Genomic DNA, 72,089 nt, shown 5'->3' with positions numbered 1-72,089 from the left:
CCATCAAATTTTGATCCCAACCATCCATTTTGCCTTCCAAAAATCTATAAATTGGAGCCTCCTTCCTCATATCCATAACACAAGTTAATGCTACCCTTATACTGCTAAATTGACTAGTTGTTGTGCAACAAAGGACAACAATCCACTTTTAGTTCAATCCATGAAGTGTGAAGGTAAATTGGTGCATTCATGCTAGAGTTAATTATGTTTATGCATTTAGTTAATCATTTATTTTCATTGCTCTCATTTTGGCGTGCCCAACGAGACCCACATCCCTTAAAAATAACGTTAAAATCTAAGTTTTTTGTGAAGTTCACAGGTCACATACTGCAGTTCCACATCTTCAATCGCGTTTCGATGCCCATGCCTCTAAAACAATGTCTCCATTTTGTTGATTTTCATAATCTATTTTATAGGCTAAGCTAACTGATTGAAGACCTTAGTGTCACTTTTAGTTGATATTTGTTGTTTCTTGTTAACTAGGGACAAGCTAACCCCCTAAGAAATTGTTGGTGTAAATTATGTCTCATAATTACACTTTACTTAAGTTGACTTAGGACAATGCATTCATAATAGTTTGGATATGAGACACTTAGGGAAGTGTGCACATAGGGGTGATGCATGTAGGAGAAATTCCACCTTTTTTAATCTTATCTTGTTGTTCCATTCCGCCTTCAGTGGGTGATCCACATCTTGTGGAATTTTTATCATTTCTAATACCTACCCTCACCTACCCTTGTTTCTCGTTGAGACACATATCATGATTGTGTGCTCACGTATCCATATAGCCTTGTTTTTATAAGCACACTCATTTACATTTTATGTAACAATTCAACTTCAATCAACTCAATTAGTTGGGTATTTTGCATCATTGATAGGATTAAAGTTTATTCTTGTCACATTTTATTCTCTCTTATTTGTGCTATCAATTGGACTCTATATCAGCAAATTATCACATGATATCAGAGCCATTGGAGTGCCATTGGTTTGTCAATTGAGAGAAATTTGATGCTATTTGAGGTTTTGTATTTTGGAGTTTTCTATTGCATGTTATTATTGGGGTTTGCTAGGTTAAATCTGAGGTCACCATTGGATTGAGGAGGTTTGAGAAAGTTAGAATTTTGTTTTGTTTTGTCCAAATCCGACATACGAGGCCAAATCTAGAGTCGTTTGAAGGTGGAGGTTGGTGACTTGTCCCAGTAGCGATCTGCAATTTTATGTCAAATCAGACATCGCCATCGTGTTCAGAACATCCAAAAACCCCAAGATCGCCCGTTCATTCGTGAAAATCTGCCTCCGTCACCCCGAGTTGAAAGAATCCCCCCTCTTGGCTATCGTACGGACATGAAAATATAGGTCTAAATTTTATTTTTTTAAAATTATTTTTTGTTTTTTATAATTTTTTTTAGAATTAAAAAAAAAATGAATTTTAATTTATTTAATGGGGGTGTTTTTGCATTTGTTTGAATTTTTTTAAAAATATTTGACTGTGAACTGCAAGGTACTTGCAGGTACGCAGATGGCCCTGCAGCCCACGAGCCCTGTGTACCGCACGGTATCTACAACCCCTATAGGCCCTGTGTTATGCAGGGTACTTGCGAGTGGCTTTGCGGGCCCCCGTAAGGTTTTTTTTTTTAATATAAACTTTTTAAATTAAATTTTTTAATAAATTGTTTTTTAAATAATGTTTTTAATAAAAAAAATTTAATTATTAATTTTTAATAGTGTTTTTTATTAAAAAAATCAAACAATTTTTTTAAAAATGTGTTTGTGTTTTTTTAACTTTATTTTTTAATAAAGTTTTTTTAATGGGCTTTTAATAAAATGTTTTTATTAACTTTTTAAAAACAAAATTGTTATTAAATAAGCAAAAATGGGAACAATTTTTTTTTCGTCCATCTATTATACCTGTTTGCAGTGTTCTCCAACTGACAACCAAGGGGGGGGGGTCAGTTTGCTCGTTTATATCTCTTGGCGACATTCCAATCGGAGACATCTTCATTTGTAGTCTTCTACAAGGCATCTTTTCTTGGTGGCATCATCTTCTTCAGTTTCTAGCTTTGCACATTTGTGATTACGTTGTATGCTATTGCATCGGCAATGTTGTACTCGCACTATTATAAAGTGCCCTTGTACTTGGTCATTTTTGACCTATTTGATGTAATCCTTGTACTTAGATTAGGAATATTTAGTTTGCTTGTTTATATCTCTTGGCGACATTCCAATCGGAGGCATCTTCATTTGTAGTCTTCTACAAGGCATCTTTTCTTGGTGGCATCATCTTCTTCAGTTTCCAGCTTTGCACATTTGTGATTACATTGTATGCTATTGCATCAACAATGTTGTACTTGCACTATTATAAAGTGCCCTTGTACTTGGTCATCGTTGACCTATTTGATGTAATCCTTGTGCTTAGAGTAGGAATATTCATGTGAGACTTTTATTCTCTAATTGAGAAGGTATTTGGATTGAGTGCATCTATCATTGGTGCTCATCAGTCTGTCTCCATGCCTGGTCTTTATCATGTTGCAGCGAGTAATTCATCGTCATCGATAGTTACCTGGTTTTGTCACACTTTGACATTGCATTGGCTCTCTTTCTTCCTAATGGGGAGGTATTTTGGTCAACATAATTGGACCATCCTTGTAGGAGATTCTACAATGAGGGGGGCGAAGGGGGGGGAGGGGGGCTTCATGGTCTTTCTTCTTCTCTTGTATGGGGGTGACTTTTTCCTCATAGGAGGTTTTGTTCTTCTCATTCATCATTGAGAGCATTGTGTGCTTTCATCTCTCTTTTGGGGGGTATTATTTTCCCATTGGGTTTTTCTCTCTTTCTTCATTTGTGAGAGATTGCATTGGTTTCTGTGCATTTGCATTTGTACATGGGTACCTAACATGGCCTAGTAGCTAAGACCAATCTTGCATTGTTGACTTGAGTCTACATTCCCCTAAGTTGCACTTAAGGGGGGGTGTTGGTGTAAATTATGTTTCATAATTACACTTTACTTAAGTTGAATTAGGATAATGCATTCATAATAGTTTGGATATGAGACACTTAGGGAAGTGTGCACATAGGGATGATACATGTAAGATAAATTCCACCTTTTGTGGTCTTATCTTGTTGTTACATTCCACCTTCGGTGGGTGATCCGCCTCTTGTGAAATATTTTATCATTTCTGATATCTCAATAATGAACAGTGAGTACCAAACCGGTACTGAGAGGGGGGGGTGAATCAGTGCATACACAAAAACTTTTCCTGAACCGGTTTGACTGCAAACAGTGCACTTGACAGACAAACACTAATACTGATCTAAACCAGATTACTACCGATTAAACACAATGAGACTGTGAAAGACATAAACCGGCAACACTTAGCTTTCCATACAATCTACTCCCTCATTTCCACTTCATCCTTATGCATAAACAAATAATCTATCATCAGAGATACAATCATTTACTAGATCAACATGATTCACCACTAAATAGGAAATAACAAAACATCACATGAAAGAGGCATCACACATGACACACATATTTTTCACGTGGAAACCCAACTGGGAAAAACCATGGTGGAGATGAATACCCACAAGCTGTTTTTGAACTCTTTAGAAGTCCGCTCTGTTAGGAGCCTAGTCCGATCAAAGACTGTTACAACAGGTTTTGTTAGGAACTGATACTGTTAGGGATCACCCAGTTAAGGGATGGCTAGAATACCCTGTTAAGGGTTAAACCCTGTTAAAGGTTACCTTGTTAGAGGATTTTATGAACTCAATGGCTTTGAGTCACCCTGTTAAAGGATTTACAACAAGTTGGTTAAAGCTACCCTGTTAAGGGATTTTCCAACTGTTGAAGTGATTAGAGATCAACAGGTATTACAATGATCTGGTAATAACACTCAATGCCAATGCAGATCTGCTTTAGTTCCTTCCTTCTGCACACACACTTTGCAGGTATCAATTCTCTTATTTGGTCTAGCAAGAATCACGTATCTCTGCACTTAGATACACGCACAACATTTCCCAACAACTTCAACATGAAACACAACATCGACCTTATAGGAAACAGATAGGTCGGTAGCATAAACCGTAAACCCTAAATATTTAGGTTGACCAATTCAGTTGGTTCAATCCTAACCATTGAACACTTTGCATTTGAATACAACGGTCTTGAACAGATCTCAAGACATTCTCTATCATTTGTTCTTCACCGCTTCTTGGAGGCGATAACCCATCACACGTTCTTCACCGTTTGCAGGAACTTCGCACATTCCTGAGGTAGATAGGATCAATCCCCTTCATGCAAGATCCTTCACGTGCACGAGGCTGACGTGGCAACACGATCTGATCTCCATTACAATGCTAACTCATCACACACTGCCATCGGTTGAATCACGCAGGCTCGAAACACTTCAACCGGAAACCCTGAGGCTGGGACTACCAACCGGTAGTCATACCATATTAAACCTTGATAGAAAACATTCCATATACTGGTTCACATGTCATCATACTAGTTCACTTTGGACAAACAACCTACTTCACCTTTTGCACATATATCGGTTCACAACATTGTACCAGTTCACTTTGCCAGTTGCTTAACTTCAAGAAACCTGTTCACTCTTCAACATATTACCAGTTCACTCTTCAGCATATTGACATCAATGACAACACAATATCATCATGTCAACATACTCTGCACATATACCAACAATTTCTCCTACCTACCCTCACCTACCCTTGTTTCTCATTGAGACACATGTAACGATTGTGTGCTCACATATCCATATAGCCTTGTCTTTATAAGCAAGCTCATTTACATTGTATGTAACAATTCAACTTCAATCAACTCAGATAGTTGGGTATTTTGCATCATTGATAGGAATACAATTTATTCTTGTCACATTTTATTCTCTCTTGTTTATGCTATCAATTGGACTCTAGATCTTGGAAAATTCTTATAGAGATAATAGTAATTGTTAATATTAAGGTCTGTTTGCAAGAGTTCCAACTGACGGTGTGTTGTAGGATTGCCATTCATTGTCTCCACCTACATAACAATGTCCGCACCTACAAAACTTCGTCTTCGTAGCTATAATTTTTTGTTTGGACATGTTAGTAGATTTAATCTTATTTTTAATATGGTTGTTAAAAAATAAAAAATCTAAAAAAAATAGATTAAATTTTTGGATATTTTAGAATAGTTGTTTTCTGCTTTCTATAGAACAATGTCTCCATTGTTCAGGGTCTGTGTCGTTCGACGTCTGCACTTGCACTTCAACATCTTTGTCTGTGGTTAGGTTATGGTTTTCTGCTAACGCTAACCACTCTGTGTAGGTTGTTACATCTGTCTAAGATAATTTTTGTCCAACTGCTAATTGGTGGTTTTGCGGGTTTTATCCTAAGTAGGGGGGAAGTAACTTAATCATCATGTGCATTTCTTAGGATAGTTGAACATAGATTAATTTAGGAAAGTGAATGAACCATTATTTTAACTTTCTTTTTGTCATAGATTGCATATCACTTTGTATTGGTTAAACTAGTTGCACATAACTTAATCTAGGGGGGTTAAATTTTTCATTGTTTGTCGTGCTTCCCAAGGTAGTAGGTGTATGCTCTTCCCTTGTGAAAACTTGGGTGACCAAAAACTAGATCTACCTTGCTTTTGTGTTTAGTCTAGGAACCCAAAAATAGTGTGAGTTATCTTCTTCCCACACTCTCGTTGAGTTTGGGTAAAAAAAACTTACATTGTTTTCCTTGTAAAGGGCCTGCCTTATGGAGAGCGCTTTCCTCCATAGGGGAATGACCCAAAGCGGTATTTCCTTCAAGCTACTATATAAATCAATTAAGACGAAATTCAAGATCTAACCAGCATTAGCCTTTGTCATACAATGTCAATCTAAAAGGAGAAGTATCCATATTTATGTGAGGTATATGAGTCTCTAAGTAAGGTTGATTAAAGTCTTAAGTGACTTGTTGGATGCTCGCAAGGTGTTGGTCCCTTGAATTGTGACTAGAAACCTTTGTGCATAGAAGCCACCCTTATTTTGACTTAACATTGTGATATTTTTTAGTGCAAGGGCATAGCTAGTTTTTCCCCCAACATACTCACCATATGGTTCCCTTGAGATGAGACAGAAACCCCTAGCTTAGCATAAGTTATACATCATATTCCTCCAAAACCTCAAATCCCTCCATCTACATGCTATAAGTCCACATCAACCCCATCCTCTAGGTCCTTTGTTCATGAAATTATCTAAGGACTGCTATGAAAGGAGACCACATACCCACCCCTTAAAAAAGATGCATAATCTTCCCATGCCATGCATCCACCTCCATCCCCTCCAAATCAAGAAAAACCCCAACCCCCTAAGCCTCATGAATTTTCCATCCCTCCATCCACCTAGGTTGAAGAGACAATTTCCTCCACCACACCATCCACATAACTCAAAGCATGTCAAGAGCTTATTCCAAAGAATGCTATCATAGGCTCTTCTCCAACTCAAGGTTAAAGCATCTCATCCATTATCAAACATTCATTCCCCAAATTCCATTACTTTAATCAAATCCTTTGCATAAATCCTTATCCTCCTCCATCTCCCCATCCATTTTTACCAACATCTATGAGAATTCCTTCTATTACAACACATCTTCAAGGGACACCATCCATGGAACTAGATGTTTAATTCCTTCCTCCATCACCCTTTCACATATACACTATCTTCCAAATCCAATTAAGCACATCCTTATCCTTGTCCCTTTTCATCCAAACCATTCTAAAAATCCAAAAACAAAAATAAAAAATAAATGTAAAGAATTTTTTCGTCCAATGGTGAAAACCACTTCTTGAGGCACCTTGGACAAGTACCATGATGAAAAATTGGTAAACAAGCATCACATGTAATCCCCCATCATCTTGCACTTTACACTTGGAGGCAATCTTTATCCATCCATATCCATTATATCCCTTATCCCCTATACATCACCCCATCTAATTCCATCTTCCTTTCCTATCATCCTGACTATCCTATCCATATCCTCCATTTCATATTCCCTATATTATCCAAATCCATCCTCCTTTCCTATCTTTAATCTTGATCAAACTAGAGGCAAAAATATCTATGCATGCTTTTGGAAATACAAGCCTTACTTCCTCCACTATCCATATCCCTTATACACTATGCTTCTATCCCATAATTTTTTATCCACCATCCTTCCATGTCCTTAATTTCACAACATCTATGTGTGGCATTTCATTCCTTTGCAACAATCTTTAGATCTCCATCATCCTATCCTTCATCTCTTAGTCTTCCATCTCCTATCGCTATCCATCAACTCAATCTCTCTATCTCCTATCCAAAAAATCTATCCATCCTTTTACCAAGCCTTTATTCTTCCTTGTCATTGGTTCCCATCAATTCCTCTATCTTAATTATCCAATCCTTCATGCAATCTCATCCCATTCAATCCATTTATCCTCCTTTCATACATCCAATCCAAAAATTTCCAAACCAATTTATCCAATGTAACCAATCGTAATCCATGCAATCTGATCTTGTAATCAAGCCTGTCATCCTAAATTAACCCATAAATTTGATCCAAATCAACTAATGATCCATTGATCAAATTTAATCCAATTATCATAATAGGGATGCATCTGTCTCAATCATTTGGATATGTACTGTGCTTATAATTAACATTTATATCCTCATCATCATCAATCCATCAATCCATCAATTGATTTTTTACCTTCACTAGGGATAAAACATTGTTTTACTTTTGGTTTCTTGTGCATGCTTTCTTGTTTCTTGTGTGTGTTATCATTGTTTGTATTTATTATGGTCTTTGCATACTATTGTTGTTAGGATTAAGGTTCCATCTACCTTGTAAATCCTATGACATGGTTCCAACATCCTTGAAAAGTGTCCTAAGGCACTCAGGCTGTATTGGGAAAATAATTTCTAATATTTAATTCTCACCACTATTTGAAATACATTTATAAGGGGTGATAGGTTACACTAGCAACAACTAAAGTGGGTTGTGAACACAATTATTTAATATTGTTTTCCCCACTTATGGATGTCTAGGATAGGATATTTAATGACTTAAGAAAGTGGAAAAAGAGTGACCTATGGGCTTCTCCAAGTGGGGGTATGGAAGAGGCAATAGTTGTCTCTTGATTTTCGGTCATTTATTAAATTTAATGTAATGTTCTTCTTGCAAGTATAGGTGTCCATGTTGGAGGGAAGATATTGGAAGCTAAATTGATGGCTTTTCGAGTTTCATGGAGGCATTTCAAGGGTTTTGGCTGTGAGCAATTAAGAGTCTTCTCTAGGAACCTTTATTGGTAGTTTTAGAGCTCTTGCCATTCTATGAATTCAATCTTTGGGTGTAGATTTTATTTGCAATAGAATGTGGAATAGTTGAATGTAGTTTTCTCTAGAGGAATGAAGGATGGATAGGAGGCATAAGGAAGTTGTTCACATGTACATAGGTGTTGTTATGGTGGAGGCAAAGAGGAGAATGAAAGTGATTGTATTGTAAGCACTTTTATTGTTGTTAATACAAGCTTGTCCTCTCTTCTTGGTAGAGTTTTTTTCTTGCAAGGGTTTCTGCACATAAATCTTGTGTTATGAGTGGATGTTATGTCCTTATTGCTACTATTTTATGTTAATGTTAATAATTATTTATTGCTTTTATAAGTTCACATAAGATAGGTTTATTAAGCATGGCTAATAGAATAATTTTTGGCATCATAAAGAAGAAGGATCTAATCATGGGTTTTCCACAATTAAGGCAGCTTAATTTTCAAATTTGTATGAGTTTCAGATTTTCATGTTGTTGTTATCCAAGCCTTGAATCTCATCATTTGATTAGTTTATTGGTTTTAGATTGATTTTCACAATCTTTGGTATTGAAAATATTTATTTCCCAGCATTTGGTATTCAAACCCAAAGGTTACAGGTTCTGAGTATTCCCCTATTTTTGGTTTCTTAGCATGGAAAGCTTGTGGGAATCATTTAGAAGGAATTAAAGGTTTTTGGAAGGCTTATGGGGCTAAAATAATGTTATGTGAGTTAACATTGTTTAGTAGATTTGTGAGATTAGAAACCATGGATATTATCAATGTGATCTATGTTGGGCATTTGAAGCTCATGCTTATGGACCTTCATGGAGTTTGATAATATGTATGTATACTCTTGTTTGGTGGTTTTGTTCTTTTACCTTGTGGTCATGTAATGAGACAGTGTTCATGTTGGATGAGCATGGACATCTTGCTCACATAGAGATACACCAGTTGTTTAGACTACGAAATGGGATGTTTATGTTGGGTTCATGGTTTTAGTTGATGGTTACATGAAAGCACTAAAAGATAAGCCACTAACCTCTTTGAGAGTTGTGGAGATGATATGTTTCATATGGTTTAAGGTCCTCAACAAATTTCCTTTCCTTTCTTGGGTTCCACTGATCTCTTGTTTTCAACTATTGGGTTTTGTAGATTTGTGGTATTTTCATTGTTTAGAAGACATGTATAATGTGAATGTTTGGTATTTTAAATGGATTTCATATTTATAAAGATGTTTTTGTAGTTTTTGTATGTTAACTAAAATATGTGGTATGTAGACAGTTAGGGTATTTTGGATGGAGACAATTATAGGTTTGCATGGCTACTTGGAAATGTAATGCTCCGCCAGGAACCCTAAAGGAAACAACACAACTAGGCAACTAAAGAGTGAAATTTTTTTTTTTTAAAGACTAAGTGCACTAACTATAACCATTGCACGTTTAATAACACAACGAAAGTCTAACATATGATTTCCTTAGGGTTACCAACGAAAATTAATTCGTAGATTACATTAACACCACAGTTAATCCAATTGTCCATTTAATTAGATAAATTAAATGCTTAAGTTTAAAACTACACATACATCTAAATTCCATAATGAAAAAATGAAAGTACTCCAATGTATCCAATTTCCATAAAACAATTTAACATAAGATCAAAGCAACTAAAATAACATACATTCCACTAACATACTATTACAATATCCATAAATACACGGCTTCCAATAATGCCACAAATTACAAAGTTACAATATCAAGGTTACATAAAAGTCTGATACAATGACCACAAGGTCTCAACTGAACAATGATCTCGAACAAGAGCTGGTACATGAACCACGAACCAAGAAACATCAGCGAAGTCTTTCCTCACCTGAAGATACAATCTAGAACATCAGATGGGAAGTGGCACTACCACCCGACAATGTGATCCCAAAATGGAACCACCCCACCGTGCTAGAAGATAGTAGAAAACCCTCAATCAAGCAGAGTAAGACAAGTACGAAAGGAATAGAAGACTCCGCAAACATCCATGTAACTCAACTCACAAAACACAAGTGACTCTAAGGAGAGAGTGTCATCGCATGTCTTACAGTGGATACCATGGTACAGCCTCCATAGGTCCCGACTCCCATCTTGGGTTTCTCCTGGTAACCTCTCCCGAGCCTCCGGTTCCAACTAAGTCTCATGTGGACCCTACCAATCCTTTCGTGAAGACAAGGTGGTAAGTTTGCCATTCCAGGCCTTCTCGTAACATTATGAGCCCTGTACAAGCACTACACCTATGCACAAGGTACATTATCTTAATTAATATTTATCTCACTCCCCCCAAATATATTATTAGGTTATCACTTTTTAACTGACTTTCGACGGATTATCCTGTCATTCACTTTGGGCACGACCCTCGCTCGAAAGCCACTCTCTCTCAAAGGACACTAACATGAAGGGTCTCTCTACGAGAACTCTATAGCGAAACAGATAGCCATAACTAATCCTGACAAATCATAGGTGAAGGATGCACAATCACTAACCCAAGATTGACCATTTGGACAAAACACACAATGACTCACATCAATAAGGTTATACAACAACACCTGACCAAGGAGATATAATAACACAGGACACAATGACAACTCAACCAGAATTGCAACGAAATTAAGCTTGACTGCAAACACCATTTACACAAGATCCTAACACAAGCAATATTTTATTAAAACAACCAAAAGCACAAATAACTTGCAATTAAAGATTTTTCAGACAATAAGAAAATACAACTATTTTAATACAAAGAAATCAATCTGTCATTTGTCCAATAAAGTTAAATAAAATCACATAAAAATCAACCCCCTAATTATATGTTCATGATTAATTTACAAATAAACCCGATTAGATTATATCAATAATCTAAATTAAATTCCAAATTATATATATATAAAATAAAATTACATAAATATATACTCATCGAATATAATATCATATAATTATATCACATTAAAAATATATAATAAAATGAAGATTTAATTTTACAATAACTTTTTATTTCCAGAATAACATAATAAAACCACAATACTATATATATATATATATATATATATATATAATTTTATTTTATTTATTTATTTTTAATTAATTAATTAATTTTTTTTTTTATTTAACTTTTTTTTAAAATTCCAATAACCTAAAAAACACATTAAATTTTATTTCCAATAAAATTTATTTTCAGAGAATCTAATTAATACAGATTTTCTCCAAAATACTAAACTAAAACAATTTCTCCATAACTTTTAATAACCTAATAAATTTAATTAAAATTAAATTCATTACCATAGTAACTAAATAATTACACAGAGATGTACAAATATTGACAAAACAATCATAGCAAAATATCGAAGCAAAATCAAATAAGAGGGAATGATTTCTCTGGTAAACCCCAATCTTCCCAAATCTTGCAATTTTCCATGCACAACAAAAATCTTGGCAAAATTTGCCATAATAACTTTTCCCAAATTTCTCAAAATTTAATCTACAAACACCCAGGAAATAACTTCTTTCCATAAACCAAAAATTAATTTCAGGAATGGACTTTAGCCAAGAACAAGAAATAATCAGACGGGATTTTAGATTTGACAAACATTTTAACACACACATCATTCAGAAAGAAGAAAGAAATAAAATATTTTCTTTAAAACAAACAATCAAAAGAAGCCACCCAACTTGGTACAGCTTTCCTGGAAGAAAATTTGTAGAAGAGAACCAATCCTTCAACAAGATTCCAAATAAATTTCTTCACTTAAATTCCTGACCTGTTTCCTATCTGTCTAAAATAAAGACCTATTCCCTATTTAAACTAAAATTCTAGGTTCAATAGCTTTTTCTCAAAAAAACCCTAAATTTAGAATAAAAGTAATTTTATTTTATTTTCTAATTTTATAACAAAAGATAAGCTAACATGCAATAATTAAAAATCATTATTCTTTCTTTTCTTTTCTCATGCAAATTAATTAATTTTCTAAATAAAGAATTAAAACAATAATTTAATTCTAATTAATTCTTTTATTCATTCATTTATTTATTAATTTATTTATTTATTTATCCTTTTATTTATTTATTTATTTAAAATTCTAGGAAACAATAAATAAAATTAATCTAATTTATTTTTCCACTAGAATTTCAATAAAATATATTTCTAATATCATCCAGCTTGCAACTTAATTTAATTATTTATTTTAATTAACTAAATTTATAATCTCAATGCATAAACAATTCAACTCTGAGACAATTCCATAAACTTAATTAATTAATTAATTCAAATCCACAAAACCACACAATTGAGCAAATCAAAGCAAAGACTCATAAGAAGATCAAATGACAAAATACGAAGGCCGAACTAACCGACAAGACGACCAACTGACGACACTCACACAAGTGTAACTGAGTAAAATAGGGTCAATTACTATCTCCTCCACTTCTATCGGAAAATATAAGGCACGTTCAGACCTGTGAAGCCAGGTGGAGACAATACCTCGTACCTACCCAGTACTTGTACCTGCAATAATCTACATCACCGAACCACACATGCATATATATACAATATAGAAAACACGACATACACATCGATGAAGGAGAATCGCGACGTTCCCTGTCTCACCGAAATGAGTGAAGGAAAATCGCCCCCTTGCATCCAATACACTCGCAAACACACAACATATAATTACACATTGCATAGATAAAGTAAAATGTTAGTACATAGCAATAATCCATAAAATGTCATAAATCACAAATATTGAAATACTGCAAATAAAGTATACATCTCATCTCCAGATAAAGCATAATGTCATACAAATCTGAATAACATATCATGGTAATGTATCCACTGAAAACAAAAAATAATAAAATATGAGTCTAATGAGTTCAAACAAGTAGGGGTACTACAGGAAGGTTCTTATTGATCTATGGTTACTCCTATGCGGGTTTGTTTGGCAAATCAAGTCTAGCATTGATTTTCATGTTATGCCTAATTATCTCTATTATGCATGATACCGATGTGAGGTTGTTAATTTCAATTATTTGATATTGGAGCACTGATTATGTATTTCTTCTTTGAAATGTTGCATGTGTTGATCTTGTAGATTGTTTGATGATGATATAGTTTGGTAGACCCTTGTGTTGATCACCATTATTACATTGGTATTTTGATTGCAGTGAGAAAATGATAATTTGGAGTACTTGATATAGTTGATCATTTGAATCTTAGCAATAAATTATGGTGAATGAGAAACTCTGTTCACTTTCAGTGGAGTTTTGGTAATGATGTTGTTTTGGTGCCATGCATTACTTGGTATCACTTTCAATTGGAGCTTTATGTAGTCACATAATGTTTTCTATCTTCTTTGTTTCAAGATTTTGGTCCTAAGTTGTAGGGGTTGCAATGTATTGTGAGACTTGGACAATCTTTGATTAGAAGGTGGGTGATCTTTTGCAATGGGTGTTTGTGTCATATGGAGCTCTTGGATTCTGCCTTCAAATTGTAGTGAGAGTTTGACATTTTTGGTTCTATTGACATAGGACGTGCAGTTGTATCTTCTTGGTTTGGAGATCATGGTTTGACTCTTCCTTGTGGGAGCTCTTGGTTGAGTTCTTTGATCGTGTTGGGGCCATGGAGGATCTTCATTTAGGAGATGGTTGTAATGATGCCTAAAGATCTTGGTTACATACTTCAGTGGGAGTTTTGGCAATGACGTGGATTCATCATTTGATGATGGATGGTTATGGTGACATCTTGGTGTCATGGAGGACTCTTGAGTTTTTGGTGAGGTGTTGTTGTTTCTCTTTGGTTTTGAATACTAGTCATTTGCTTGGAGCTTCATGATTTTGCAAGATCATATTTGAAGTCAGCATGGATTGATTTGTTTATGCTCATGGAGACTAGAGAGACTTGGGTGAGGCTATGAGATCTCATGATTTTTGGGATTGTATGTTGAGATGATAACTCTTTGATGATGATTTCAGCAAAAAGATAGAGGACCCTACACCTGGTTATGGATGTGAATCCATTATGGACCTGGAGAGAAGATTGTCATTTATAATGCTTTATTGCTTAGTGTTGTGAGCACATGATACTCTTTTTTCTCTCTCGGTCTACTCAATAGGTGAATGATCTAAGAAGTATTGCCCACCTGGCTATCAGATGCATTCTTTATTTTGTATCTTGTTTTATTGTGGGAATAAGTTTGGAACATAGAAGTTTTGAGGACTTGTTGAGAATAAGATACATGGTTTTATGAGTTTTTATTGTTCTCCTTGTTGTTGGTTTTAAGCTATGGATATAGTTTTGAGAACTTATTTTGAGAGGTGCAAGAAATGGTTTGTGTCTTTTGGCATAATTCTCTTTGTTGTGGGAATGGATGGTTTTGTTTGATCTACCTTTGGTATGAGAGGTTTATATCTATTGTTGTCATGTTTCATTTGATTGAATGTTAGATGTTGATGTCCTTTCAATATGGGAATGGTGAAGGAGATCTCACTTTACATAGATTTGTACATGTTAGTGTGAGACAAGGATATGGTTTGATTTGCAAGGTTCTCTCTTTGGTCTTGTTTTTCTTCCTAGATGTTTGTATACACATGGTTGAGTGCAAAGAACTTGGGAGAGCTACGGAGATTGATGGTGAAAGAGGTATTGCACCTTTTTGGTTGTGGGATTTGTAGATCATGTATGTTTCCTTGACACTATGTGATAGGAGAATTAGCCATATATTCTATGTGAAGTATTATAGATAGACTTCATATGCTTTGATCTTTTTCGAATCTGACAACACTCATGTAGTGAGAGTTTCTAAATATATCTGCTTATCCTCTATGATATCTTGGTTTGTTGATTACTGATGTGATAATGGGTTTGCATGTTTCATTAGACATGGATCTACGAGTTATACAGTTTGTAGGTGTCGACAACCTATTGATTATAGCGGGATCATTTAGATGTTGACTATCTATATCCATGAGATCGTTTCAATAGGGATGCAAACTTTATTAATTGGCCTTGTTTGTGGTCATTTATGCATTGATATGTTTCTTTGATATAGGAGGTTGGATATACAGAGACTTGATTGTAGGTTTAGAATTGATATGTTGACAGTGTGAAGTTTTATCTAAAAGTCACACACGTAACACTAAGAGGGGGTGGGGTGAATCAATGTTATAAACTTTTCAATATTTTCAGCAAACTCAGAAGTTATCAAACATAGAGATATGAAGATAAAAGCATAACACACAACAAGAACACATAAGCTATTGATGCTCTACAAAAAGGATTAGAAAATCTGGCTTGATGGCAACACACACAAGAACACAAGAGGCAAACATTAGTGTTAGCAACCAAAGATTATTCTAAACATGCATATCAAGAGAGATATTGAGCATGAAATAAAAACATACAAACATAGAATAAATAAACTATGTTCCTCCAAATTCTAACCAAGATGCTCATAGTTGCTCCTCCCTTGATCCTCTCCTCTCCAAGTTCCCAAATGAGTGTAGCTCTCAGTAGATTTTTGCACTATTTTTTGGATGTCTTATGAAGATTCAAGAGTATAAACTAAATGATCATGAAAATGCAAATGTGAACAAACTAAAATGATATATTAGGTAATTAACTAAGATTTATTTTAGCCCAAAATAACAATGTGAGATGATTGTGCTAAATACTCTCTAAAATTCACTATAAGCTAGATGCATACAAGTTTTCAGGATTTGGATTGTGAAGAAATGAGCTCTGTTTATAGGTAAAATGGAGCAATGGATGGTTGAGATTGAGTAATCTCAACAAGGGTCAGGATTGAAGGGCTTAAGATCCATGTGAGGACTTTCAATTCAATCCCAGGATGACAAATGTCAAAATGAGATGGGTTGAGAGAAGAGGGAATAAGCATTAAATGCTTGACATGACTAGAGGCTTAACTTGGGAGGTAAGGTTAATGTTGAGTTGAGTGAATAAATTCATTATTCAAGGAACAATGTCTTTATCCAATGGATAAACTCTTGTGCAAGAGTTAGTGAGGATAACCATGGTCAAAGCAATAAATACTTGAAGAGACCCATGGGTTAAATGAGGGTTGAGTTAGAGGTAAAGTCTCTTAACCATGGGAGCAAGTGGATTTAACCATAAATGGTTATGTAAGAGTCATTAGTGGTTTTGAAGACTTTAGAGGTTAGCTTGTTGAACACATAAAACATTAAATATTTTTGAAAGACTTTGGAGTCTTTGAGAAGTGACTTCAAGTTGCTTAGGAACGTGACAATATTTAGGGGATGGATTAGGCTAATTAGGAATGATTAGAAAGTGGTTAGAAGGGTCTAGAAGGGGATTTAGGATTGCAAGTGGATTTGGTGGGTGAAGAAAAATAGGATTTAAATTAAAATAAAATTTATTTATTTCAACTTGTGGTTGCAACTTGCATTTATAGGAGAATGCAAGTGGGGGGATTAAATGATTTAAATACATGTTTTAATTATTTATTTAAAAGAGGAAAGTGAGATAAATTAAATGAATAGGATTTATTTATTTAATTGATTGTGAATGTGGTTTAATGAATGAATTAAAATAAATTGAAAATTTAATTTAATTAATAGGAGAATGATTGAAGATGAATTAATTAAATGTTAATTTAATTAATTGTTGATTAGTGGATTTATTAATCAAATAAATAGTAAATATTCATTTAATTATAATGGATATATTTATGTGACTACATTTGCCCCTCTTTGAGACGATGCGGTTTATTGTGTCATTTCAAAGAAAGAAAAATAGGTGTGAAGAACTATGCCCCATAAATGTTAATTTAGTGCATGGTATGCCCCCTCGAGAGATGGGTCAATTTTTTTTGAAAAATCGAGCGATCTCTCAAAAAATAACAAGAAGTGGAGGGGAGGTAGAATAGAAGAAATGAGCAATAACGGTGAAAGAATGGAAGAAATCAAAGTGAATATGGAGAAACAACAAGCCTCGAAAGTACACAGGGGTTACGGCGTGAATTTAGTGTTTGTGTTTTTGAGTGATGTTGTACAATTGATCAAAGTTGGCTAAACAATCTGGTGCAATCGGTTTAATTGCCCTGGTCGAGTCAAAGTGTGACAGTTGATGTCAGTTCCTCAAATACTCGCTGAGACTTAGACAATTGATGTAATTGTTTGTGTTGATTGTGTTGGATTGATTGAGCAATTGATAGTGTGTGTGTGTGTGATGGATGGTTGTGGTGAATCATAGTAGCCTCGTTGAGACTAGGTCATTATGAGAAATGTCTGTTGTAGTCTAGGTTTGCCATGATTGATTACCTGTTGAGACCCGAAGATACTTGATCAGAGTATCTGTTGATAGTATAGGTGTGTGTTTGATTCGATTGGTCTGGGTAGACAGAGTAACTAGCTTGATTGTGTGGATGACTTAGGATGGGAAACACAACCCTTCTTGTTAGAGATTGACGGTGATGAACGTGGCTTGATTAGTTTGATGGGACATGATGTAGGGTATATGATTTATGATGATCGAGGTAGGGAGGGTGAGGGGGTATTCAATGTTAGATAGAAGATATGATGGACCTAGGACCCATTCCTATGGAAGAAGATCGAAAAAATAGATTATGCATCCGTTGTCATTACTATGTATGAATGATATGCAGCTATTATGAATGTATGGATGGATGAAATGCAACATAATGCAATATATATAGATGAGATGGAATGACGATCCATAGTGCGTTATTTTTCATCATTGAGCAATGGTAGTATCAATCTTGGATGAGGCAGTAGAAACCAAGTTTGGAACATTGTACCTGTAAGCAAGAAGCATAGATAAAGAATATGGACCCTGCATAATGGTTCATGCTCATATGGTCGAGGTATATGTTGTAGTCAGCAAGCCATAGTGATCCATGACTATATTTTGCATATGATCATGTAGCTTAGTGAACTTCCCTCGTAGACACCATTAGTACATTCCCCAGAATTTCATTGGAATGATTCGCAGACAATAAACAAAATGATATTTAGGAACCATCCTGGCTACTCTAATCACTTGTGGATATCCCGGAGTAGTGTAGGAACCTGATATAAATAAATAAATAACTTATCAAACCGACCAAGTACTTGATAGCTTAAACAAAGATTTCTTGTCAAAGAAAAATGTTATCTTGTCTTTGTTTTGGTAAGGAAGGATGCATCTATGTTAAGACAGTTGTGTGTCGATGTTGATTGTTTGGTTGATTTGATAAGTTGTCATCATTTGAATAACTCAAAATGTTTGCTTGGTGTCTTTTTGTGATTGTGTATGTACAAAGGATTTTATATGTTGCCATGTTTTTTATCGATTTTTGATGTTTTATGATGTTTTTGGATTTTGTGAGTTGTTTTAATGTTGTTGGATTTTTGATGTGTTTTTAAATGTTTTTGGATTTTGTGAGACAGTTTTGTGAATGTTTTTGGATTTTGTGAGACAACTTTGAATGAAGAACTCAATGAATCACAAGTAATGTAGAATCCACTTCCATCAATAGGTTTAAGAGCATTGCCCCCAATTTAGACATGCCTATGAAAAAGCGGGATGCAAGACACATGAAGTACTATCCTTGATTGCAGATCAATAACAAGCCATGGTTTGACTGATGGATGAGTGGATGCAATGAATGTGATCACAACAAGTCTGAAAGACAATGGAGCCATAGCCTTTATGAGTGGCGCCTGTTTGCCAGGTTTTCACTATCGCACTTACCCAAGGTACCACTAGAGTGGTTGTTCACCATTTAGATGCATGACTTTTCTTTACTATTTTGATTGATTTTTTTTTTGTATTTTCTTCAGGACATTTATCTGAAATGTTTTTGGTGTTTTTCTAATATGTATGGGAGCCTGATGCTCTGTATAGCTTATGTATGAAACCGTTTGAGGTGCATGTTGTTGATCGGATCTGCTAGTGGTTCTCCTTCTGAAGTAGCCAATTGATATGCCCCAGACACAAATACAAGAGTGATAACATATGGACCCAGCCAGTTTGATTCAAACTTTCCCTGATGTTCTTTGTTTGGTTGGTTACGAGGATTCTCTCTGAGATCAAGATCACCTACCTCAAATGTACAAGGTCTAACTCAATGATTATAGCTTCTGCTCATGCACTGCTGATAGGCCTTGAGGTGGTTGTATGCAGCTTGTTGCCTTTCATCAAGCAGTTCCAAGTCTTGAAGACGGGAGACTCGGTATGCTTCATCATCTATCAGATTATGCAAGGAAACCCATAGAGATGGTATCTCGACCTCAATAGGTAAGATAGCTTCTGCGCCATAGACCAATGAGTAGGGAGTTGCGCCTATAGGGGTTCGAATGCTAGTTCGATACGCCCATAGTGCTGGATTTAATTGAACATACCAATCATGACCGACATCATTGACTGTCTTCTTGAGGATTATTAATATGTTCTTTTTCGATGCTTCGGATTGACCATTTCTTTGTGGGTAATAGGGAGTGGAAAATCAGTGTTGGATGTGAAATTTCTCACAGAGCTCACAGACATCTTGATTTTTGAAAGGAAGGTCGTTATCTGTGATGATGGACATGGGTACACCATACCGGCAGATGATGTAATTAAGGATGAATGAGGCGATCTGCTTGCTGGTGACTTGGGTAAGTGGAACAACTTCAATCCACTTTGTGAAGTATTCGGTGGCGGTAATAATGAATTTGTGGCCGTTGGATGAAGATGGAAGAACTTTACCCACAAGGTCAAGTCCCCATTGACAAAAGGGCCATGGTGTTGTGATTGGTTGCAATTCTTGTGCTGGTGCATGTATCAGGTCTCCATGAATTTGGCATTTCTTGCATTTTCTGACAAAATAGTAGAAGTCTTTTTCCATGGATGGCCAATAGTATCCAACACACGTGATCTTCTTTGCTAGTGAAGGACCGCTTGAGTGAGTCCCACAAATTCCTTCATGTACCTCTTCCAAGGCCTTTGTTATCTCATCTTGTTCTAGACATCGAATGAGAGTACCATCAAGACTACGTCGGTATAGGGTTTCAATAATGATGGTATATCAAGCGGTTTGGCAAATGAAGGTTTTGCGTTGGTTATTCAATTGGTTAGGAGGAAGTGTGTGATCACGTAGGTAGGTGTAGAACTCACCGTACCATGGGGATTCAGAACTAACAAGGCAACATATCATCTCGGATTCAGGGACATCATAAGCGGGAATCCAAAGCTATTCTACCAAGAACTCATAGCATGTTGAATTTTGTGGAAGATCTAGGAGAGATGCAATGGTAACCATAGTGTCAGCAGCTCAATTCTGATCTCTGGGTATTTGCTCAAAGGTGATAGTAGTAAATGATGCTTTTAAACTGTCCACCATTTGCTTGTACGACATGAGTTTATCATCCTTGGTTTGATATTCGTCAGCGACTTGTCAAATGACCAGTTGGGAGTTGCCATATATATATAGCTCTTTCAATTTCCATTGTATGGAAAGTCTGAGTCCTGTGATCAAGACCTCATATTCTGCTATGTTGTTTGTACATGGAAAAGTTAGCCTATAAGACTTCAGGATGCTATCACCTTGAGGTGTGATAAACAGAATGCCTGCCCTCGAGCCATGCCTAGTATATGAACTATCAAAGTATAATTTCCATGGTTGTGCTGTTGTGATCATGAATATTTCTTCATCTAGAAAATTAGAAATAAAAGGATGATCACCTATGAGGGGTGCATCGGCCAACTGATCTGCAATAACTTGCCCCTTGATAGCCTTACGATCCACATACTCGATGTCAAATTCACTTAGAATCATCACCCATTTGGCCAAGCGGCCTGTCAATGCTACTTTGTTGAGTAAGTACTTTAGTGGATCGATCTTTGCAATGAGTTGTACTTTATGCGTTAACAGATAGTGCCTTAGTTTAGTGGCTGCTAAGATTACTGCTAGGCAAGCTCGCTCAATAGGTGTGTAATTGAGTTCATAGCCGACCAATATGCGAGAAATGTAGTATACAACACACTCTTTCCCTTCTGCATTATGTTGAACCAACAGTACTCCCAATGCTGTATTAGTTGTTGAAATATAGAGCAATAGAGGTCTACTTGGATTTGGTGGGATCAACAATGGTGTATTCATGAGATAGTCCTTAAGCATCTGACATCCCATTTAAAGCGAATGTTTTTGTGTAACAGGTGTGTAAAGGGGTGACACTTATCTGCCAGTTGTGCAATGAGTCTTCGGATGGATTGTAGCCGCCCTTGTAATGTCCTTAGCTAACTGATATTCCTTGGAGGTGGCATATCCATGATTGCTTTGACCTTTGTCAGGTCGACCCCAATGTCTTTGCTTGAGATAATGTATCCTAGAAGCTTCCCTGATGTTACTCCAAAGACACATTTCTTTGGGTTGAGACGAACATGATATTGTTCCAGTCTGTCAAAGATTTTATCTAATATTTCTAGATGACCTTCTCATGTTAATGATTTTGCCAATAAGTCATCCACATAATCTTCCATTATGGTATGCATCATATCATGAAAGATGGTGGTCATTGCTCTTTGATAAGTCGCCCCTGCATTCTTGAGACCAAAAGGCATTACATTCCAACAGTATGTTCCCCATGGACATGTGAACGTTGTCTTATGTTGATCCTCTAGCGCAATCTTTATCTGGTTGTACCCTGAAAAACCATCCATGAGAGAAAGCATGACATGTCCTATTGTTAGGTCCACGATCATGTCAATGTTTGGTAGGGGGAAGTCATCTTTAGGACATGCCTTATTTAGATCTCTAAAGTTAGTATAGATACGGATGCCCCCATTTGGTTTGCCGACAGGTACAATGTTGGATATCCAATATGCATAATCAATCGGTCTAATAAAACCAACATCCAGGAGTTTCTTAAGTTCTGCTTTGACTAGTACCGCAATCTAGGGGTGCATCTCGTGAAGCTTCTATTTGATAGGCTTAGCTCCTTCTGCTACGGTGAGGTGATGCATGACAAAATTAGGATCAAGACCAGGCATGTCTGCATATGACCATGCGAAGTTGATTTGATGCTTCTGAAAGAATTTGACAAACTTAGGTTGTTCCTTTGGAGTTAAAAGAGATGCCAGATGTATGTGATGAGGAGTTTCAGGAGTCCCCGCGTTGAATTCTTTTGTTTCCTCAATAAGGATTGTTGATCATTCCTGATTTGTACTAGAGGGGAGGATGTCAAACCTTTCATCCTCAGGGGCCTTAGAGAGGTTTTCACCATTGGATACGCTCTTTCTTTTTACTTTTTGGGGATCAAACGGTGCCACCGTGTGGTTTTCACTGGAAGATCCATGTTTTATTGTAATATTTTTGCAGCTGAAAGGTTTGGCATCTGCCCCAAAGTATGATGCGCTATTAAGTTCAATGGCGAATCCAAATTTGTGATCTCCGCTTGGTATGCTATCCCGTACTTCCAAAAAGTCAATGATCGCCTCATCGTTTTGGAATTGGTCAAGGCATGGGGGATTAGGTTGGTTCCATTCAATGAGTTCAAGATGGATAATGGGCATTACCTCATTGATCAGGTTAAGTTCATAAGATGTGTCAGTGAGGGTTAATACGTTGTGGTGAAGGTCATTGATGGTACTCTCCCTATTAGAATCAAGCATAGGATGTGACGTAGGGTCTGTGGTAAGTGTTTCCAGTTCAGGAACCCAAGAGGTTTTTATCTGTGCTTCTTCGTAAATAGGGATTTCTTTGCGAGGTGGAGTTAGTGATACGTCTTCCTCATCTGAAGTATTGAGCTGGACGGAATCAAATTCCCACTCATGTGAGTCGGTCTCTAAGTCACTTTCCAACATCCGATTACTATACCAAATCGGGATACCACTTTTATCAAGCTACAAGTAGCCTTTCAAAAAGCTATGTTTCTACTCAAGAAAATATGTATGGTGAGTATCTTGGGAGCAAAACCATCTATGCTCTTGCACTGAATTTATCACAAATGTTCTCAATCAATAGAACGGGTGGGTTTCTATATAAAAAGGTGTCTAGTAATTTTCGATGTTTTTGGACATAAGTTCATTATGCAGTGACTCACTTAAAAGCCTTGTAACTTGTGGTGGGGCCCATATGTCCTTTCAGCAAGTTACACTATAGGAAAAACTATACCCAAGGCCACAACTTTTTCTCACACCTGATTTCTATAGCGGCTCGAAGGATTTACCGTGCGAGGTCATTCCCAAGAGTGATGTGTCTCTTGGCAGGCCTCTCTTAAAAAGATAAAATTTTGAGTGTTACTAACACTTTTCTCTTGCACCTAGGACCACGAAAGTCAAGGGAAGGATAGTGTGTGTTAGAAGTAGGACCACTCGACAAACTTTTTGCACAAGTGTGCCAATCACCAAAAACACTTGTTCTTTTTAACTGATTTTCATTGCAATGTGATCTAACTGTTTGGAGATGTTGCTCCAACAAAAATGGTGTTTTTTTTAACTTCAATGGCAAAATGTTTTATAATCTAGAAATTGGAAATCCTGGTCAACTGAATTAAGAGCACGTTTTGCTTGAAGTAAATCGATTTGAGAACAACTTTGACAAATTGGGGATTCTTTTTAACTTGCACAAAATGAAGTGTTGATTGTGAATTTTAGTTTGATGCAAGAAATAAAATTTGCCTTGTTGATTTTAAGCACCAAAAGAAATTGTTCCTAACTTTGCAAAAAAAGAATTTTGTGTGTTTGTTTTTTGTGATTCTTTTTAACTTTGAACAAGTGTGATTCTTTTTTAGAGCTCCAAACGAAAGATGTGGTTCTTTTTAAAACTCCAAATGAAAGTGCAGTTGATTTTAACCCAAAAGGAAAATGAATTTATTTTATCCTAACTTGAAAGACAAAGTTAGCAATATGAACAAATTTACTTCCTAGACTAAAATTGCTAAAAATCCTATTGTAGGGGTTAGTCAAAACCTACACAAAAGATAATTAGTTAGAAAAATCCGCATGTTTTGGTGGGCTTCTACAAGCTTAAAATTTTGGTTTTTCGGTTACAAGGAATTTTCTTACAACTCTTTGTTACAATAGCACTACTCTATGTGAAAACAGAAGCACTATTTAACATGAAAGCGCAACAATATAGACAATACCGCTAAAAGAAATGTGAGTGCGCTGAATAAATAGACAATAGTGCTAAAAGAACTGTTTTCAAACAAAGTTAACTATGTCAATAGTGAGTCAAAAGTGCTAATACTAGGAACGATAGAGTTATTTTAGGGTCAATAGTGCTAGAAGATGGACGATAGAACCAGTTTGGGAACAATGCACTATTAGTGGGAACAATAGCGCTAAAGTATCAATTTGCGAAGGCGCTAAAGCGAGAACAAAAGCGCAAGAGCGCGACCTATGTGTCAATTAAAACATTTAAAAAGTTAGTAGTTTTCAAAATGGTTGCTCTTGGATTCACGTCGGGTTCACCAAATGATGCTTTGCAAAAATGATTAGAAAATTTGGCTTGATGGCAACACACACAAGAACCCAAGAGGCAAACGTTAGTGTTAGCAACCAAAGATTATTCTAAACAGACATATCAAGAGAGATATTGAGCATGAAATAAAAAGCATACAAACATAGAATAAATAAACTATGCTCCTCCAAATGCTAACTAAGATGTTTATAATTGCTCCTCCCTTGTTCCTCTCCTCTCCAAGTTCCCAAATGAGTGTAGCTCTTAGCAATTTTTTTGCACTATTTTTTGGATGTCTTATGGAGATTCAAGAGTATAAACTGAATGATCATGAAAATGCAAATGTGAACAAACTAAAATGATATATTAGGTAATTAACTAAGATTCATTTTAGCCCAAAATAACAATGTGAGATGATTGTGCTAAATACTCTCTAAAATTCACTATAAGCTAGATGCATACAAGTTTTCAGGATCTGGATTATGAAGAAATGAGCTCTATTTATAGGTAAAATGGAGCAATGGATGGTTGAGATTGAGTAATCTCAACAAGGGTCGGGATTGAAGGGCTTAAGATCCATGTGAGGACTTTCAATCCAATCTCAGGATGACAAATGTCAACATGAGATGGGTTGAGAGGAGAGGGAATAAGCATTAAATGCTTGACATGACTTGAGAGTTAACTTGGGAGGTAAGGTTAATGTTGAGTTGAGTGAATAAATTCATTATTCAAATAATAATCTTTATCCAATGGATAAACTCTTGTGCAAGAGTTAGTGAGGATAACCATGGTCAAAGCAATAAATGCTTGAAGAGACCCATGGGTTAAATGAGAGTTGAGTTAAAGGTAAAGTCTCTTAACCATGAGAGCAAGTGGATTTAACCATAAATGGTTATGTAAGAGCCATTAATGGTCATGTAAGAGTCATTAGTGGTTTGGAAGACTTTAGAGGTTAGCTTGTTGAACACATAAAACATTAAATGTTTTTCAAAGACTTTGGAGTCTTTGAGAAGTGACTTCAAGTTGCTTAGGAATGTGACAACATTTAGGGGATGGATTAGGTTAATTAGGAATTATTAGAAAATGGTTAGAAGGTCTAGAAGGGGATTTAGGATTGCAAGTGGATTTGGTGGGTGAAGGAAAATAGGATTTAAATTAAAATAAAATTAATTTATTTCAACTTGTGGTTGCAACTTGCATTTGTAGGAGAATGCAAGTGGGGGGGATTAAATGATTTAAATAAATGTTTTAATTATTTATTTAAAAGAGGAAAGTGAGATAAATTAAATGAATAGGATTTATTTATTTAATTGATTGTGAATGTGGTTTAATGAATTAATTAAAATAAATTGAATAATTTATTTAAATAATAGGAGAATGAATGAAGATGAATTAATTAAATGTTAATTTAATTAACAGTTGGTTAGTGGATTTATTAGTCAAATAAATAGTAAATATTCATTTAATTAAAATGGACAGATTTATGTGACTACAATTATCATGTCAAAAACCCTTTCGAATAAAAAAAACCACGGTTCAAAGTTTCTTCTATTTCATAAAGGGAAGCAATCCAATGGGCTACAACACAAATTACAAGCAAATCACCAACTCAGTAAAAGAGACACCAATCTCCCAATCTCTGATTAGCTAAACTCTTGAAGCAAAGGCTCCAACCTCAGTGAGAGCTCCAGCTCTCATACACTAATAAATGTTTTTGTTTTTTGCAACAGATTTTGACCCACGCTTGAGTGATAAGCATCAAATTTTTCAGGTCTACATAAACAACATAGCTTCCAAAGAAGCTATTCATAGCAAGCTCAAATTCTTAAATTAGACTCTGCTAAATATACACAGCTACAAAAAAAACTATTTCTTCAACATAGAGTATTCTACAGTTCCTCAATACCGCATACACAAAAAAAATCGAACTCCTTCAACACTCACTTTTTATGCATGATACACACTTTGCGATTATTATTTTGAATTTTACAAACCTCCTTTTTACTTAGCATGACTTCCCAGACAACACAAAAACGGCTTGAACAAAACATCTCCTGCATCATCTTTTAATTACTCCTATTTTCTGTAAATAGACAGTCCGAAAAAAAATTTTCTAATTCAATACCACTTCCATTCATCCAAAGCATCCAGACTTTAAAAAATCACCACGTACAAAAAACTTCTATACTTTAATAAATCAATAATTGTGAACACATTAGAAGTTGTAGAAGAATGATTCCAGCCAGCTCAACACAGGTGTCTGCCTCACACCTTGAACACAATAGGACCCACGATTCCCTTGCATAGCACCATACTCTCACGCCACGAACTCATGAAGTTTAATGCACATCCCCAAAAAAAACTTCCTTGGGAACCATTTTTTCTGAAAGAATCAAGTTGATCCTTAGATAAAGGTGTTATAAAAATTTTAACGACAACCATATAGAAGTCGATATATGCCTTTTTAAAGAAACGCCCAGTTAAAAAAACATGATTTTTATTTTTTGAGTCGTATAAAAAAACGAACTACAAAACATAGCCACCACCATCCAAAATAAGAATATCTTCTGAGCTTTGAGTATGCATTGTTTCTTCAATGAAATACGACTACTCCAGAAAACATGACCTTTCTTTAAAAATACAACTCCACCAAACATTATATGAAGCATATACTTCCTAGGCCAAAAAACAACAACCATTCCCAAAAGAATAGGTAACAACTTCAATGAATGAAGCACCAAAAATAAAAATATGCGGCAGCCTCCAAAAACATATGACCAAACCTAAACTTAAATCTCACGCAACCTCTGCCAGACACCACCACACTAAAAAATGACATAAATTAATTTCTTAGACATAAATAAATCATGCCTTATTGAGGACCATTTGTTTAACCAAGCCGCCACCACTCCTTATTACAAAAAAATAGACTTCAACCACGTATGCCAAAAATGGTCAAAGATGTTCAAATGGTTGACACACAACAAATGATGTGTCACAACAGAAAATGGTGTGTCACAATCAAGGAATTCCGTAGAAATAGAATTTTAATGCCCAACCATACTATGAAAAAATATTCACCACAAAAATTGATTAAATTTAAATCTCCAAAACAACACATCACCAAAAAGAAGAATTCAGGTCCTACACCAATGATGTGGCATAAGAAGAATATTCAACACATGAGCTAACAATGATTCTTATTTGGCACAAGGATGTGGAAAAATATTTTATGCGGTTGATAGAATACACACATGTTGCTGAAGCAAATACTGAGACATCAATGACAAAAAGATCCAACAATCTCCCCCTTTTTTATCATTAATGGCAACACAATCTCCATCTAGAATCAAAAGACTAAAATTTCTCCATTTCTCCCCCTAAAGACCTGCTCCCCCTTTGACATCAATGATTGATACAAGTTGCAAATTGGTGGAAACCAATGAATAACCCTGCACAAACTAGACTGGGGCATAGGATAATACAATGGATGTTCGCCCTGTATAATGCATCCCTTCAATGATGGAGTGAAACCACTCCTAACTATTGTCATAGCCTTTCAAAGGTGTCTCTAGGTACGAGCTTTGTGAAAACATCTACAAGTTGATCCTTAGTAGAAACATACTCAAGCTTCACTTTTTGATCACTAACTTGTTCACATAAAAAGTGATACTTAATTGGAATGTGCTTAGTTCTAGATTGTGAAACTGGATTTTTAGATATGCTAATAGCACTCGTGTTATCACATAGAATGAGAATTGGCTGATTAAAATTTATTTTGAAGTCTTGCAAAGTTTGCTTCTTCCAAATAACTTGTGTACAACAGGACACTGTTGCAATTAATTCCGCTTTAGTGGTTGAAAGAGAAATTGAATCTTGCTTTTTATTGTGCCAGGAAGCCAAACACTTACCAAGGTAGAAAGCACCTCCGCTTGTGCTCTTATGTTCATCAACTGAGCCACCCCAATCTGCATTTGTGTATGTTGTAAGGAAGAAGTCATTTCCACTTGGATACCAAAGACCATACTCCATAGCACCTTGAAGGTACTTGAATATCCTTTTAACTGTATGAATATGTGTCCTTAGGGGATGCCTGAAACCTTGCAACATAGCCTACAACCTGCATTATGTCAGGTCCAATGGTTGTAACATATAACAAGCTAGCTATCATAGACCTGCAAAGAGTTTGATTAGCATCTAGTGATTCATCATCCCTACTCAGTTTACAACCAGTCACCATAGGAGTGCTAACAGGAGTGCAATCTTCCATCTTGAATCTCTTCAATGTCTCTCTAGTGTATTTAGTCTGAGAAATAAATATACCTTCCTTTGATTGATGAAATTGCAGCCCAAGGAAAAATGACAGCTCTCCCAACATTGACATTTCAAACTCCATGTTATTTGCAAAAACTTCACACATCTGCACACAATCACTTCCAAATATCAAATCATCAACATAAACAACCACAATCAACATGTTTTTACCTTCCTCTTTGATGTATAAGTTGTTGTCTGCAACACCTCTTCTGAACCCTTGTTGAAGCAAATTGCATTCAATCTGTCATACCAAGCACGAGGTGCTTGTTTGAGACCATAAAGTGTCTTTTTCAGCTTGCACACATAATCTTGATGCTCTGAAATAAAACCATTAGGTTGTTCTACATATACCTCTTCATTCAAATCACCATTCAGAAATGTAGATTTAACATCCATTTGAAAAACTTTAAAACTTTTAAAAGAGTCAAATGCTAAAAAACATTATAATAGCCTCTAATCTAGCAACTAGTGCAAAGGTTTCATCGAAATCTATACCTTCAACCTGAGCATATCCCTTACACACCAACCTTGCCTTATTCCTCACCACTTGGCCATCCTCGTTCATTTTGTTTCTGAAAACCCACTTTGTACCAATCACATTTTTGTCTTTAGGCCTTGGAACAAGCTCCCAAGTTCCACTCTTGTTTATTTGGTCTAACTCCGCTTTCATAGCTGAAACCCAAGACTTATCATCTGTTGCTTCTTCAAAACAATTTGGTTCAATCATGGACAACAGTAAGATATCATCATCCTCATAGTAGTTAACCTATCTTCCTGATGCTCCAGGTCTATCCTCTTGCATAATCTGATTAACAGGATGATTTTTGTCAACAAATCTTGAAGTAGACTTGAGAGAAGTTCTGATTGTAGTTGCATTTCTATCATGTGAGGTTGTAGGACTAGCTAATGTATTTGTTGTACTTGACTGATTTTTTGTTGTTCCAACCTAAAAAAGTGAATCAACACCTTCATTTTGATCATTAGAAGGAGTATTTACAACATTGTTGCTTGCCCCAAATTGTGGATTAGTAGAAATTGGTTGGCCAACATTTTTAGCTTCAACTCCCTACAAGCTATCATCACAACTTTGCAAATTTTTAGAAGAATCAGTAATCTCATGAATTTACACATTAGTTCTTTCAACTTTTGTGTGCAATCTCTTATGAAAACATTTGTAGGCCTTACTTTTTGAAGAGTATCATAGAAAAATACCCTCATCAGCTCTAGGATCAAATTTGCCCAAGTTATCTTCATCCCTCCTAATATAACATGGGCTACCAAAAATTTTAAAATATTTAACAGTTGTTGCCCTTCCATTCCACAATTCATAAGGTGACTTGTTATGCTTAGCCCTTACAAAACTTCTATTTTGAATATAGATAGTTGTATGTACAACTTCTTTCCAAAAACAATCTTTTACCTTTGATTCATTCATCATGCTTTTTGTCATCTCTTGGATTGATCTGTTCTTTCTCTCAACCAACCCATTTTGTTGAGGTGTCCTAGGAGCTGAAAATTGTCTCTTGATACCATACTTTTCACAAAAACTTATAAACTCATTTGAGGTAAATTCACCTCCATTGTCTGAATGGAGACATTTGATTTTTAGTCATTTCTCATTCTCCACCAAAGCTTTGAAAGCTTTGAACTTCTCCAAAGTTTCTTATTTTTCCTTCAAGAAAGCCATCCAAGTCATACGTGAGTAATCATCAATTAATAACATAAAATATCTCACCTTGCATGCTTGTAGTTCTTGTTGGTCCACACAAGTCAGTATGAATCAACTCTAAAGGCATTGTGCTTGAATACTCTTTAGCTTTAAAGCTCCTTCAAGTTTGTTTGCTCAACTAACAGGCTTTGCAAACAATATCAAATGGTTTAGTGAGCTTTGGCAAGTTTGTCACCACTTCCTTCTTGCTGATTTGAACAAGACTATCAAAACTTATATGGCCAAGTCTCATGTGCCACAACCAAGATTCATCAAGTATACTTAAACAACATGATTCATTGTTAGCATCATCAAGAATGTATAAGTTATTCAGAGCCTTATTTGCATCAGCAATATGAACACCATCTTTACTAATTTTACAACAATCATAGCTGAAAGTTAAACTATGACCTTGATCACACAACTGACTAACACTGAGTATATTGTGTTTCAAGCCTTCAACAAATAGCACGTTCTCAACCTTAGTCTTACCATCACTCAACATGAGTGTACTTTTTCCAACAACTTTAGCAGAAGTGTTTCCACCAAATCTAACCTTACCACTTGCATATTTCTTGAGAGTCAAAAACTTAGTCTCATATCTAGTCATGTGTCTAGAGCAGCCACTATCCACATACCATATATCCTTCTCATTATGTGCAAGAAGAGTTGTTTGCACAATCAAAGACTTAGTTTCAGCCTCCTCCTTCTTCCTCCAAACTTTGGTTTCTTTCACAATGTTCTTATCACCCTTCTTTTGTAAATATGCCCTGTCATTCTTACAAAACTTTGTAGTATGACCGATGTTATTACATTTATAGCAAACAAGCATAATCTCTCAAAGGAGCAAAAGGGTTCTTGTTTGCAAAACTGAAATTATTTCTAAAAGACACTCTACAACTTGTTGCTTTATGTCCATAAAAGTTACAAGCAAAACAATAACCATGAAAATATGAATGATTAAACCTGGTTAAGTGTGCTTGCCTAGCACTGAAAGGCTGTTTGAAAGCATTATGTATGGTTTTTGTGGATGAAAACCTTGAGTTTTCTCCCTTAGTAATTTGTTGTCCTCCTTTCAAACTTTCTCCTTCTTCGAGACCAACACCACTCTTGTTAGAGGATTGTTTCTGAGAAGCTAACAGGTTGTCCAATGATAGTGAACCTTTCTGATTTATCTGCTCTTGGTTCAACAGTGTAGATGATTTTTCTATCTTTCTGAGAGAGACTATCTTAGCTTCAATTTTTTACTTTCAGCCTTTACTCTAATCTGATTTCTTAACTCCACTTCAAGTTTATTGGCGTCTTCAATCTGAAATTTCAGATCCTTTATCTGTTTTTCTGCATCCTCAAGTGCTTGTGACTTTCTATCTTTTTCTTTAGTTTCTTCTTTGAGCAGCATCTTGAGATTCAAGTTCTTCTTCTTGAGACTTTTGATTTCACTAAGAGCACTAATCAGCTCTTGCTCAAGATCCACTTCTCCATCTTCTTCATCAAAGACATTTTCATCAACTTGGTTTTCACCTTGAGATTTTTGTAGTGACATAAACAAGATCTCATCACTAAGAGATTCCTCTTCACTTCCTTCAGATGAATCACTTTCCTTCTTTGAGTAGAGACTCTTCTTAGATTTCCAAAACTTCTTGTCCTTTCCTCTAAACTTCTTTTTGTAGGACCTTGACTTCTTTTCATTAACGTTGTCCTCATCATTCTCATAAGGACATTTGGCTGCAAAATGTCCAGTCTTTCCGTAGTTGAAGCATTTGAGAGGCATCTTCTTCTTTTGTCTGCTGAATTCTTTCTTTACTCTTTTCATGAACAAGGCTTCCTCTGAATCCGATTCATCATCAGAACTATCACTTGACACTTGCTCTTTTTGTTTGCCCTTCTTTCCAGAGGCTTTGAAAGCAGTCTCTCATTCTCATTTTGAAGATTCAACATTTGTCCTCATCTCATATGTTGTTAATATACCATGAAGTTTGTCAATGGACAGCTTATCAAGATCAGTCATCTCTTCTATGGTTGATATCTTAGTATCAAATCTTAAAGGTAGAGACCTTAAGATTTTCTAAATGACCAGACTATCCTCCACCTTTTCTCCAAGACCTTTCAAAGAGTTCACAACTTCATCTACTCAAAGAAAGGATGATGCAACATTCTCATCCTCCATTTTTAGACTTTCGAATTGCATTTTGTGAGTTTGAAGCTTGGCTTTCTTGACATTTTCATCTCCTTCATAAGCATTATGCAGTTTGTCCCACATGGCTTGAGCAGAATCACAATGCATGACCTTCACGAATTCAGATTCAGAGAATCCACAAAGTATGGCATTCATGGCTTTAGCATTACTTTCAAATACTCTCTTTTCATCAAGAGTAGACGATGGATTTTGAGGAGGTGTGTAGTCAGTTGACACTGAATTCCAGACTTCAAACCCAAGTGACATAAGGTAGTCTCTCATTCTGACACGCCAAAAGGCATAATTCGATCCATCAAACAAAGGAGCTCGATTAGTTGCTAATTCTTCAAGAGCACTCATTGCAAGGTTCCAACAGAATCTACCTCCAAGCTTTTAAGCCTAACTAGAAGGTATCGACTCTTATGCCAATTGAAAGTCACACAGATAACACTGAGAGGGCGGGGGTGAATCAGTGTTATAAACTTTTTAATATTTTCAGCAAACTCAAAAGTTATCAAACATAGAGATATGAAGATAAAAGCATAACACACAACAAGAACACATAAGTTATCACGTGGAAAACCCTTTCGAGTAAAAAACCACAGTTCAAAGTTTCTTCTATTTCATTAAGGGCACCAACCCAATGGGCTACAACCCAGATTACAAGCTATGCACCAACTCAATAAAGGAGACACCAATCTCCCAATCTCTGATTAGCTAAACTCTTGAAGCAAAGGCTCCAACCTCTGTGAGAGCTCCAACTCTCATACACTAATAAATGTTTTTGTTTTTTGGAACAAATTCTGACCCACACTTGAGTGATAAGCATCAAATTTTCAGGTCTGCATAAACAACACAACTTCCAGAGAAGCTATTCACATCAAGATCATATTCTTAAATTAGACTGTTGAATATACACAGCTAAAAAAAAAAACATTTTCTTCACCAACATACAGTATTATACAGTTCCTCAATACTGCATACACAAAAAAAATCGAACTCCTTCAACACTCTCACTTTTTGTGCATGATACACACTCTGCGATTATTATTGTGAACATTACAAACCCCCTTTTTGCTTAGCATGACTTTGCAGACAACAGAAAAACGACCAAACATCTCTTGCCTCATCTTTTAATTGCTCCTATTTTTTGTAAATAGACAGCCTGAAAAAAAAATTCTAATTCAATACCACTTCCATTCATCCAAAGCACCCAGACTTTAAAAAAAATCACCACGTACATAGATCTTCTATACTTTAATAAATTGACAATTGTGAACACATTAGAAGTTGTAGAAGAATGATTCCAGCCAACACGACACAGGTGTCTGCCTCACGCCTTAAACACAATAGGACCCACGATTCCCTTGCACAACATCATACTCCCACACCACGGACTCATGAAGTTTAATGCACACCCAAAAACAAAACTTCCATGGGAACCAATTTTTTTGAAAGAATCAAGTTGATCCTTAGACAAAGGCATTATAAAAATTTTAACGACAACCATATAGAAGTCGATATATGCCTTTTTGAAAGAAACGCCTAGTCAAAAAAAAAGATTTTTATTTTCTAAGTCGTATAAAAAAAATGAACTACAGAGCCACCAAGATCTAGAATAAGAATATCTTTTGAGCTTTAAGTATGCACTATTTCTTCAATGAAATACAACTACTCCAGAAAACACAACCTTTCTTAAAAAATACGACTCCACCAAACATTATACGAAGCATATACTTCCCAAGCCAAAAAACGACAGGCATTCCCGAAAGAATAAGTAGCAACTTCAATGAATGAAGCACCAAAAAATAAAAATATGTGACAACCTCCCAAAACATATGACCAAGCCTCAACTTAAATCTCACGCAGCCTCTACCAGACACCACCACACTTAGAAATGGCAGAAATTAATTTCTTATACAGAAAGAAATCGTGCCTTATTGAGGACCATTTGTTTAACCAAGCCGCCACCACTCCTTATTACAAAAAAAATAGACCTCAACCACGTATGCCAAAAACGGTCAAAGATTATCAAATGGTTGACATACAACATATGATATGTCACAACAAAAAATGGTGTGGCACAATCAAGGAATTCGGCAGAACTAGAAGTTTAACGCCCAGCCATACTATGAAAAATATTCACCACAAAAATTGATTAAATTTAAATCTCTAGAACATCATGTCACCAAAAAGAAGAATTCAGGGCCCACACCAATGATGTGGCATAAGAAGAATACTCAACACATAAGCTGACAATGATTCTAATTTGGCACAGGTAGACGATGTGGCAAAATATTTTATGCGGCTGACTAGAAAACACACATGTTGCTGAAGCAAATACTGAGACATCAATGACAAAAAGATCCAACATTATCTATGTTGGTTTACCTTGGTTTCAGGTCTAGTTAGCTTGGATAAATTGAAATTTTATGTGGTTGCTATTCCTGGCAGTATGAGTAAGGTAGTTACTTAGAGCCTTTGTCATCATTTGAATCTAATGCTTATGTTCATGTAGAGATTGGTGCAGATTTCAATGATAGTTGACACGGTTCACCTTGGCATGTTCCTTTTTCTTCCATATGTGGCATGTTGGAGGATGTGAGAATTTGTTTGCTTGATGGTGGTTCTCATGGTTTCTTTTGTAGGTGTCTTGTTGGAGCATGAGAGCATGGTGAAGATTCAAATGGTACATGGATAGTTACAAGATGGTTTTCCCTTCTTTGTGATTCATATGAGTGTATTTACAATGTATGATGTCAAGGGGGAGAATGTTAAGATTAAGGTACCATCTACCTTGTAAATCCTATGGCATGGTTCCAACATCCTTGGAAAGTGTCCTAAGACATTTAGGATGTATTGGGAAAATAACTTGTAATATTTAATTTCCACCAGTTTTTGTAATGCATTCATAAGGGGTGATGGGTTACACTAGAAACAATTAAAGTGGGTTGTGAACACAATTATTTAATATTATTTTCCCCCCTTATGGATGTCTAGAATAAGATATTTAATGACTTAAGAAAGTGGAAAAAGAGTGACCTATGGGCTTCTCCAAGTGGGAGTATGGAAGAGGCAATAGGTGTCTCTTGGTTTCCGGTCATTTATTACATTTAATGTAATGTTCATCTTAAAAGTATAGGTGTCCATGTAGGAGGGAAGATATTGAAAGCTAAATTGATGTCTTTTCGAATTTCGTGGAGGCATTCCAAGGGTTGTGGTTGTGAATAATGAAGAATCTTCTTTGGGAACCTTTATTGGTGGTTTTGGAGCTCTTGTCATTCTATAAATTCAGCCTTTGAGTGTAAATTTTATGTGCAACAAAATATGGAACAATCGAATGTAGTTTTCTCTACAAGAATGAAGTATAGATGGGAGGCATCAGAAAGTTATTCACATGTAAATAGGTGTTGCTATGGTGGAGGCAAATAGGAGAATGGAAGTGTTTGTATTGTAAGCACTTTTATTGTTGTTAATACAAACTTGTTCTCTCTTCTTGGTGGAGTTTTTTTCCACAAGGGTTTCTCCATGTAAATCATGTGGTATGTGTGGATGTTATGTTATTGATTTATGCCTTATTATTGTTATCTTATGCTAATGTTAATCATTATTTATTGTTGTTATAAATTCACATAACATAGGTTTATTAAGCATGGTTAACAAGCTGATTTTTCACATCATAAAGGAGGAGGATCTAATCATGGGTTTTCCACAATTAAGGCAACTTAATTTTTAAATTTGCATACGAGTTTCAAATTTTCATGTTGTTGTTATCCAATCTTTGAATCTCATCCTTCGATTAGTTTATTGGATAGAGATTGATTTTCACAATCTTTGGTATTGAACCTGTTTATTTTCCAACAATTGCCACAAAGGCATAATGGCCTTCCATTACATGGTGTCCATCCTAGTTCCTTATACCTTGGTGCATAACATTAAGTACAATATCAAAAATAGGTTACTTATGCAACCACAACATAATTCTCCTCTATTCTTCCTCTCATCAATCCCTTTATCATCTCTATCCTTTTTATCATGCATCATATAATCCTCCTATCCATTTCGAGAGCATAACCATGTTCTTGGAACCCACCTGTCCCCTCAAGGGGCTATGCCTCTAACTCCTTGTCATCCTTCCTTATCCTACCAATGACTAAGGCACCATGCTACTTGTCCTTATCCCTTTCATTCCACTATATTTTATTCTTTGATATAATGTCATTTCTTCTAGTTTTGACACCATATCAAAGAGGGGCAAAACGTAGACACATAAATTCATCCATATCCAACCACACTTGACTCTATCCCATTCTAATCGATTAAATAAACTTACATATATTTAATTAATTCATCCTTTGTCATTACCCTTCAACATTGATTAAATAAACTTACATATATTTAATTAAATCTACCCTTATCCCCCAAATCCTCCAACTAAATCAATTAATTAATACCTACTTAATCAATTGATTCAGCCCTCATTGCCATTTTCCCTAATATTTAATTCCACTTCACCCTCAATCCTAGCCACTGAATCCATTTACATGGATCAAAATCTAAACTTGCCATCATTGGCAAGTGTCCCTACCCTCGTCTTGCTTACACGTGTGAGTATACAAAGGTTACCTCATAATCATCCTACCTCTTACACATGTAATAGACATGTCAATTTCCCAAATCACCCTACCTCTTACACATCATAAACATGTCTTTTTCACGAGCTTCTCCATGTGTACTCAAACATACCTAAATCTTACACTTATGAAACAATGTCATTCTCATACGCCCATATTGTAACTTAAGTGCTTATAGCTATTGTTTTGGCTTATAGGTGGTTACGACAAATACGGTGGAATTTGTTATGCATGCATGGATAAAAAATGGCCATTTGGAGTTGGCATTCGATACATATTCTCTATTGCCTCGTTAATTGTTTGCTTTGACCACCATACAATTTGAACAACTAATCCAATACTTATGCACGAATGCCCCAATAATTATGTGTTACTTGGTACCAATAAAGTTGCACAACTCCTATAATTAGTAACTTTTTTTTTCCAACTACTAAGTATACTAGTGGGCAACTATTGGCCCACTAGACCACCCACTAGAAGATTTTTTAGTGGACTTTTAATTAACAAATTCAACGCACAATTATTAGAACATGAATGGTAATTGGGCCCCTTCCCCTATTCCTATATTAAATTACAAAATAAAAAATTATTGTCAAAATCTTCTAAATTGATAGAAGAAATAAAAAATTTAATATCAAAATCTACTAGACTGATGGAAGAAATTTCTAACCCCACATCTAACATGTATATAAGATTTCATATCTACTTGAAAAAAATCTGATTTAACCAATTATATATATATATATATACCCCTGCTCCATAAAACTATCCGGCCACCGTGTTGAAAAAGAAAACTATATGTCTCCTTCATAACCATACATTTTATGTAGCTGCATAGACACTTCATAAATATAGTCTCTGGGATCTGTCTATGGAACCGCATCAATTGCTCCTGTTTATGAGATAGTTCCACAAAAGGCAGAGCACGTCCAAATAGTGCATTGGGATTTGGAATCCAATAGGTCCCACATTAGATTTTAATGGCAGGTTGTCACGGACTGACTGGTAGACTATCATTGGAAATGCATGCTCTAATCTGCTAAGAGCACACAAATTTGTACACACAAATTATTCACATATATATACAAAAATATGCATCCATTTCAGAAAAAGTAATCACCGTACATGTCATTTTAATTGGTTTTATCTGTAGTGAACGTGCAATGGGCGGTAGGTACCCCACGTGTGGATTGGAAATCTGGATGGACTCTCTTTTCATCATTTTTAAAAAGATTTACTCTCTCAGTCAGAACATATTGCTAAATAAATCAAATTAAACAATTCTAGAGCATTTTGATTCTTGTAATGTGTTAGTAAGTACCTCCAATGCTCTGTAACCCATATCAAACGTGCGATGTTGAATGGGACTCATTTACCCAAACAGTAATGCTAAATTGACCAAGTTCATGTGCATTCCAAACAGGTCATTAAAATAGCAGTAACCCAACGGTGGCTCGGATTGCAAAGGCTTGTAGCTTTAAGAAAAAACAAAAACAGGCTACAGTTATACATCAAGTGTAAAACTTGGTCGAATCATTTCCTCTGCGTTTCTTCATATCCGGTTTAGGTAGTTCTAACCATTGCTATGCAAGCAGCAGGGATACCATACAATCTATATAGTAGTAAAGTCCTACAGCACCCATTTGCATATACTTGACAAGATTTCAATCCCTCAACTAACTTCACTAAGCAGTTTTCATGTAAAGGATAGCTGTCTACCAATTTGGCTGTAAATAGTGCTTGCCACATCATTATGTCTGAATTTTGTTCCCCTTGTCATTCAATCTACGAATGACAGGTGATTCCATGATGACAAGAGAGCATAATTAACTGCACACGTGGTCAGAAGTTTGGAAGTTTCAGAGTGACAGAACACAAAAACAGGTTTTCTTCTACGAAAGCTTAAGTGGGTACTCTTGGAGACATGACTTACTCACATGCAAAGGGACACCTGTTGATTTTAGTATGGTGTTTAGCAACCAGCTATTCGGCTTTTGCATACAATTTCATTTCAGGAACACCAGATGGATCTGAAGCGTGGGGTTATATTGAAGTCAGGCCGAGTAATTTTTTTTTCTTCTTTTCTGATACTATCTATCGATTTTCCTAGAGAATCCTGTTTTATGCTGCTAGAATCTAATTTTTTAATTGGATAATTTATATGATTCCTCATCACAAAACTGACATTATCTTCCAAAAAACAAAATTCTAGAGGCCCACATGTTCTGGTGGCTTTACCACAGTCCTGGAGGTACGAGGAATTCATGGCCCCTTATTCTGTGGTTGCAAGGTGGACCGGTAAGGCCTTTAGTATTTCTGAATCTAACCAAAAATGTCTAAGACAAAAGCCATGTTTATTCAAAGGGATGTGTTTCGGATCTGCCTCTTCAATCATTAAGATTGAAATTTCAAGTATTTTGCAGGGCTCTTCAGCTGTTGGAATAGGAAATTTTCAAGAAATTGGCCCATTGAACACTAAATTGAAGCCTCGGGCATCAACTTGGTTGCAAAAAGCAGATCTTTTATTCCTGGTAAATCTTTCTATCTCAGAGTGTAAGGGCCATAGTTTGGGCATATAACTGCACACAAAATTGTTTCCATGAATTAAGAGTCCAATGCAGACAAAACTTAGATACCTGGCACAATACGTGTTTAGAAGAGCTTATATCAATTTAGAATTCGAAACTAATTCCTCTATTTGCATGTTACATACACGGAGCACAGGACAGTCCTGTTGGTTCAGGTATCATAAGATTGTTATTTTATTTAAATCATAATTATTTTCTCTATTTTCTAGTATCAATATTGTCTTGAAAGACCATTTGCTGAAAAATTCGCATCTATTCAATATTTATGATTCTGTTTTATCTTTTATGCTGTGTTTTCTGCAGGTTTTAGCTATGTGGAAAATGACACATTGGTGGCTCATACGGATGCTGCAGCAGCAGATGATCTGTTAACATTTCTCAAGGAATTTGAGAAAATAAACAGAACCTTGCAAAACAGACCTATTTTTATAGTTGCAGAATCATATGGAGGAAAGCATGCAAGTATGCTCGGTCTTGCCTTGAGCAAAGCTATTGCTGCTGGACAACTTATGGTCAAACTTGGAGGTACCCTCTTATCCATGTTAATTTAAAGAAGAAATATAGAAAGAAAGGGGAGGGCAATGCCTTCACTCATTGCATATTCTACTTATACACAATAGCGTTCAAGAATTGTCCTTATCAAAATGTATAATGCTTCTTAGAACTTGTAGCACAGGCTTATGAGATATCATCTATTTTTGTATCTTTATTTCAATTTTTGGAGGCCACATCCTTAGCATGCTCCAGCTAGAATTTATATAGAAGACCAAACATAAAGAGACAAGATCTCTTTCTCTGGCGGATTACTAAAAATATGTCAATGCCAAGAATTGTCTTTCACGTCTTAGCACAAACAAACAGAGGTGTCTTCCAATTTATCCAAGGTACCCTTGTCTTGAAAAGCATAAGGAGATTATCCTAGATCATGTTTATTGTCGAGGGAAAAAACTTGTACGGTCAAAATCAGAAGTTATGTATAACAATTATAATGACTATATTTTTTCTGCAATGTCTCATTTTAGATTTTCTTTACAATGTCTCATTTTAGACACTTTCTTATTTTTACCTTTAAACAATAATTCTAACTCAAACTGATAGTTGCATTATATTTATAAATATTAATTTATCTAGCATTGTAGTTTTTATTATAATATTCAAAATTAAAGCTTATAAAATATTTCTGAAAATATAACTTAGCTTTGTTTTCTGCTGTGATTTTTCCTTCAATTTGCAGCGATTTCCTTTGTATGAATATTTCCAATTTCTGATCAAGTTATGAGATTTTGTCCAATAACTTGATAAGAGTTTTCATCCTTAAATTGTTTTTATGAACCTTGGAGGGGCTTTGTCCTCTTTCGCTGTATGATTCACTTGGAATATGTCATAATATTTCTGCATGATTGATTGCTTTTCCTTCTAGATCTACCTTCCTTATATACTTTGTCTTGCTCAAGGGACACAACCCTACATATGTCAGTTGACCATTCTTAACAGATTGATTATTATTCAATTCCAATTTTGTGTAATATTAATTATCTTTCTTTGGGTGCTTCCTTAAACTTGTTCTAAACCTCTCCAAAGGTGGCGGCTGAGGCAAAGGCTTGAAAAGTCTTAAGAGAATGACCTGATTTTCATTTTCTTTTAACAGCTCACGCCCTCCACAATCTTGTGGTTTCCTTTGAAGCATGGACAACAGGCTAGGAATATTGAAAGGGCCCACTCAAGTCTTTCTTAGTGAACCTTAGACATAAGATATGCAAAGACTTTAGGAAAAGTGGCGACTGATATCAATCCATAAGATCACAAACAATTATTACAAACTCAAATCTTTAATCGAGTCATCTAAGAAACAAAATGCGTCCTTTAAATATTCAAATTGCTCCAATAGTTAGTAGCAGATATAAAGGCGGCTAGCATAATGTCTTCATAAACCATTGGCTAGTAGCAGATATAAAGATGCATAAAAGCAAAGAAAACACATTTTTTATTTATATCAAAATGCCTTTTACAATAAACATGTTAGTTACATAGTTATCACAAAAATTTATCGAGCTGCATTTTAAGAGCTATTGTGTGCATGCCTGTAGCTGTTGCTGCACAATTTCTTCTTCCCAATTCTGTTCTTTCCCACACCTCTGCTGCTGCTGCTACAGTTTTCCATAGTTTTCCTTTTTCCTCAACATTTTCTTCTCTTTAACTATTCACTTCTCATCTTCCTTTTTTGTTTTTCCCACACTTGTCAGATTCATCTACAAACATTAAATTTCCCTCCAAAAATTGAACTGTTGTTCAAAATTGCCAAATCTAGGCATGAGAAACAGAGCCCCCATAATTACTTGTTGTTTTGTGGTTGTAGGGGGAATGTAGGTTGCAAGATCAAGGAAATCTTTGTTAGTTGAAAACAACACATCAGAAATTTAATATTCTAACTCAGGATTATAAATTTCAACACCCCCCTACACTCCCCTTTAATCTTGAGTCTATTTCATGCTCGTTCTATATTTCTAGAGCTTGAGCTATTCATTCCGGAGCTTGACATATTGGAGCTCTTTTGGAGCTCAACCATTTTGGGGCTAGTCATTCTGGAGCACTTCTGAAGCCCGACCATTTTGGAGTTTGCCTTTTCAAAGCTCTTCCAAAGCTCAACCATTCCAGAGCTTGACCTATATGTGTAAACTGAAGTTGACCATGAGGGCTCCAAAGATATTGTTGTTGTGTCCATGATGCCCAAACTTATTCTTAGGCATTTAAAACTATCTTTTGTGAGTAGCTTAGTAAAAATGTCCATGAGTTCTTGCTCAAACCTATAATATCGAACATTAATTTCTTTATGTTCTACTAGTTCCCTTATGAAATGATACTAAATGTCTATGTGCTTGCTTCGTCCATGGAAGATTGGATTCTTTGTCAAAGCTATTGAAGATACACCATCACAAAATATGATTGTACTATCTTCTTGTTTTTCTTTTAAGTCTGCTAGAATCATCCTCAATCAAATGGCCTGACATGCTGCTACATTTGTTGCTATGCACTTAGTTTCAGCTATGGAAATAGAAACAATGGGTTGTTTCTTAGATGCCCATGAAATGGCTCCTAAACCCAAGTGGAACACATATCTCAATGTGTTTTTCCTATCATCTATATTTCTTATCCAATCAATATCAATGTATCCAACCAGCCCAAAATTATTTGTTGCAGTTTATAAAATGCCATGTCCCTTGTTTGCATTAACATAACTCAGAAATCTTAACCTTCTTATCAATGTGTATCCTTTGGTGTCTCCATAAATTTGAAAATCAGGCTTACTACTTGCATTATATCGAGTCTAGTTGCAATCAAATACATTATTCCAACCATAGTTCTGTACAAGGTTGTATTCACATTGCTGCTGCAATATTACTTGCTAAATTTCAGATCTATGATTGTTGGTGTTGGTGCAGACTTGTTTTGTTGAAGAAATAGCAAGATCTGAAAGCACAATTAACTTCCACTGGTGAAATAATGAACATAAAAGCATGTGTATCATAAAATGAAAATGAGTGTATGTATAAATTGTACAAAGAGCATTGCATATGTAGGCAAGGGTGTGAAGGTGAGAAGGTCGAAGTGAATCTGTTGAGTGCTATCAAGAAACTGTTGGATAAGAATCCCAAGGATTGGCATACACAGCTGAGGTTTGCTCTTTGGGCAGACAGGACACGGATGGAGAACTCCTTGGGAACATCTCCCTATCATCTAGTCTACAGACAGGATCCAGTGTTCCCCATCCAGTTGAGAATCCCAACTCTGTAGTTCCTGCAAGAATATTTGGATGGTGAAGATGCGGTTCAGACGCGTCTTTCATAGTTGCTACACCTTGAGGAGAAAAGGGATCAAGCATTAGACAACTTTGTGAAGCATTAGGGAGTGGTCAAACGGTGGTTTGACAAACAGGCCAAGGTCAAGTGTTTCCGGATTTCTGACTTGGTTTTGTATTGGGATAAGGCCCACGAAAGAAGAGGTGATCATGACAAGTTTGACAAGTTATGGATGGGTCCTTATCAAATTTCCGAGGATTCATTCAGATTAAAGGCCCTGACAGGGGAGGATGTTCCCTTGCCTGTCAATAGGCAATTCCTTAAGCATTATTTCCAATCATAGGTCTCCCTATGAGAACTGCTTTGTACTATATTTGATTAAGTTTTGTTTTCCCACCCTATGGGTTTTGGGTTTCTTCTTTTTTGTTGTGCTTCGTTTGCTTTGGGTTTTGCTTTGGTTTTGGTTTGCGGCTTTCAGTGCCGGTTTCCCTCGAGCATGTCCGCTTGTGTGGTTTTGCTTGGGTCTTGGGTTTTTTGGGTGGCCTTAAAGTGTTTGGGAGTCTCTATCTGTTGGTGGGGTGGTGATGTTGTTTTTCCTATCTTTTCCACGGTACCCGGACCTCTGCTCTGAGCCATTCAAATCTTTTAGGAGAAGTTATGGTTGGTGAAAACTTTACATCTTGCTTTAGCAGCACCGGAATCTCCAAACCCATAGTAGGCTTCACTGCTTACGAGCCAAAGGAATTGACGGAAACAAAATGAAATACCAAAAGAGAGAAAGAAATATGAAAAATAAAAGAAATATCAAAATATTGGCTTTGGGAATGTGCGGATAACTCCATCGGGGCTATGGACGCCCGACTGGCAGTGGAGCAATATTTGTGGAATTCCAGAGACAACCTCGTCGGGGCTATGGGGCTTGATTGGCAGCGAGGCAATGTCCCGGATGCTTTTGAAGTATAGATACCACTAGCCTGCCATAACTGATTTTAAGAGTTTTGGATGATCTCCTGGAACAAGGTTGATATCCATGCACTTGAATTTTACTTTGGGTTCAAACCCTGAAGTGTTTCTCAACACTCGAAGTGTTTTTCAACACTTCACCCGTGGAGTCGCCAGATGTTGTGACCTAATCACACATCACCCCATCCCAGATAGGGACCCCCCTAACTTTTAGGCCCTTTTGGTTGTTTGGTCTTGGTTTTTTTGTGAGTTTTAGTGGCAGTCTCGTCAGTCTCTCTGCTTTGCGCATGTTCGAGGGTCATTTAGAGTTAATCTGCTTTTCGTTTGAGCGAGTTTGGTGAAGTCTAGGGCATGTTTTGTCCTTTTTTAGAGTTTCTGCCTTTTGTCCTAGATTTTAGGGGTTTCTGTTTGGGTTTTGGAAAAACTGAACATACGAATGGAATCAGGACCCTTCAAGGAAACTCCCAATAAAATTTGAGCCAAAACGAAGCAACTTTCTATTTTTAGAAAGTTACTATTTTTTAGGGATTTTACTGAGTCCTAGAATGTCATCATTTTGCCAAAAATCAAACTTACTATTTTTAGTAAGTTTCTATTTATAGTAAGTCATTCCTATATCTTGTCTAGGGGTCTAACACTGACACATTGAAGGTTTCTATTTTTGGAAAGTTTGTTCTGACGGGACCATTCGGGCAAGGTGACAAAGATCAGGAATTCGCGAATATTTCTAATTCCAGAAAGTTAGAAAGCAGACAGAGAAGCGAGAAGATGGTTGAATGCTGGAAGCCCACTCCTGAAATGGAAAGCTCGGGAAAATTCTCTAAGTCTGGAAAAATGAAGAAGGCATGGAGGATTCACAAAGTTCACTGAATCCTCCACCAAGTCAAAATTTCGCCCGAGGCCAGAGATGGGCGCCAAAATGGAGAGCCCGTGGAGGATTCACAAATTCATTGAATCCTCCACCAGTGAGGAATGCCGCCCTGCTACCCATGAAGGCGCCAAAGTTGATGCATCATGGAATTCACTCCGCAATCTGTGAATCCTTAGCCAAGGCAAAAATCTGCCCTAGGCGTTGAAAGGGCGCTCAAGGAGAAGTGTCATGGAAAAGCACAAAACAAAGAAATTCCACGCCCAAGTCCAGATAGCGCCCAAAGGGAGTAAAGGGCGCCAGATCCATGAAGGCATGGAAGAATGCAAGATGCAAGGAATTCCTTTCTTAAGTCAAAACCCGCCCTAGGAAGATGGAGGGCGCTAAACTAAGCATTCCATGGAGAATGATGAATAATGATGAAGTCCTTCACCTATGCAAAATTCCACCCCAACCTTACATAGGGCGCTCAAAGAAGGCATTCATGGAAAGAAGGAAAGGTTGTGAATTCCTTCCTTAGGGTGAAATAGCGCCCAAGAGAGGTGTTGACGTGTATTTTGTACACAATCAAACACAGAATAAAATACCCAAGGGTACCTTATCCTCTCTTGAATAAAGCCTCTGATTGCTGAAGATGTCGCAAAAAAAGGATCAATCAGGATGACTTCAAGGTTCTTGTAAGTAGGGTCTCTATGTGTGGATAAGCTCTTTGTGGTATGATGTGATTTGCTGGAATCACAAGGGGGCTTGCATTTGATGATTGAACGTCTGATCTGCTTTGAATATTGCTGGAACACAAGCTCTTACTAGCTTTGACTTGAAAAAAGGAAAAAAGATGAGGGCGAGGAAAGAATCTAATCCTAACACTAAGAATGTAAGAGCAATGAATGATCTTTGATGAAATTCTAACTAAGTCTTGTTTTGACATCACAGGAACATCTCCACAAGGTTAGTGCGATCTTCGAAGGAAAGCTTTATGATGTTCAAATCATCACTGCAGGCATAGACACCATCAGGTTGATGCATATCAATGAAGAAGCGATAATTGAAGTTAGGCTTAAGCTGAACGATTCCAGTTGACTATGCAAGGCAAGTCTGCAATCAACAAACTGCTAGTAGTATGGATGTACGAATTCCACCATCAATCAAGCACATTTCTTCCACTCATCTAATAACATGAAATCAAATATGAGAAGTCTAAAGACCATGCAAATTGTCGAATCGACCCATAAATTTCACCATTTCTTCAATGAAGTTACAAGTCTTTTACAACAACATCTTGGCAACAATCTTTGCCTTCTCTCTCTACTCTACTCTAATTGCTATTCTATCAACTAGCTAATCACCTTCTAACTACTCTCTATCTATCTTCTATTAATTGCTTCTATATATCTTTACAAATGAAATGTCAGGGCTTATATAGTGCCCTCAATACAATTCGATGGCTAAGATCAATTCGAGATCAATGGCCAAGATTCAATAATGAAAACCCTAATTAGGGTTTGTTACAACCATTACATAACATTTAATGCTTGACCAATGATAAAATTGTATTGCTTGGACACATGTCCTCTCTGGAAAATTCAACCAATGGATAGCCGGGGTAGGTACATAGAAGTTTGTGCCACCTCCCATGAGTTGGGTACATTGAATCTGGACATTGTTGAGGTGGACCACACTGACTGGAGAAGTGATGACTAGGATGCCACCTTGTCTGACACTTGTAACTTGGTAGATATTCAACTTGATGTTGTTGAGAAGCTAGCTTTAATTAATTCATCTGGAACTATCTGCTTCTTCAACGAACCCTTGCTCTAACTCCTTGTGTCCTTGATTGGCAGGATGATTGATGTACCTCGCCCTAGAATGCTGGATTGGAGAAGTCGCCCTTGTTGATGTTTGATCGAAGAAGGTCGTCCTTGTCGATGCTAGACTGGAGGAGGTCGCCCTTGTCCTTGCTTGATCTTCTTGGAGGAGACCGTCCTTGATTTGGCTTGATTTTACAACTCCGGGATCTCCATTTGATGCCTACACAAAATATTAAAGTTAGTCTTTTGAGCATCAAACCTCAAAGCATGAAATTTAAGACCTTTCAAAGGTAAAACTTAAGATATTAATTTGAAAAAAGTCATGATAAATCAAGAATTATACATTTTCAAATTAATCATGAATGGAAATTGGATTTTCAAGACTTAGATTTTACAGAATTGCAATGGGATCACAATAAGTCTTGAATGAGATCTTCAAAAAAGTAATTCTTCATACCTTCCCTTGAGTATTAAACTCTAAGAAATGATGCAAAAATAGGGTGAATTTTGGCTAGGCGAAATATAGATCAAAGTCCTTCCTTTAGCAAAATGCGCCTTCTTTAATCTTCTCAAGCATCAATTCCACCACCTTCAGTCTTCAACACTCAAGATAATTCGCTCCAAATAGGCTAGCTTTCGCACCTCCTTCCTTGCTCTCCAAATTCGCACTTGAAGTAATGAGTGAATGATTTGAATTGTGAAACAACACCTCCAATATATAGAGCGCTCACCTTCCACTTACCCATGAGGCCGACCTAATAAAATGGATAAAAATAATACCTCAAGCGTTCCTTTTTCAATTTTAATTTAATAAAAATTAATTTAAATGCCTTTATAATTAAAATTTCGATTTTCTAAGGCTCAAAATTAATTTATTAAATGCCATGCGCCTTTGCCAATTTAATTTAAATTTTTCAAATATTTTGAAGTTGATGATTTTGGCATTTCATGCGATTTGGAGGATGTCAACATTGGGATATGGCAAAAATAAAGAATGTACATTTTAAGCGCTCTGGTCCCTTGGAGAGGGACAGGAGCACTTTTTCATTTTTAGGCTAGGATTCTCAATTTTTGAAGTCAAACCTTCGTTCACCATGCTTTAGAAGTTCTTTCCTATCTCACACAACTTTGCCTTAGCATAATCTCGGAGGGAATTAGTTGTTTTCATAAAAAGTGGGACGGTCCTTCAGTGAGGGACGGGAGCACTTTTGAGTCCATTGCATGAATTCTTGATCATATTAATCTTCAATTTACCCTCAAGGCGTAGAATATCACATTTCACACCATCTTGAGCCTTGGTAATAAAAATATCATTTCAAAATGCAAGGTAAATGGTCATATTTGGAAAAAGTGGCACGGTCCTTCAATGAGGGACGGGAGCACTTTTGCCAGTTGTCGTCAAAATTTGCAACTCTCGCATCTCAATTCAACTTCAAGGCATTTTAAACACTTTTTCAAACTTGCGCCTTGGTCTCAATTTGTCCAAAATTGGTGAGAAAGGGAAGATAACATATTAAGTGGCATGGTCCTTCAGTGAGGGACGGGAGCACTTTGAAAAAGTGGCATGGTCCTTCAGTGAGGGACGGGAGCACTTTTGCAATTACAAGCTTATTTGTCCTTTGCTAGCCTTCGAAATTATCTTCAATGGATGAATCTTGCCTTCTCTCATTCATTTCAATCACGCAACTTGCCTTGCCTTTGCAAGAAATTTGTATTTTTAGAAAAGTGGGATGGTCCTTCAGTGAGGGACGGGAGCACTTTGTCTTGGTCCCCTGGTGAGGGATGGGAGCACTTTTTGTCATTTTGGCATACTTTTTGCTCTTTAAACCTCTCAATTGCGTCCAAGGCATAAAACATCCTTCGTCCTTCCCATCCAAGTCAAGTTTTATCATGAAATATCGAACAATGAAGAGAAACTTGAAAAAGTGGCACGGTCCTTCAGTGAGGGACGGGAGCACTTTTTGTCATTTGGGTTGATTTACTCCTTTGTAGACTGCTTAAATTATATTCAATGGACAAAACATGCTTCCCTTAACCTCTTCAAATCATAAAATCACCTTAACCTTGCAAAGATAGTGCAAATTTGAAAAAAGTGGCACGGTCCTTCAGTGAGGGACGGGAGCACTTTTTACCTTCTAAGCCAAATTGTCTCACTTTTCACCTCGAAATTTCTTTGCTAGAGAAGATTTCATCTTACTTCATGCTATGATTAGAAGTTAATGTCCAATAAAGGTCTAAAATTGTGCATATAAAGAAAAGTGCTCTGGTCCTTCAGTGAGGGACGGGAGCACTTTTTACCTTCTAGGCAAAAACTTCATCATTTCTTTGCTTTCAATCAAGTTTGGATGCTTTATCATGTTCATTTCGTCCTTCACTATGCCTTTGATGTTTCAATTTGACCAAACAAGGCCAGGAATGGCTCCAATAAGTCTTTTCGCCTTTGTCTTTCAGTGAGGGACGGGAGCACTTTTGCCTTGGTCCCTTGGAGAGGGATGGGAGCACTTTTTCCTTTAACCTTCAAAATTCACCATTTTTGTGCCTTCAGAATCTTCAAAAGTATCAAGTCATGTCCAATTATCATTCCGGAAGACCCTGCACAAAACAAAATAGAAAAGTCAGTGACAAATATGCATAAAATAACATTTGTGCTCTGGTCCCTTGGAGAGGGACGGGAGCACTTTTGTCCTTTCTGGCTAAAATATTCAAAATTTAGGTCTCCAATGATTTCACAAGGCAAAGTTAGGTCATCTTCAAGGCTAGGAATCAATTATCTTGAAAAAGTGGCATGGTCCTTCAGTGAGGGACGGGAGCACTTTTTTGTGTTTCAGGCATCATCTTGCCTCTGAAATCTGATCAAAATTTACCTAAGCAAGAATATACAATTTCATCTTCAAAATGTTAACACTTAGACAAAATTTGAATTTTCCCAAAAGAACCCTGACTAGACCTAACCTGAGACATACCTGACTTTCCTGACAGACTAACCTTACTTCAATAATCAACCTTTGGAAGGACGCTTAATAACTTTCAAAATTTGACTGGACTCAGCTTGAAAAATATCCAAAAGAAACCCCTAAGGCTTAGCCCTAGCCCAGACAACTCACTCACTTACTCAAAACCCTAAAAACAGAGAGAAGAACAGGCAAAACAAAAGCAAAAAGAGGGGGTCCCCATTTTAAATGGGGCGATGTGTGAAAACGTCACAACAAGAGGGAAAGAGCGCTAAATTAGGGGATGCAAGAAATCCATGGAAGTGAAGAAAATTCCCCACCAGGTGGAAAATGCCACTTAGGAACACAGGAGGGCACTAAAATGGTCTTCTCATGGACAGTGCACTAGATGATGAATTCCTTCCTGGTGCAAGAGCACCTCAGCACACAAACATACCAGGAGGTCAAAAGTCATAATGTGAACAATTTGATTGTATTTGAGTCATTCATAATGTATTAAGGTCATTTGAGTCCATTGAATCATAATATGTAAGGCTAAATGAGCCATTTTGTCCAAAGTTGCCCAAGTTGTGTATTTGAGTCTTGATTGGGTTTATGAGGTCAAATTTGTGTAAAAGTATCATGAAGGGGGAAAATGATGTAAATTGTGTTATTTGGTCCATTATAAGGTGTTAATAATTTCCATGTAATATCTTAACAAGTTTTGAGTGCAAACTCAAAGAGTTGTCAAGACAAAACCTAGATAGAGGAGGTGTCATTTGGTTGAAAGGTGGTTATTTAGTTAATTTTCAAAGGGAATTCGACCCAAGAGGTTGATTTATGTATTTAAGGATTGTAATCCATGAAAATGAAAAAAGGGAAGGCATTGGGAAGCATTGAAATCAATTTGGTAACAAGTTCTTGGTTTTTCAATTTGTTATTTTGGTGTTTTAAAGGTTTTCCTCTGGTTTCCAGGCCTTGTACGGCCATGTACAGCCTGGAAAACCATGTATTATTAATTGGATAGTGTATAAAAATGAATAAGCTTTCCATTTCTTTTCGTTTGAGTTTATTTCATGCAGATTTGAGAAAGTTATGGACGTGCCTAGGGTTAACCAGTTTTGGGAAAAGCTTCATAACTTTTGATTTAACCGTTGGATCTGGCTATAACTTGGGGAAAAGTTGTTTATCTGACCTATCTACAATCTGACCGAAGCGATTGGATTTATTTTCAATATGTAAAAAGTTATTAATGACTGTTCATCTGCATTTTATTGTGAAATCAGACTGGTAAAGGCAGGAGCAGTCCTGTTGCAGCATTTGATATGGCCAAATTAAGAATAATGATGAAGAAAGGATATATGTTTTGGAAAGGTCTTTGAACTCTCTTTCAATTTATTTTTATCTCACTTAATTTGGTTAAGAATTGAAGAAGTTGTGGTTATTTTTGTGAAAACAGTTTTTAAGGATGAAACCTTGAACTAGGGTACTCCATGGGAATAAAGAATTTGTTGTCTCATGTTTTGGTGAATTTTATGATCTAAAATATTGAATTAAGGTCTGTAGGGATGGAATATAACCTTTTAAAGTGGTTTGGGGTTGATTGGTGGCATATGGTGGAAGTATTTGATAGACAACCCTTGTGTAAAGCTTATATTGTGATTGCATTGTAGAATGGATGAATACCATTTGCATTGCCACTTAATGAGTGTAATGATGATTGGATCAGCAAGATCCTTGGTTGTGAGTTGGTTTTCCATGATGCTCTGCATCACTTCCTCAAGTGAGAATTCCGCCTAGAGACATGGAAGGGCGCCAAAGCAGAGGAGTCATGGAGAAGCCAAACAACGATGAATTTCTCCTTCATGAAGGAATAGCGCCCAAGTGCTAGGTGAGGGCACCAAACAAGGATGTTCATGGAGAGTATGAAATGAATGAATACCATCCACCAAGTCAAAATTCCGCCCTACTCTCCAGCTGGGCGCCAAAATCAAGCATTCATGGAAGATTCACAAAATTGACAAAATTTCCCCTCCAGTGAAAATCCACGTTCAAGCTTGAAGATTGAAAATTTGTCTAGGGCATGAAAGCCAAAGGGTCAAGGAGGAATCAAAAGTAAAAATCCCCTCGGGCAAATTTTTGAATTTTCTATTTTTTAGACACCGAATCTTATCAGAATATGGAAAATTTAATAAATTCGAAATCGTGGGAATCCCTAAAAAATAGGGGATTTGAAAAGGCATGAAAATTCCTTCAGAAGTAGAAGGCAACAAGTTAGAATGAAATCAAGCAAATCTTGAAAAAATCCTTCAAATTCTCTCCGAAGTTGGAAAGAATGGAAATTAATGAGGTGGCGAGGAGAATCTTCCAAGTATGACGCATGACTTAGTGCATTTAATGAAACTTCTAAATTCAAACTCACTCGCATGGGAAGTTTCTTTTGCATGGAGCAGTGATTGGGAAAGTATGACGCATCATGAATGCAATTGCTAATTTAATGCCTCCTAACTTAGCAAGACGTTTTGAAGAATTCTATATAAGCATGGAGAGGCATTTCATTTCTCACATGCAGGATTCAAGAAAGAAGAATTGGAGAAGTGAAGGGTGGCCATACTTAGTCTCTGTTTTCATCATTTCCAAGGTGCTTCCCAGGATGGCGGAATCAAGCAAGGCAGCTACCCTCTCCAAGCAGGCATTGATCAAGGCAGAAATGAAAGGTTCCCTTCCTCATTCTCGGCTGAATTCAAGGTGGGAAGAAATCAACGATACTAATTCAGGCACATTCAATTTGGCTGCATTCAAGATCAGAATGTTCGGGACAGAAGGGCACAATCCATCACCAACAGCTGTCAAAATTGTCAAAAGCAGAATTGTTGCAGCAGCCGATTTTCCTCCTGCCATTCAGTGCCCAGACTTGGTCCTAGAATGTGCAACACATTATAATTTGGAGTCGAAGACAATCTCAACGCCAGATGGCAAGCTACTGGCAACATTGACTCCGGAGTCGATTGGTGAGGCTTTCGGAATTCCTTCGCACTATTCCATGACATACAGGACCAGCAACGGAGCTCAGGCAGTATATGAAGCAGGTCCTGCCAGGTGTGTTGATTTGATTAATAAGCAGTGGTTGTTGAAGCCTAGAGTGCATGCCTCCAAGATGCCAAAGACTCTCACTATCTTCGAGTTCAAGCAGGAGTATGTGGACCTAATAAAGATGTTGAGCAGAGTAATGGGGTGTTCACATTTTGTGAACTTTGAGACCTAGATGTTCTTCTACATAGGCGAGATCATGAATTCAAATGGGCTAGTTGACTGGGCCAGATTGATCAGTCATTACTTGCATGAGCAGCTGAAAAACTTAAACGAAAAAAGGTCCCAGTCCTTTTTCATGAGCTCCTACCTGTTCTATATGCTTGCACGAAGGGGAGGATTTGATGGTCTGCCAGCGAGAGGAATTATGGGTTGAGGACCAGCTCAGCTGAAAGTACATGAGTGTTATCCCCAGCTGCATCTTCACAATGTTAATTCTTACAGGTTGGCGAATGACACCTTCACTATGTACTTGACATGGCTTATGCAAAAGAAGTTGCACGTAAGGGTGTCGCTGCAAGCAAGTGCCTTGGTCCAGAAGTATGGAGTTGCATTCTTGCAATTTCCTAAATTCACCCACATCAGGATGCAAGGATTCTCATTCCAGTCATACAAATTGCCAAGATATCCATCAGACAAGCTCATATTGCTAGAGCTCATGAGACAGTTAACTGCCTATGATCAATTGCAAAAGAAGAAGAAAAAGAAATCAATTGAATTCCCAGTTGTCTTTAGTGACTTCATGGAAATATGCCCAGGCTTGGAAGCCGCTAAAAGTGCAGCAAGGGAATTGACATTCTATCGCCTACCATTTTATACATCCAGGGCCCATTATGATCCTTACTGCCAAATCAAAAAGGTTGCCGGCGTCAAATTCATACACAAGTTTCACTTAGAAGATTATTGGGCAGGTGTCGAGGATGACCTTGAGGTCTGGAAGAGGATGCATTCCAAATTGCCCCTCGACACCATCAAGATAAGTGAAATTTATCAAGTGCCAGATTAGGTGAAGGAGGATTCAGATTTGATACAACCTGAATTTGAGAAAGTGAAAGATCAGCCCATTCAGTTGCCAGATTGGTCAGAGCCCGAAATGGATGATTTGAGTGTCTTAGCTAGACCGGTGCTGAAATTCACTAAGCATTGGATTGACAGGCAGATAAAGAAGTTGGCAAAAGGAAATGTTCATCTGACATATCAGCTAATGGGAAGTCTAGATTCCCATAGTGAGGCGACCGATGGTTCTTCACAAGTCCAAGCAGGAGGGGAAGTTCGGATGGATAAAGGAAAAAATGCCCCAAAGAGACCAAGGACAGCAAGGAAGAAGGATGCCCAACAAGAAGTCCCACAAGAGGTTCAACAGGAAGTCCAACAGGAAGAACCTCCACAAAAGAGGGCAAGGACAGAGAGGGAGTATTCACCGGCGAGTTCCTTGAGTGTGCAGGAGGTAGTGATGTTTCCACACCCAGCAGGTCCACCTCCAGAGACCATTCCGACACCAGATATACTCAGCATTAATGCTTCACAGGGACACCATCAGCCAAGAAGTCAAAGACAAGAAAGTCCCCCACATCAAGAAGAGGCTCGCCAGGATAGCTTCATGGAAGCTATCCTTGGTGAAATGGAGGAAGAGTCACAGGAGGAGGAGCACGTAGAAGTTCATAGTCACTCCATCCCCGCTCCATATTGGTTGGTGGGAAGGCTGAGAAAAGAATCAGAAAGGGAAACTAATCCAGCCCAGGAGTTGGAAGAATTGTTGAAAAGGATGGATCGGCCAGCAGAAAGGAAGGCTCCCCAGAAATTTTCCAAGGTTGTCAGGGAAGAGTCTAGATCCCGAACCCTGCACATTACTGAGCCTGCAGTAGATAAAGACAAAATCGAAATCAGGCAGGAGGATTATGTTATCAGACAGATTGATCTCGGTCATGCTTCCACAGGTCAAGTAATGGGAGACTTTGAAGAATCCTCCCTAGCCATGAGGGAAAAGATGTTGAAATCCAAGGCAAAATGTAAGCGGCTAAGGGAAGAAAATAGAGCCTATGCGACTACATCAGGGGTTTCAAAAGACCCCTCAGGGAGGCAGGTCCTTCATTCATTCCTCCTTCCTCCCTTCCTAAGGAAGTTGTTGATGACGCAGAAGTTATTAGAGCAATGGCACAAAATTTCAGGGAATGGATAGAAGACGTTTACATTGTAGTGGGAAAATTCGTCAAGGACTTGGCTCAGCTTCATTCAAGGTTCGTGACCCTCCTGAGCAGATTAGAGACAACAGAAGGATTGTGGGAGGATGTGCACATTTACCAGGACTTAACCATTCCGCGACTCAGGGCTCTGAAGAAGGTTCCAAGGCAAATTCTGATTGATGGGAAAGTAATTCAAGAGAATGAAGCCTATGACTTTCCCCGATGGTTCTACGCCGTTTGCTTAGGAAAGAACACCTTCAATAAATTTAGCGTAGGCTCCTTTACTTTGAAAGATTCCATCAGAGGGGTGCAGGAGGAAATCGTCAGTGCAATTGAGGCATTGTTCATAGGGAAACTCAATGACGGTGGAATAACAGTGAACTTGAAATCTCAATTGCACGAGTTCTTCTTCGTAGGTTCATTCCCGAAGGAACATTTTGCAAATGTTTCTTCATTTTCCGTTATAATGAAGAAGACGTGGTAAATCATGATGGAGTAGGAAAACATCTTTCCCAAAAGCAAGGAGGAAATTGCCTTGATGGAATTCAACATTGAAAATGTGCCAAGTGTCTCCATCGGAGAGCTGGAAGTCGTCGTCAACAAATTCATTGCATATGCCATAAATGAGTGAGATAATGGTCATCCATTCTTGGACTAGAATCTTTTAGTTGAATAGTGGTGGCGTATTTACTGCTGGGGGTGTTTTGACTAAGTGTGGGTCCAGTCAATGCATGTCGTAGTCGGATGAGGAATCTTCTTGCATGCAGCCTCCTCATTTATGGTTTTATGATAGATTCTCCATGCATGTCGCCATCACATGAAGAATGATGGACATTTATTCCTTGCATGGAGGTGTTTATTATATTTTGGGCATAATCAACATCATGGGGCACATTTAATGCACTAGTGGGTGCTATTTTAGGCTTTTGAATTAATTGTGTATGGGCATGATGGGTTATTAATTGCCGATTCCCACCTTGTTGCATCTTGAGTGGGGAATCTTCTAGGGTGAAACCCTAATTAGGGTTTGCATGGCCTGAGGTCTATATAAGGGGGTGACCCCCTTCATTTAAAGGGAGGAGAGATTATTGTCTGAGATTGTTGCATCAGGATTGTAAAGTAGCCAACTTAATACATTGTTCGATTTTGATGGTGTATTCTTGTTCTATTTTGGCAATCTGCATGGTCTTGCTCTCTTCAATTAAACTAGATTTGCTTATATGTTGTTAGGAGAATTGGATTTGATAGGAGTACTTGTTGCAGAATCCGAGCTCATACTTTTGGTGTGCAGTTGATTGTTGTATACCGTGCAAAGTTAGCCTAAGACTTTTGATGTGAATATGCTTAACTTCGATCATCAGTAAAGATTGTTCGATCCAATGGTCCATATTGGTGATCTGAAAAACCTCCATGCACCCTTTGAAGATTGCACCGCCTTCGTGTACTTGTGCTCTGCTAGCGAAACGAAGCGTGGTTTGATTCCGCATGAGTGATCCCGTCTCATGTTCTTAGGATTAGATTAGCTTTAGCATAGTTCTCTCTACCCTACTCTCATTTACTTTCTGCATAATTCGAAAATCGCAAAAAATCTAAAACTAGGGCTTTCATTGCAAATCATCCGTGTAGAAATCCTTGAGCTTGCATGAGTTTATTATCTTCTTCAATTGAACACACGTAAGGCCCCTTGGGTTAATAGCAAACCCATCAAACAAGTGAGTCACATCCACGCACTGAAGGAACCTTGGAATTAGCCGTTTGAACTTTAAGCAATCTTAGCATACGAACTGATCTTGATCAAGAGAGGATAAGGTGACCGTTGGTGACTTTATTTTGTGTTCGACATTGTAAAAAAAAACGCACCAACAGGAAGGAACTTCAGAACCTTGGGGTTTCGGAGTTCTGGGAAGGAAGAAAGGGAAGCAAGGAAGAGAACTTTGGAACCTCGGGGTTCCGGAGTTCCGGAGAAAGGAAGGAAAAAAGGCTAGGAGGAAACTTCAGAACCTCGGGGTTCCGGAGTTCTGGGAAGGAAGAAAGGGAAGCAAGGAAGAGAACTTCGGAACCTCAGGGTTTCGAAGTTCTGGAGAAGGCAAGGAACTTCGGAACCTCAGGGTTCCGGAGTTCCGGGGAATGGAAGAGAAAGGGAAAGAAAGAGAGGAACTTCGGAAACTCGGGTTTCCAGAGTTCCGGAAAAAGGAGAGGCAGAAAAGGGAAGGAACCTCCGAACCTCGGGGTTCCGGAGTTCCGGGAAAGAAGAAAACGAAGAGGGAACTTCGGAACCTTGGGGTTCCGGACTTCTGGGAAAGAAGAAACGAAGAGGGAGGGTTCCGAAGTTCTGGAGAGGGAAAAGCGAGAGAAGGCAAAGAGAAGGAACTTCAGAACCTCGGGGTTCCGGAGTTCCGGGGGAAAGAGAACAGGAGAAGGCAAAGGGAAAGAACCTCGGAACCTCAGGGTTCCGGAGTTCCAAGGGAAAGAGAATAGGAGAAGGCAAAGGGAAAGAACCTCAGAACCTCGGGGTTCCGGGGAAGGAAGAAAAGGCCAAGGGAGGAACTTCCTCCGGACAAGGCAACACTTCACACTTCATGATTCTATTGCTTTTCTCCTCGATCAATTGGGGCAGCACTGGTCCATGGAACATATCTCCAATCGGTTCTTACTGATGGACCAAGGGTGTCATAAAATGACAACAGTTAGCACTATGGAATAGTATGCCTCCATCATTGTGCAATCAAATTAACCAGAATGGATAGTCCACCTTGTAAGAAAAAAATAAAAAAATAACTAGTCGAGCTACATGTTCCTTTGTTAGCATGTGAGAAGAAGACCAAGAAACATCTATATACAATTCAACATATGCTTATGTGCACCTGTAAAAGTGTAAGTACACACATAAAATCAAATTTATTTTCTCGTTCCTCTAATGAGTTTTGTCTTTTTTAAAGAGAAACTTTTTAAGTAATTTTCTAACAACCTGTATGTAAACAGTCTCCTTTTGGAACTCATTTATACACCTTTCATCTTGATTACAGGAGTTGCTTTAGGTGATAGCTGGATTTCGCCTGTAGATTATGTGGTAAGCTCGTGAAACTATTCTTTGCTCCCACTACATTGGGAAACCTTAAATATTTAATCTACCTCTTATCAAAGAGGATAATTTTCTAATTAGGTTTCTACAATTAATAGATTTCATGGGGACCTGTACTTAAGGTTGTATCACGACTGGAAGACATTGATAAGGCCCACGGGTACAGTTGACTATCCATTTTTTATCTTTACTTTTCTTCTCAAAATTGTATTCAAGGTAAATATGTTTCTCTGGATCTAGAACTCATTGGAAACAAATTTCATTATTCTGAAATTAGGGCCTTGCCCCATTTTTGTTACCATCTTTAGAATTAATTTACGTGTTTCAAATTTTAATTTATAAATGATGTTTTCCATGCCTACAGTGTTGCTCTGGAAATTCAGGATCAGGTAGCAAAGGGGAAGTATCTACAAGCAAAAGACTCTTGGTCCAGACTTCAGTATATAATTAGCTCTAATAGCAATAATGTGGTATGTATGTTGTCAAGTCCAAAAGAATGGGAAGAGAAAAAAATAAAATACTAATGCAAGCTACTGGAAATGCTAAAACAGGAAATTCAATGTAAAGAGAAAGAGGCAAAATGGTCTCTATTGCCTTTGAATGAAAATCATTTTTCTAATGTCCAAAAATATATCTAGGTTTCAAGCTGTGTGTGTGTGATCACATTGATCAGCGAAAATTGGTTGCGAAAATTGGTTGAGTTTTGAATATGCTCAGTTAAATTTGTGACTATATAAATCACTTAGGATAAGTATTGCTTAGTCATCGGTCACAGTGTTGATAACATTTCAATTGTGTGATGACAAAACCAAACTGATTTTCACTACATTAAAAATATTTTCTTACTCATATCAAGAAAATTTTGTCATGAAATACATATATTTTATTTTGTAACAGCAAATTATTGTGTGTTTGACAGGATTTCTACAATTTTCTCCTTGATTCAAGGGATGATCCTGTTTCATCAGTAGTAGACGCCTTAGAAAGTGGGACTCCTAGACATTACTTGCGATATCTGAACTTCAAAACAAATTCGAAAAAAGATGAATCAAATTTTGACCTACAAGCATTTATGAATGGAGTGATCCGTGAAAAACTGAAGATCATCCCACCAAGCATAAAGTAAGAATGCATTGCATGAATTCTTTCATGGAAATGAATAAAAGAATATGAATTTAACTTGCACATAACAGAAAATATCCATGTCTCAGTATTTGAGAACGTTGCTTAGTTCTGTTTAAAAAATCTGCCTTCTGAACTACTAAGAATAAGTTTTGCAACACTTTCAATGCTACCTGATTTAACATATCTTATAGCATTGATTTGATTTTATTAGTTAAATGTATTTCTCAGGCATGGATATTGTCGATTTCCTTTAACTTCAGCTAAGCTCCAAATCATAGTTAATGTGACTCACATTTCTTTTTAAAAGGTAGAACTACCTATATAACCTTACATGTCTGAAGTTCTGAACAATGAAAATAAGATAAATGTCAAATATATATATAGGATAAACAGCTGTCATATTTTAATACATTATGGTTACATCTTGAAATCCATGCGTATTCCCTGCCCATCCATTCCAGCCTATTTGACATTTGCTACAACTTACTAGCATAAAATGTTACACTAATAAATGCAAGTAATTTATTTAAAACATGAATTCCTAAATAATTTATTCCGAGTTTATTTTCTTGTGGACCTGCAATGTGATTCATTAATTTATTCCAAACAAAAAGTAGATGTATTATTGTCAACAGATTTAAGTACTCTCAAATTTCAGAGTTTTTGATTCCCAACATTCTATACAAACTTTGATGTTTAAGTCTTAAATCAAAATAAGTTGCTTGTTCTTATTGTTCAGTTAGTTGTAGCTGGGTTCCATCTTGGTGGACCGAATTTGCCGGCCTTTGCCTCAAATAGAAACAAATATGATGATATACCATTCTTCTTTCTACAATGGGGGTGTTTGAACCTTTACCTTTGGGAAACAGTTATTTCCTTCTTTTATCCTTGTTTCAGCCTCGGGGATGTCAACTGCCTATCAGATGCACACTATCAAGCATTGATAGGCACCTGATGGTGTGCCTCACTGTGATTAGTCTCTGGGACTTCAGATTTCATTCTCACTCTTTATGTAGAAGATCAACTGCTTTTTGTCATTCACATCCCATGGTACAGAAATGACAACTTATTAGCAATCTTCTTTCTATGTTTGGAGCATAGTTTTAAAACTCGTGGACTCGTCACGGACTCGCGAGTCCATGGGAGCCACGAGTCGACTCGCCAAGGACTCGCGAGGCGAGTCCTAGCGAGTCTATCTGAAAGACTCGCGAGTCTTTTGCAAGGACTCGCGCGAGTCTTTTGCATGGACTCGCGAGTCTTTCAGATGGACTCGTGCGACCCAGAAAAAATGTCATGCAAGCTTTAAAATTGAGTTTAACATGTGAAAAAATTTGGTCTCTCCGTCAGGATTCATATATGGAATATAACATTTAAGTATAAGTGATTAAGTTATATTCCATATATACTGTCAGGATGTTTGAGAGTGGTTTCGGACCTCCAGGAGTTATAATGCAAAATCTAGTTTTTGGAGGATTCTTCAATTTTCCAGACTTAGTCAGATTTCAGGATCAGGAAGACATTCCAGACTTAGCCAAATTTCAAGGCATTTGAAGATCAGGATGACATTCCAGACTTTAAGTTATATTCCATATATACTGTCAGGATGTTTGAGAGTGGTTTCGGACCTCCAGGAGTTATAATGCAAAATCTAGTTTTTGGAGGATTCTTCAATTTTCCAGACTTAGTCAAATTTCAAGATCCTTCGGCGATGCCCCTTGACCCCAACTTGGGGGCGTTGCCCCCAAACCCCCGTCGAAAAATATAGGGGGAAATTGCACCGATGGAAGTAGGGAAAATTTAACCTCCGAGTCTGATTAGGCTCCATATAAAAGCATAATTAGCATTGAAGAAATCTTGGTATTATACATTTTAGAGTTGAAAGTTTGAAACTATGAGTATGTGACATGTGTAATGTTTCAATTATGGCTCTTATGTTCTCTAAATGCATTAATTTCTTTATGTTTTTTTGTAAAACTACGGTTTTTTTTTTTGCCGAGTCCTTGCCGAGTCTTTCATGAGTCTTTCACGAGTCCGAGTCCAAGTCCAAATTTTTGGTTTGCCGAGTCCGTGGCGAGTCCGAGTTTTTCAACTATGGTTTGGAGAATCATCAGCCATAGAACTTAGGAGAGGCAGAGGGTTCAGAATCCTGCTTCTTCCGAAGATTGCTAAGTTGAGCCAACCTAGCCAAGGTCAATCTTCGCACCAATCATTAGATTCTATGTTGGCCCTTTTGTGGTAATCAACAAGATGCTGGCCCTTCTGTTCCAGAATTTGATGTGGGATAGATTCTTTCTTTCAGTTGATTCTCTTCTCTTGGTTTTATCTCTGGTTCTCTTTTTAGCATAGGAACCTCCTTTCACAGAAATATTTTTTAGTGCATGGTTTTGTAAACACCAGTTTATTGGGGGCCTGCTTATTTGGATTTACTTCTCTTGTTAGCTTATTTGCTTCCTAGTTGCAGATTATCTAGATTTCTATCTTTGGATGTTGAAGTCCTTTTAACACCATTGATTAGCTATCCTAACCTGCACTCTTGATTTGCATTAACACATTAATATTATTTTTCATTCCTTGAACTCTCATTCATCCTGATGATGGATCACGGAGTGTGATCCGAAATGTTGATGATTAAAAACTTGCACACAATCCAGAAGCTGTTCACTTAATTATCATGGATTGTGGAAATCTAATAGAATTGATTCACAATAATATTATTTTGTTCTTTCCACATTAGATCATTTTCAGAATACTAGAGGCTAAGCCAGTTAAATACTACTACACTTTCAAGCCACGGTAATAGATACATGATCTCTAGCTGAGAACACACTTTTTTTTAAGATTTCTTGTTGGATTCATGTTGAGGAAAATTTCTCCTATCCTCTTCTCCCGGAATAGGAATATCATGATCCTTACAGAAATTGTGTGCCAAGAACAAATGCTGACAACATATGAAATGGCATAGAGAAGCACATTTTTGCATTAGAAGGGCAAGTGTAGGGGTTGCAAAGCATCAAATATTAAACATAGATCTCAGTGAAAAGGAGACGTATAGAGGAGAAAAGCAGATTCAGTTTGTGTTGTAAACATTCTAAATATCTAGTTTCAGTTATATTCACAAATTATAGATTAGGCTTATAAACAACCAAATACAAACAATCAGAAACCTGCAAGTGTATAATGTGCTTATGCAACTTGTGAGAAGCTGTGGAAAGAATACTCTACCGGGATAAAGAACAATCAAACACATGGACTCTGAACTTTGTTTTCAACTTACAAAACCATATTACTTAACTAGCTATAAATGTGGTAGCAAATTCATTGCATGATAAATAATATGCAACAGAAGGCCACATTCTCTCATTCACATACCATATGTAGAAACAAGATGATAGCTGATGAAAAAGATAGTGTTCAGGTGCTTACCATATTGCCTCAAGAGATGATAAATGAGATAAATAATATGCGTCAAAATGACACAATCTCTCCTTCACATTCCTACAATATGCAGAAAGAATTTAATAGATAAATAAAATGAAAATGTGTTCAAGCACCTACGATACTACCTCAGTCATTCTGTATGAATCTTCCAATACTTCCTTTCCAAAAGCTTCTCATACTTTCTCCTATTTCTATGAATCTCCATATACTAAATATACATATTAATTTTTATGAGGGAAGTTGTAGCTACTTCCTGAATTCTATCTCAACTTCAGAATACAATAAGTTTTACTTTCTGCTAAAAGCTGACATTGATCAAAATGTAATATTTGCCAGATGGGGTGCGCAGTCAGGTCTTGTCTTCGAAGCACTCGGAAATGACTTCATGAAGAGTACAGTCGATGAGGTTATTTCACAACCCTCAAAGTTGAAAACAAATTTAAACAAAAGCTGAACTTTTATAAATTAGATACTTAAGCCAATTTGCAGTGAAAACCAATGTAAGCTAGGTATCCACATTAACTGTGACCCTAACTTCATCAAACATATTTGTGATGCTGGGTCTCTGCGGTGGTCTTAGAAAATCTTACAATCAGGATTGTTTCTTGAAGCCCACAGTTTAGTCATAAAACTACGAAATCTCACTAACACAACATATTTGTTCCTTTCAGATTGAAGGGTATTACCCAATAGCAGATTAAAATAACTTTTACTTCTACTATCCCCTACTTATTATAACAGCATCGAAAAATCTACCTCAGAATTCTCACCTTACCATCTCTTTTTCCAACTGCAAGCTTTAAAATTGCATTGCTTTATCTGAAAATTTCAGGTGGATGAACTCTTATCTCGAGGCGAAAAAGTGACAATTTACAATGGGCAGGTAAGGTCATTCTGTCTTAGAATAAAAGCTGAAGTTTATTTAGAACTGAACTTTATATGGTTATCTTATTTGATAAACATGTTCCAGAGTTTACTCATTTGGTAAAGTTTGACAAATACAGTTGGATTTGATCTGTGCAACAATGGGAACAGAAGCTTGGGTTCAACGATTGAAGTATGTATAAAAAACTCAAATTAATTATCCATTTTATTTGATCTTTTACCAAAACGTATATGGTAAAATTCTGAACCCCAACAAAATAAAATATTATTTGAGACTATAATACGAGTTGTGCAAATTCAAACTGAATATCCATGGTATTTGATATTTCAATGAAAAGCTGCATGAGAAGGATTTAGAGCCCCCAGAAAGCTAAAAGTTGTTTGTTTCAGGTGGAAGGGATTGGCAGAATTCAATTCCAAAAAACGCACTCCACTCTACTGCAACGGTTCACAGACATATGGGTTTATCAAATCATACAGCAATCTACAATTCTTCTGGATTCTCGGGGCAGGGCACTTTGTAAGTGAAATCTCATATTGTTTGAATTACATTAACATGGAAGCTGTAAAGAGAGAAATTTATTCAGTTTTGCTGGTATCGGGATGGATTATAAACCTAGCATTAATGACTCGAGACATCAATCAAATAATTTCTGATGCAATTTCTATCCAAAAATCTTTCACACAATAATAAACGTTTTTTGAATTCGTTGATCAGGTACCTCTTGATCAACCATGTTTGGCTCTGAAAATGGTCGATATGATCATAAACATGGTGAGACAGTGATGTATCAACGCCTTTGCTCCGCTGTTATGTGTTTGAAAAATTAAGATTTACATTTATAATTAAGTCAATCTTAGTGGCTTATTTTAATGTTAGTTTGGAGTTAATTTTCTGTAATATCTGTAATAAGAATGGGAAAGTTATGGGAATGCAATGATCTATAATTATTTGCACAATTCATTGTAAAGTCTTAACAAATTCAATTTTATTATTATTCATGTTTATTAATGTGCAATTACCATTTATTTTTTCAATAATATAATGTGAAAAGAGGTAAAGAAAACCATAGATGTGTATGAATATATTGAATAATTTTGTGTGTTGTTGATGTTTCATTTGGAGAGCGCAAGTGATTAATCGTCCAACATGTGATTGGTTTGGCTTTACAAGTGATTAATCTTCCAACATGTGATTGGTTTGGCTTTGCAAGTGATTAATCTTCCAACATGTGATTGGTTTGGTTTTACGAGTGATTAATCTTTCAATGTGTTATGGTATTTAGAAAGTGATAACAACTAATTAGTTAGATGGTGACTCTATGTATACCAACACCCCCCCTTAAGTGCAACTTAGGGAGTAATGTAAACAAGATGGTTATGGTTCTTGACTACTAGCCATGTTAGGTACCCATGTACAAAAGAAGCTCCCATAAAGCGAAGTAAGAAACAAAAATCCAATGGGAAAAATCTCTTCTCCAAAAGGGAGATGATATTAAATTTGCAAAAAATGTTTCCCCATAGGAGAGAGAAAGACTAGATAGTCCCTCCATGAGATGATGCTCAAATGCTACATGTGTTATCTTTCTAGAAAGAACTTCTAGATGCTCTTGGTGAAATATTTTTGAATTTCGATGCAACAGTTGATGGTGAAGATGAACAATCCATAAAAGTTGTGAGTGCATGACCCTTAGATTTATCCATTGCCTTGGAAGATTCTGAACATGATGAAGACTCTATGTTGGATTTAGAAACGTCATGTTGCTCAAGAAGATGTGTTAGGTGATGAATCATTTTTTTTGCATATGTTTGTTCTCATTGTGTCCTAATTTCTTGCAAATGGAACAATTCACTTTTATGTCTTGGTTTTCCCTTGATTTGAATAAGTTTTAATTTGATTGGTAGAATTCTTGTCTTCCTTAGTTTCCTTATCATATTGATAAGTCTATTTTTCAACTTTTCTGTGAAGCTTTATGTTTACATTCTCTTACAATGAGGGCTTGAGGTTTAATGGTCTTCAAGGTGCCCATCTAGATTAACTTATCTTACTCCCTTATTAACTTTGTAATGAAATTATCCAAAGATGCATTTTCTATGCGGCTCCAAGAGCTCTCTTAGTGGAATAAAAGGTGGATACAAAATCAAAATATTTAGGACTTTGTCTTGAAAGAATGGAAAGGATGAGTTGATCCTCGTTCTTTTCTATGCCACATTCTTTGAGTTGTAACCTTAGTGATTTGAATTTTGTGAAGTGGCCCTCCAAGGTGTCAAAGTCTCTTGGGCTTAAGAGTTTATTTTCTAGCTCATGACTCCTTAGTTCATCAAGCTCCCCAATGAGTTGTTCAAGGAACAACCGAACTTTATTGGGTGCTTTCAAAGGTTGTACATGGAATATAAGTTCTAGAGATAGATTTAAGCACAATAAGCTAAAGGCTTGCTCACACTTATTAAACCACTTTTCCTTATCTTTTGTTACATTTGGTTCTTTTTCTATACCCATAGTTACCATGTATAACCATTGATTCTTTAACATAGGGGAAATGACCAATTTCCATTCATGATTATTGAAGGGTGTTAGAGGCTTAATGGTTTTCCTGAACTCCATACTTAGTAGATTGGTTGCAAAACTTGATGTGTAGAAAGAAATGTTGAAATTGAAATGTCAAAGTGTTCAAAGACACCACTCATGGAAGTGCACAATGGCACAACTCAAGACATCCCCCCTTGATGCAAAATTTGGTGATCCCACCACTATCTCGCACACCCTCAATTTTTGGCACTTAATATGTTTAGTGCATAGACAATTTCAATGGAATGAAAATGACATTTTGTAATTCCATGCAAAATCTTTTCCAACTAATCAGATAAAAAAATTATGTACTTTCACAGTACCAATACTCGATTTGTGTAGCTAATAAAAAATAAATAATTTTTTATTTTGCCTATTTACTTAATTTCCACTTAGAAACTTAAAATTTGTGAAAACAAAATTTGAGAGAGAATACAATAATCCAACAATTGTCGGATGTGATCATCTCATGCCACAAAATAAGGAGACAAATTCAAAAGGCATGAGAATGGAGATTGTATAGTCCCAATAGTTATAGCTATTGGAAGGTACATGACAAAAACAGAAGCCATGCGGAGGTATTTAAAAAAGTAAGCATGTTGATGCAGGAGCATCCTAGTGCACAAGCATTCCTGCACAACCAAAAAGATTTATTTTCTTTAATTTATTTTTTTCTTGTGTTTGATTTTTATCTTGTCGGCATGATTCATTGTTTTCTTCATACTCTTCAACACATTAATATTTGATTTTAAAATTCAAGAAGTGAAATCGTTTTTGAAAACAAAGTTATAACTTTGCAAGTTATTTGTTTTGTTAACATTATTGGGAAAGCAAAACTCCATGCCTAGGAAAGTTGAGGCTCATTAAATGCATCTTGTAATTCCATTTTAATGGTGGATAATTGTCTTATTTGACTGATAAAGATTTCCATGTGCCAAAAAGTGCATATAGTGGATTTGGATAAAGGAAAGCAATTTTTGGCAAAGACTTAAAAAATCTTGCTTGGCACAAGCAAGTGGAGAAGTAATGGGATTCCCACGCCCAAGAAAAGAAAGAAAAATCATTAAATATTAGTGGCATTAGCAGCAAAATACTACACCCAAGTTTGGAGATGAGGAGAGAAGGTTGAGAAGAGAGAAATACTTGAAAAAAAAAAAGGTACTTTGGTGTCCAAGAGAGGTGGATCGAGAGAAATGAGAGTGTTTACATCTGCCTGCAACTAATTTTTGTTGTGTTAAAATCATATTTGCAGTGGTTGACTTGTAATAGAAGTTTGTTGTTTAGTCGAATGCAAGAATGGTTTTGTAGTTTCTTGTAGCTTACTATTCAAAAAAAAATATATTGTTAAAGTTTCATTTAAAGTTTAAATCTAGCAACTTTTTTCTCTAAAAATGTTTTTCTTGGTTTAAATTAATTGATTCTAGTATTAATTTCTCTTTGAAAATTGGAAAAGTTGAAGAGATTGCTTGTTTGACAACAACAATTGACAATTATGTTGGTATTTTGGTATGGTTTTGTCATTGATGTCAACACCTACTAACACTTATGAACTCGAACACTTTGGAGAATCAGCCACATTCACCGGCAAGCAAGTAACTTATGCATAGTCACTGGTATCTGGTACACTGGCAGGATATAATGTTCACCGACACTTGGAATAGAATGGAAATCACCTGGTTATGTCGAAGACATCGTTGGACACTTTGTCTTGGAGTTTTGGTCATTGGCATATTTCGTATTTGCATATTTGTTGTTACCGGCAAATAGGTCCAGGATATACACCGATAGGTTTATCTTTTCCAGATCAGCGTGACACGCTATGGAGATGTCTTATTATTGTTGTAAATGCATCAAGCCAACATGTTGAATCGGTTATTGCATCGGATATTGTTTTATTTGTAAATTGATTTTATTATAATATCCTTTGGAACCGACCTACTAAAATTGGTCTTAGGTTATGATATAAATGTAAGATCTTATTTGTAAGATCAAGTGTGGAATACGAAAAAGAATTGTATGAAGGTATATGTGAGAATAAGCAAAGCCATACACGAAGACATCATTTGAAGGTTGAAGGAGGGTTTTTGTGAAGACAATCAGAACTACACTGGTACTGAATCCAACATAGAAAGATGCTAATTTGAGCAGTACATTCATATTGGATTTAATCATCCAATTGTAGTCAGTGTGACTCCTATTTGTGTTTGAGCAGTGAGCTCTAGGCGCTTGGCCTTTCTGCATGTGTAGACCCCATTTGTATACACATATTATCTGCAGTAGTATCATCTGATTGTAGGTAAGGTTTCCCACCGTGGTTTTTCCCTTTACAGGGTTTCCACTTACAAATATTGGTGTTATGTGTTGTGGATGACTTTTTCCTTTTGTTTCATGCATTAATCTTTACCGGTATTACAATTAACTGATAAAACTGTCTACCGACATAAAAGATTGGTTTACCGGTAGTAATCATTAAAGTTGGTAAAGTGTTTTTGGTTTGAATTTGTTAGACAACTGATTCAACCCCCCCCCCCCCCCCCCCTCTCAGTTGTCTCTGGGACCTAACAATTGGTATCAGAGCCTAGTCCTCTTTTTGTAGAAGTTTAACAGCTTGAGGAGATCCAATGTCTACTAACTATTTCAGGAAGGACAGTCCTAAACTTGATGGAACCAACTATGGCATATGGAAGATCAGAATGGAGACACATCTGAATTGCATTGAAAAGGACATCTAGGATGTTACAAAGAATGGCTATACAACTCCTACAACCAGTCAGCCCAATCCACCAAACTTGGCTAAAGATGAAGAAAATGATTGCAAAGCAAGAGAAGCACTTTTGAGCGCATTAACAGATCAGCAAATCATGGGATTATCAGATAGATCAACTGCTAAAACTATTTGGGATCATTTGGAAACACTGAATGAAGAAGATTCCACGGTCAAAATTGCAAAACTTGAAAGCTTCCGGGTCAGGTATGAAAATCTGAAAATGGAAGAAGATGAAAGGATTTCTGCTTTTATGGAAAGAGAATGAAATTGTTTTGGGTATTAAATGTTGTGGAGGAACCTTAAGTGAAGATGAAATTGTTTCAAAAGTTTTAAGAGGATTGCCACCGGCAAATAAAATGAAGGTTACTGCTATAAATGAGTTAAGAACAATGCCTAATACATCAATAACTAGGGATACATTGATTGGAATACTTTTAGCTTTTGAAATTGAGGAATTTGGTCATGTTGCTACTATAAAGACAGATTTAGCTTTTAAAGCATCAACATCATCTGCACCATCATTTGACAAATCTGATTGGAAAGCCTTCTATGCAAGAGAACTTGAGGAAAGCAGGAGAGAAAATGAAGAACTTGAAGAACTTGAAGCACTATTTGCAAGGAAAATGCCTAAAGGTCCAGTTGGAAGTAAGTATGAAGGTAAAGCACCCTTTAAATGCTTTAACTATAATAAGATTGGTCATATGGCTTCTAGATGCCCTAATAGACATGATAGACTAAGAGAAGAAGCTAGGAGAACATACAAGTCTAACCCTGAATATCAGAGATACAGATTTAAGAAGAATAAAGATAAATCTTGTTATCTTGCTGATGAAGGAGTGACTGATGATTCTGATGAAGATCCGACAAACAATGGATGGGTTTTTGTTGCTATAACAAAAGATCAACTAGCACCTACTATTCAACCGGTAGAGCAGGCCCTGGTAGCTAAAGTTGAAATTAAGGATGAATGGATCATTGATTCAGGATGCTCACATCATATGACTGGTGACAAAAATAAATTCTTGAACTTTTAGGAATATAATGGAGGCTTAGTAAGATTTGGAGATGATAAAGCTTGTTTGATCAAAGGTAAAGGTACAATATCTCTTGATGATAAGCATAATACTGACAATGTTTACTATGTTGAAGGTTTAAAGCATAATCTTTTGAGTGTTGGTCAATTAGTTGAGAAAGGATTTCAGTTACAATTCAAAAATGGAAAATGCAAAATCATGAATAAAACTGGTTTGGAAATTGCAACCGGTAATCAAACTAGAGGTAATATCTTTCATTTGAATAACAGTGAAAAGACATGCTTGATTGCACGTATTGATGAAAGTTGGCCATGGCATAAGAGACTCTGTCATGTAAATTTTGATTGCATGGTAAAAATCAGTACTATTAAGACAGTTAGAGATTTACCTAAAGTTGTCAAACCTCACAATATAGTATGTAAGGAATGTCAATTTGGAAAACAAGTTAGAGCTACTTTTAAAAGTATTCCAGAAAAATCAAATAATGCTCTTGACTTAATTCATATTGATTTATGTGGTCCAGCTAGAACTAAAAGTTTGCAAGGTGATAGATATTTCATGCTAATCATTGATGACTACTCTAGAATGTGTTGGGTTACTTTTCTCAGAGAAAAATCAGAAGCACTTGGAAAGTTCAAACTGTTCAAAGCAATGGTAGAGAATGAAACCAATAAGAAAATCAAATGTCTGAGGTTAGATCAAGGAGGAGAATTTACATCTAAGGAATGTAATGCATTCTTCGAAGTGAATGGAATCGGAAGACAGCTATCAACAGCCCAGACACCACAATAGATTGGAGTCATTGAGAGGAAAAACAAAACTATCTTGGATGCAGCTAGAAGTATGTTATCAGAAGCAAATCTACCACATGTGTATTGGAGAGAGGCAGTAAGTACAACAGTCTATACTTTCAACAAAGTTCACATCAAAGGTGAAACCGATAAGACCCCTCATGAACTATGGTTTGGTATTACTCCTACTCTTAAATATTTCAGAATATTTGGAAGTAAATGCTATATTAGAAGGGATGAGTATATTGGAAAATTTGATCCTAGAAGTGATGAAGGAATATTTCTTGGTTATTCATCTAAGAGCAAGGCATATAGATGTTTCAACCAAAGATTGCAGAAAATTGTTGAGAGTACAAATGTGAAGATTGATGAACAATTCAGAGGAACTTCAAGGTATATAGACTCTGAACTGGCAACAAAGATTCTAACAAATGAACCTATATTGAACCCACCGGTACAAAATAAAGATCCAGTTACATCGGTATCATCTGAAAATTCCACAATAACTGAGGAACAACAACAAATGAAGACACTCCAGTATG

General features: G+C 36.6%; 1 protein-coding gene and 1 long non-coding RNA gene across 2 annotated transcripts; one reads left to right on the top strand and one right to left on the bottom strand.

Moving 5' to 3' along the window:
- Positions 1 to 38,347: 38,347 nt before the first annotated feature.
- LOC131041876 (uncharacterized) lies at positions 38,348 to 63,560 on the bottom strand. The gene is made up of 2 exons (XR_009105084.2): positions 63,487 to 63,560; positions 38,348 to 38,665 (listed from the first exon to the last, which is right to left on the bottom strand). It is a non-coding gene; the product is annotated as an uncharacterized LOC131041876 (long non-coding RNA).
- LOC131041875 (serine carboxypeptidase-like 51) lies at positions 38,932 to 65,405 on the top strand. The gene is made up of 14 exons (XM_057975100.2): positions 38,932 to 39,692; positions 39,842 to 39,927; positions 40,053 to 40,160; positions 40,354 to 40,372; positions 40,521 to 40,742; positions 58,883 to 58,926; positions 59,037 to 59,098; positions 59,303 to 59,408; positions 59,858 to 60,060; positions 63,838 to 63,907; positions 64,334 to 64,384; positions 64,506 to 64,558; positions 64,777 to 64,906; positions 65,105 to 65,405. The coding sequence occupies exons 1-14, from the start codon at positions 39,554 to 39,556 to the stop codon at positions 65,171 to 65,173; spliced, it is 1,362 nt and encodes a 453-aa protein (XP_057831083.1). The 5' UTR covers positions 38,932 to 39,553; the 3' UTR covers positions 65,174 to 65,405.
- The last annotated feature ends 6,684 nt before the right edge of the window (positions 65,406 to 72,089 follow it).

The sequence above is a fragment of the Cryptomeria japonica genome, chromosome 1 (genome assembly GCF_030272615.1).
Source record: "Cryptomeria japonica chromosome 1, Sugi_1.0, whole genome shotgun sequence".
Classification (NCBI taxonomy): domain Eukaryota; kingdom Viridiplantae; phylum Streptophyta; class Pinopsida; order Cupressales; family Cupressaceae; genus Cryptomeria; species Cryptomeria japonica.
Note: the sequence above shows the minus strand (reverse complement) of the source record. Positions and strands in the feature narration are given on the sequence as shown.

Coding starts and splice junctions, on each gene's coding strand:
- LOC131041875 (XM_057975100.2), top strand. CDS start 39,554: ATGACTTACTCACATGCAAAGGGACACCTGTTGATTTTAGTATGGTGT. Junction 39,693..39,841: donor TTATATTGAAGTCAGGCCGA/GTAATTTTTTTT, acceptor ACAAAATTCTAG/AGGCCCACATGTTCTGGTGG. Junction 59,099..59,302: donor GACATTGATAAGGCCCACGG/GTACAGTTGACT, acceptor CCATGCCTACAG/TGTTGCTCTGGAAATTCAGG.